We start from the raw sequence: 68,552 nt of genomic DNA on the forward strand, positions 1-68,552 counted from the left end.
TGCAGTGTCGGCCTGCCCCTCTGTCCGAGGGGTGAGCCGTTGTCCGTTACCTACCAGTGTCCTGTGCGCGATCTCCTCTTCTCTTGTGCTGACTTGTGCCATGTCAGCCTGCCTCTCAGTCCGAGTGGTGAGCCGTTGTCCGTTACCTACCTGTGTCCTCTGCGCGATCTCCTCTTGTCTTGTGCTGATATTCTCTTCTCTTGTGCTGACATTCTCTTCTCTTGTGCTGACTTGTGCAGTGTCGGCCTGCCCCTCAGTCCGAGGTGTGAGCCGTTGTCCGTTACCTACCCGTGTCCTCTGCGCGATCTCCTCTTCTCTTGTGCTGACATTCTCTTCTCTTGTGTTGACTTGTGCAGTGTCAGCCTTCCCCTCAGTCCGAGAGATGAGCCGTTGTCCGGTACCTACCCGTGTCCGGTACCTACCCGTGTCCTCTGCGCGATCTCCTCTTGTCTTGTGCTGATATTCACTTCTCTTGTGCTGACATTCTCTTCTCTTGTGCTGACTTGTGCAGTGTCAGCCTGCCCCTCAGTCCGAGGGGTGAGCCTTTGTGTCCTCTGCGCGATCTCCTCTTCTCTTGTGCTCACTTGAGCAATGTCAGCCTGCCCCTCAGTCTGAGGGGTGAGCCGTTGTCCGTTACCTACCTGTGTCCTCTGCGCAATCCCCTCTTGTCTATTGCTGATATTCTCTTCTCTTGTGCTGACATTCTCTTCTCTTGTGCTGACTTGTGCAGTGTCGGCCTGCACCTCGGTCCGAGGGGTGAGCCGTTGTCCGTTACCTACCAGTGTCCTCTGCGCGTTCTCCTCTTCTCTTGTGCTGACTTGGGCAATGTCAGCCTGCCCCTCAGTCCGGGGGTGAGCCGTTGTCTGTTACCTACCTGTGTCCTCTGCGCGATCTCCTCTTGTCTAGTGCTGATATTCTCTTTGTGCTGACTTGTGCAGTGTCGGCCAGCCCCTCAGTCCGAGGGGTGAGCTTGTCCGTTACTGTCCTCTGCGCTGACTTGTGCAGTGTCGGCCAGCCCCTCAGTCCGAGGGGTGAGCCGTTGTCCGTTACCTACCGTGTCCTCTGCGCGATCTCCTCTTCTCTTGTGCTGACATTCTCTTCTCTTGTGCTGACTTGTGCAGTGTCGGCCTGCCCCTCAGTCCGAGGGGTGAGCCGTTGTCCGTTACCAACCCGAGTCCTCTGCGCGATCTCCTCTTCTCTTGTGCTGATATTCTCTTCTCTTGTGCTGACATTCTCTTCTCTTGTGCTGACTTGTGCAGTGTCGGCCTGCCCCTCACCGAGGGGTGAGCCGTGTCCTACCAGTGTCCTGTGCGCGATCTCCTCTTCTCTTGTGCTGACTTGTGCCATGTCAGCCTGCCTCCTGAGCCGTTGTCCGGTCCTACCCGTGTCCTCTGCGCGATCTCCTCTTGTCTTGTGCTGATATTCACTTCTCTTGTGCTGACATTCTCTTCTCTTGTGCTGACTTGTGCAGTGTCAGCCTCCCCCTCAGTCCGAGGGGTGAGCCTTTGTGTCCTCTGCGCGATCTTCTCTTCTCTTGTGCTGACTTGAGCAATGTCAGCCTGCCCCTCAGTCTGAGGGGTGAGCCGTTGTCCGTTACCTACCTGTGTCCTCTGCGCAATCTCCTCTTGTCTATTGCTGATATTCTCTTCTCTTGTGCTGACATTCTCTTCTCTTGTGCTGACTTGTGCAGTGTCGGCCTGCACCTCAGTCCGAGGGGTGAGCCGTTGTCCGTTACCTACCAGTGTCCTCTGCGCGATCTCCTCTTCTCTTGTGCTGACTTGGGCAATGTCAGCCTGCCCCTCAGTCCGGGGGTGAGCCGTTGTCTGTTACCTACCTGTGTCCTCTGCGCGATCTCCTCTTGTCTAGTGCTGATATTCTCTTCTCTTGTGCTGACATTCTCTTCTCTTGTGCTGACTTGTGCAGTGTCGGCCAGCCCCTCAGTCCGAGGGGTGAGCCGTTGTCCGTTACCTACCGTGTCCTCTGCGCGATCTCCTCTTCTCTTGTGCTGACATTCTCTTCTCTTGTGCTGACTTGTGCAGTGTCGGCCTGCCCCTCAGTCCGAGGGGTGAGCCGTTGTCCGTTACCAACCCGAGTCCTCTGCGCGATCTCCTCTTCTCTTGTGCTGATATTCTCTTATCTTGTGCTGACATTCTCTTCTCTTGTGCTGACTGGTGCAGTGTCGGCCTGCCCCTCTGTCCGAGGGGTGAGCCGTTGTCCGTTACCTACCAGTGTCCTGTGCGCGATCTCCTCTTCTCTTGTGCTGACTTGTGCCATGTCAGCCTGCCTCTCAGTCCGAGTGGTGAGCCGTTGTCCGTTACCTACCTGTGTCCTCTGCGCGATCTCCTCTTGTCTTGTGCTGATATTCTCTTCTCTTGTGCTGACATTCTCTTCTCTTGTGCTGACTTGTGCAGTGTCGGCCTGCCCCTCAGTCCGAGGTGTGAGCCGTTGTCCGTTACCTACCAGTGTCCTCTGCGCGATCTCCTCTTCTCTTGTGCTGACTTGTGCAATGTCAGCCTGCCCCTCAGTCCGAGGGGTGAGCCGTTTTCCGTTACGTACCTGTGTCCTCTGCGCGATCTCCTCTTGTCTTGTGCTGATATTCTCTTCTCTTGTGCTGACATTCTCTTCTCTTGTGCTGACTTGTGCCATGTCAGCCTGCCTCTCAGTCCGAGGGGTGAGTCGTTGTCCGTTACCTACCAGTGTCCTCTGCGCGATCTCCTCTTCTCTTGTGCTGACTTGTGCAATGTCAGCCTGCCCCTCAGTCCGAGGGGTGAGTCGTTTTCCGTTACCTACCAGTGTCCACTGCGCGATCTCCTCTTCTCTTGTGCTGACTTGTGCAATGTCAGCCTGCCCCTCAGTCCGAGGGGTGAGCCGTTGTCCGTCACCTACCTTTGTCCTCTGCGCGATCTCCTCTTCTCTTGTGCTGACATTTACTTCTCTTGTGCTGACTTGTGCAGTGTCGGCCTGCCCCTCAGTCCGAGGGGTGAGCCGTTGTCCGTTACCTACCTTTGTCCTCTGCGCGATCTCCTCTTGTCTTATGCTGATATTCTCTTCTCTTGTGCTGACTTGTGCAGTGTCGGCCTGCCCCTCAGTCCGAGGGGTGAGTCGTTGTCCGTTACCTACCCGTGTCCTCTGCGCGATCTCCTCTTCTCTTGTGCTGACATTTTCTTCTCTTGTGCTGACATTCTCTTCTCTTGTGCTGACTTGTGCAGTGTCGGCCTGCCCCTCAGTCCGAGGGGTGAGCCGTTGTCCGTTACCTACCAGTGTCCTCTGCGCGATCTCCTCTTCTCTTGTGCTGACTTGTGCAATGTCAGCCTGCCCCTCAGTCCGAGGGGTGAGCCATTGTCTGTTACCTACCCATGTCCTCTGCGCGATCTCCTCTTCTCTTGTGCTGACATTCTCTTCTCTTGTGTTGACTTGTGCAGTGTCAGCCTTCCCCTCAGTCCGAGAGATGAGCCGTTGTCCGGTACCTACCCGTGTCCTCTGCGCGATCTCCTCTTGTCTTGTGCTGATATTCACTTCTCTTGTGCTGACATTCTCTTCTCTTGTGCTGACTTGTGCAGTGTCGGCCTGCACCTCAGTCCGAGGGGTGAGCCGTTGTCCGTTACCTACCAGTGTCCTCTGCGCGTTCTCCTCTTCTCTTGTGCTGACTTGGGCAATGTCAGCCTGCCCCTCAGTCCGGGGGTGAGCCGTTGTCTGTTACCTACCTGTGTCCTCTGCGCGATCTCCTCTTGTCTAGTGCTGATATTCTCTTCTCTTGTGCTGACTTGTGCAGTGTCGGCCAGCCCCTCAGTCCGAGGGGTGAGCCGTTGTCCGTTACCTACCGTGTCCTCTGCGCGATCTCCTCTTCTCTTGTGCTGACATTCTCTTCTCTTGTGCTGACTTGTGCAGTGTCGGCCTGCCCCTCAGTCCGAGGGGTGAGCCGTTGTCCGTTACCAACCCGTGTCCTCTGCGCGATCTCCTCTTGCGATCTCCTCTTGTCTTGTGCTGATATTCTCTTCTCTTGTGCTGACATTCTCTTCTCTTGTGCTGACTTGTGCAGTGTCGGCCTGCCCCTCAGTCCGAGGGGTGAGCCGTTGTCCGTTACCTACCAGTGTCCTCTGCGCGATCTCCTCTTCTCTTATGCTGACTTGTGCAATGTCAGCCTGCCCCTCAGTCCGAGGGGTGAGCCGTTTTCCGTTACCTACCTGTGTCCTCTGCGCGATCTCCTCTTGTCTTGTGCTGATATTCTCTTCTCTTGTGCTGACATTCTCTTCTCTTGTGCTGACTTGTGCCATGTCAGCCTGCCTCTCAGTCCGAGGGGTGAGCCGTTGTCCGTTACCTACCTGTGTCCTCTGCGCGATCTCCTCTTGTCTTGAGCTGATATTCTCTTCTCTGGTGCTGACATTCTCTTCTCTTGTGCTGACTTGTGCAGTGTCGGCCTGCCCCTCAGTCCGAGGGGTGAGCCGTTGTCCGTTACCTACCAGTGTCCTCTGCACGATCTCCTCTTCTCTTGTGCTGACTTGTGCAATGTCAGCCTGCCCCTCAGTCCGAGGGGTGAGCCGTTTTCCGTTACCTACCTGTGTCCTCTGCGCGATCTCCTCTTGTCTTGTGCTGATATTCTCTTCTCTTGTGTTGACATTCTCTTCTCTTGTGCTGACTTGTGCAGTGTCGGCCTGCCCCTCAGTCTGAGGGGTGAGCCGTTGTCCGTTACATACCCGTGTCCTCTGAGCGATCTCCTCTTCTCTTGTGCTGACATTCTCTTGTGCTGATTTGTGCAATGTCAGCCTGCCCCTCAGTCCGAGGGGTGAGCCGTTGTCCGTTACCTACCTGTGTCCTCTGTGCGATCTCCTCTTGTCATGTGGTGACATTCTCTTCTCTTGTGCTGACATTCTCTTCTCTTGTGCTGACTTGTGCAGTGTCAGCCTGCCCCACAGTCCAATGGGTGAGCCTTTGTGTCCTCTGCGCGATCTCCTCTTCTCTTGTGCTGACTTGTGCAGTGTCGGCCTGCCCCTCAGTCCGAGGGGTGAGCCGTTGTCTGTTACCTACCTGTGTCCTCTGCGCGATCTCCTCTTGTCTTGTGCTGATATTCTCTTCTCTTGTGCTGACATTCTCTTCTCTTGTGCTGACTTGTGCAGTGTCGGCCTGCCCCTCAGTCCGAAGGGTGAGCCGTTGTCTGTTACCTACCTGTGTCCTCTGCGCGATCTCCTCTTGTCTTGTGCTGATATTCTCTTCTCTTGTGTTGACATTCTCTTCTCTTGTGCTTACTTGTGCAGTGTCGGCCTGCCCCTCAGTCTGAGGGGTGAGCCGTTGTCCGTTACATACCCGTGTCCTCTGCGCGATCTCCTCTTCTCTTGTGCTGACATTCTCTTCTCTTGTGCTGATTTGTGCGGTGTCGGCCTGCCCCTCAGTCTGAGGGGTGAGCCGTTGTCCGTCACCTACTTGTGTCCTCTGCGCGATCTCCTCTTCTCTTGTGCTGACTTGTGCAATGTCAGACTGCCCCTCAGTCCGAGGGGTGAGCCGTTGTCCGTTACCTACCTGTGTCCTCTGCGCGATCTCCTCTTGTCTTGTGCTGACATTCTCTTCTCTTGTGCTTACATTCTCTTCTCTTGTGCAGACTTGTGCAGTGTCAGCCTGCCCCTCAGTCCGAGGGGTGAGCCTTTGTGTCCTCTGCGCTATCTCCTCTTCTCTTGTGCTTACTTGTGCAGTGTCAGCCTGCCCCTCAGTCCGAGGGGTGAGCTGTTGTCCGTTACCTACCCGTGTCCTCTGCGCGATCTCCTCTTCTCTTGTGCTGACTTGTGCAATGTCCGCCTGCCCCTCAGTCCGAGGGGTGAGCCGTTGTCCGTTACCTACCTGTGTCCTCTGCGCGATCTCCTCTTGTCTTGTACTGACATTCTCTTCTCTTGTGCTGACTTGTGCAATGTCAGCCTGCCCCTCAGTCCGAGGGGTGAGCCGTTGTCCGTTACCTACCAGTGTCCTGTGCGCAATCTCCTCTTCTCTTGTGCTGACTTGTGCCATGTCAGCCTGCCTCTCAGTCCGAGTGGTGAGCCGTTGTCCTTTACCTACCTGTGTCCTCTGCGCGATCTCCTCTTGTCTTGTGCTGATATTCTCTTCTCTTGTGCTGACATTCTCTTCTCTTGTGCTGACTTGTGCAATGTCGGCCTGCCCCTCAGTCCGAGGGGTGAGCCGTTGTCCGTTACCTACCAGTGTCCTCTGCGCGATCTCTTCTTCTCTTGTGCTGACTTTTGCAATGTCAGCCTGCCCCTCAGTCCGAGGGGTGAGCCGTTTTCCGTTACCTACCTGTGTCCTCTGCGCGATCTCCTCTTATCTTGTGCTGATATTCTCTTCTCTTGTGCTGACATTCTCTTCTCTTGTGCTGACTTGTGCCATGTCAGCCTGCCTCTCAGTCCGAGGGGTGAGCCGTTGTTCGTTACCTACCTGTGTCCTCTGCGCGATCTCCTCTTGTCTTGTGCTGATATTCTCTTCTCTGGTGCTGACATTCTCCTCTCTTGTGCTGACTTGTGCAGTGTCGGCCTGCCCCTCAGTCCGAGGGGTGAGCCGTTGTCTGTTACCTACCTGTGTCCTCTGCGCGATCTCCTCTTGTCTTGTGCTGATATTCCCTTCTCTTGTGCTGACATTCTCTTCTCTTGTGCTGACTTGTGCAGTGTCGGCCTGCCCCTCAGTCCGAAGGGTGAGCCGTTGTCCGTTACCTACCAGTGTCCTCTGCGCGATCTCCTCTTCTCTTGTGCTGACTTGTGCAGTGTCGGCCTGCCCCTCAGTCCGAGGGGTGAGCCGTTGTCCGTTACCTACCAGTGTCCTCTGCACGATCTCCTCTTCTCTTGTGCTGACTTGTGCAATGTCAGCCTGCCCCTCAGTCCGAGGGGTGAGCCGTTTTCCGTTACCTACCTGTGTCCTCTGCGCGATCTCCTCTTGTCTTGTGCTGATATTCTCTTCTCTTGTGTTGACATTCTCTTCTCTTGTGCTGACTTGTGCAGTGTCGGCCTGCCCCTCAGTCTGAGGGGTGAGCCGTTGTCCGTTACATACCCGTGTCCTCTGAGCGATCTCCTCTTCTCTTGTGCTGACATTCTCTTGTGCTGATTTGTGCAATGTCAGCCTGCCCCTCAGTCCGAGGGGTGAGCCGTTGTCCGTTACCTACCTGTGTCCTCTGTGCGATCTCCTCTTGTCATGTGGTGACATTCTCTTCTCTTGTGCTGACATTCTCTTCTCTTGTGCTGACTTGTGCAGTGTCAGCCTGCCCCACAGTCCAATGGGTGAGCCTTTGTGTCCTCTGCGCGATCTCCTCTTCTCTTGTGCTGACTTGTGCAGTGTCGGCCTGCCCCTCAGTCCGAGGGGTGAGCCGTTGTCTGTTACCTACCTGTGTCCTCTGCGCGATCTCCTCTTGTCTTGTGCTGATATTCTCTTCTCTTGTGCTGACATTCTCTTCTCTTGTGCTGACTTGTGCAGTGTCGGCCTGCCCCTCAGTCCGAAGGGTGAGCCGTTGTCTGTTACCTACCTGTGTCCTCTGCGCGATCTCCTCTTGTCTTGTGCTGACATTCTCTTCTCTTGTGCTTACATTCTCTTCTCTTGTGCAGACTTGTGCAGTGTCAGCCTGCCCCTCAGTCCGTGGGGTGAGCCTTTGTGTCCTCTGCGCTATCTCCTCTTCTCTTGTGCTTACTTGTGCAGTGTCAGCCTGCCCCTCAGTCCGAGGGGTGAGCTGTTGTCCGTTACCTACCCGTGTCCTCTGCGCGATCTCCTCTTCTCTTGTGCTGACTTGTGCAATGTCCGCCTGCCCCTCAGTCCGAGGGGTGAGCCGTTGTCCGTTACCTACCTGTGTCCTCTGCGCGATCTCCTCTTGTCTTGTACTGACATTCTCTTCTCTTGTGCTGACTTGTGCAATGTCAGCCTGCCCCTCAGTCCGAGGGGTGAGCCGTTGTCCGTTACCTACCAGTGTCCTGTGCGCAATCTCCTCTTCTCTTGTGCTGACTTGTGCCATGTCAGCCTGCCTCTCAGTCCGAGTGGTGAGCCGTTGTCCTTTACCTACCTGTGTCCTCTGCGCGATCTCCTCTTGTCTTGTGCTGATATTCTCTTCTCTTGTGCTGACATTCTCTTCTCTTGTGCTGACTTGTGCAATGTCGGCCTGCCCCTCAGTCCGAGGGGTGAGCCGTTGTCCGTTACCTACCAGTGTCCTCTGCGCGATCTCTTCTTCTCTTGTGCTGACTTTTGCAATGTCAGCCTGCCCCTCAGTCCGAGGGGTGAGCCGTTTTCCGTTACCTACCTGTGTCCTCTGCGCGATCTCCTCTTATCTTGTGCTGATATTCTCTTCTCTTGTGCTGACATTCTCTTCTCTTGTGCTGACTTGTGCCATGTCAGCCTGCCTCTCAGTCCGAGGGGTGAGCCGTTGTTCGTTACCTACCTGTGTCCTCTGCGCGATCTCCTCTTGTCTTGTGCTGATATTCTCTTCTCTGGTGCTGACATTCTCCTCTCTTGTGCTGACTTGTGCAGTGTCGGCCTGCCCCTCAGTCCGAGGGGTGAGCCGTTGTCTGTTACCTACCTGTGTCCTCTGCGCGATCTCCTCTTGTCTTGTGCTGATATTCCCTTCTCTTGTGCTGACATTCTCTTCTCTTGTGCTGACTTGTGCAGTGTCGGCCTGCCCCTCAGTCCGAAGGGTGAGCCGTTGTCCGTTACCTACCAGTGTCCTCTGCGCGATCTCCTCTTCTCTTGTGCTGACTTGTGCAGTGTCGGCCTGCCCCTCAGTCCGAGGGGTGAGCCGTTGTCCGTTACCTACCAGTGTCCTCTGCACGATCTCCTCTTCTCTTGTGCTGACTTGTGCAATGTCAGCCTGCCCCTCAGTCCGAGGGGTGAGCCGTTTTCCGTTACCTACCTGTGTCCTCTGCGCGATCTCCTCTTGTCTTGTGCTGATATTCTCTTCTCTTGTGTTGACATTCTCTTCTCTTGTGCTGACTTGTGCAGTGTCGGCCTGCCCCTCAGTCTGAGGGGTGAGCCGTTGTCCGTTACATACCCGTGTCCTCTGAGCGATCTCCTCTTCTCTTGTGCTGACATTCTCTTGTGCTGATTTGTGCAATGTCAGCCTGCCCCTCAGTCCGAGGGGTGAGCCGTTGTCCGTTACCTACCTGTGTCCTCTGTGCGATCTCCTCTTGTCATGTGGTGACATTCTCTTCTCTTGTGCTGACATTCTCTTCTCTTGTGCTGACTTGTGCAGTGTCAGCCTGCCCCACAGTCCAATGGGTGAGCCTTTGTGTCCTCTGCGCGATCTCCTCTTCTCTTGTGCTGACTTGTGCAGTGTCGGCCTGCCCCTCAGTCCGAGGGGTGAGCCGTTGTCTGTTACCTACCTGTGTCCTCTGCGCGATCTCCTCTTGTCTTGTGCTGATATTCTCTTCTCTTGTGCTGACATTCTCTTCTCTTGTGCTGACTTGTGCAGTGTCGGCCTGCCCCTCAGTCCGAAGGGTGAGCCGTTGTCTGTTACCTACCTGTGTCCTCTGCGCGATCTCCTCTTGTCTTGTGCTGATATTCTCTTCTCTTGTGTTGACATTCTCTTCTCTTGTGCTTACTTGTGCAGTGTCGGCCTGCCCCTCAGTCTGAGGGGTGAGCCGTTGTCCGTTACATACCCGTGTCCTCTGCGCGATCTCCTCTTCTCTTGTGCTGACATTCTCTTCTCTTGTGCTGATTTGTGCGGTGTCGGCCTGCCCCTTAGTCTGAGGGGTGAGCCGTTGTCCGTCACCTACTTGTGTCCTCTGCGCGATCTCCTCTTCTCTTGTGCTGACTTGTGCAATGTCAGACTGCCCCTCAGTCCGAGGGGTGAGCCGTTGTCCGTTACCTACCTGTGTCCTCTGCGCGATCTCCTCTTGTCTTGTGCTGACATTCTCTTCTCTTGTGCTTACATTCTCTTCTCTTGTGCAGACTTGTGCAGTGTCAGCCTGCCCCTCAGTCCGAGGGGTGAGCCTTTGTGTCCTCTGCGCTATCTCCTCTTCTCTTGTGCTTACTTGTGCAGTGTCAGCCTGCCCCTCAGTCCGAGGGGTGAGCTGTTGTCCGTTACCTACCCGTGTCCTCTGCGCGATCTCCTCTTCTCTTGTGCTGACTTGTGCAATGTCCGCCTGCCCCTCAGTCCGAGGGGTGAGCCGTTGTCCGTTACCTACCTGTGTCCTCTGCGCGATCTCCTCTTGTCTTGTACTGACATTCTCTTCTCTTGTGCTGACTTGTGCAATGTCAGCCTGCCCCTCAGTCCGAGGGGTGAGCCGTTGTCCGTTACCTACCAGTGTCCTGTGCGCAATCTCCTCTTCTCTTGTGCTGACTTGTGCCATGTCAGCCTGCCTCTCAGTCCGAGTGGTGAGCCGTTGTCCTTTACCTACCTGTGTCCTCTGCGCGATCTCCTCTTGTCTTGTGCTGATATTCTCTTCTCTTGTGCTGACATTCTCTTCTCTTGTGCTGACTTGTGCAATGTCGGCCTGCCCCTCAGTCCGAGGGGTGAGCCGTTGTCCGTTACCTACCAGTGTCCTCTGCGCGATCTCTTCTTCTCTTGTGCTGACTTTTGCAATGTCAGCCTGCCCCTCAGTCCGAGGGGTGAGCCGTTTTCCGTTACCTACCTGTGTCCTCTGCGCGATCTCCTCTTATCTTGTGCTGATATTCTCTTCTCTTGTGCTGACATTCTCTTCTCTTGTGCTGACTTGTGCCATGTCAGCCTGCCTCTCAGTCCGAGGGGTGAGCCGTTGTTCGTTACCTACCTGTGTCCTCTGCGCGATCTCCTCTTGTCTTGTGCTGATATTCTCTTCTCTGGTGCTGACATTCTCCTCTCTTGTGCTGACTTGTGCAGTGTCGGCCTGCCCCTCAGTCCGAGGGGTGAGCCGTTGTCTGTTACCTACCTGTGTCCTCTGCGCGATCTCCTCTTGTCTTGTGCTGATATTCCCTTCTCTTGTGCTGACATTCTCTTCTCTTGTGCTGACTTGTGCAGTGTCGGCCTGCCCCTCAGTCCGAAGGGTGAGCCGTTGTCCGTTACCTACCAGTGTCCTCTGCGCGATCTCCTCTTCTCTTGTGCTGACTTGTGCAATGTCAGCCTGCCCCTCAGTCCGAGGGGTGAGCCGTTTTCCGTTACCTACCTGTGTCCTCTGCGCGATCTCCTCTTGTCTTGTGCTGATATTCTCTTCTCTTGTGTTGACATTCTCTTCTCTTGTGCTTACTTGTGCAGTGTCGGCCTGCCCCTCAGTCTGAGGGGTGAGTCGTTGTCCGTTACATACCCGTGTCCTCTGCAAGATCTCCTCTTCTCTTGTGCTGACATTCTCTTCTCTTGTGCTGTTTTGTGCGGTGTCGGCCTGCCCCTCAGTCTGAGGGGTGAGCCGTTGTCCGTCACCTACTTGTGTCCTCTGCGCGATCTCCTCTTCTCTTGTGCTGACTTGTGCAATGTCAGCCTGCCCCTAAGTCCGAGGGGTGAGCCGTTGTCCGTCACCTACCTGTGTCCTCTGCGCGATCTCCTCTTGTCTTGTGCTGATATTCTCTTCTCTTGTGTTGACATTCTCTTCTCTTGTGCTTACTTGTGCAGTGTCGGCCTGCCCCTCACTCTGAGGGGTGAGTCGTTGTCCGTTACATACCCGTGTCCTCTGCGCGATCTCCTCTTCTCTTGTGCTGACATTCTCTTCTCTTGTGCTGATTTGTGCGGTGTCGGCCTGCCCCTCAGTCTGAGGGGTGAGCCGTTGTCCGTTACCTACCTGTGTCCTCTGCGCGATCTCCTCTTGTCTTGTGCTGACATTCTCTTCTCTTGTGCTTACATTCTCTTCTCTTGTGCTGACTTGTGCAGTGTCAGCCTGCCCCTCAGTCCGAGGGGTGAGCCTTTGTGTCCTCTGCGCTATCTCCTCTTCTCTTGTGCTTACTTGTGCAGTGTCAGCCTGCCCCTCAGTCCGAGGGGTGAGCTGTTGTCCGTTACCTACCCGTGTCCTCTGCGCGATCTCCTCTTCTCTTGTGCTGACTTGTGCAATGTCAGCCTGCCCCTCAGTCCGAGGGGTGAGCCGTTGTCCGTTACCTACCTGTGTCCTCTGCGCGATCTCCTCTTGTCTTGTACTGACATTCTCTTCTCTTGTGCTGACTTGTGCAATGTCAGCCTGCCCCTCAGTCCGAGGGGTGAGCCGTTGTCCGTTACCTACCCGTGTCCTCTGCGCGATCTCCTCTTCTCTTGTGCTGACATTCTCTTCTCTTGTGCTGACCTGTGCAGTGTCGGCCTGCCCCTCATTCTGAGAGGTGAGCCGTTGTCCGTTACGTACCCGTGTCCTCTGAGCGATCTCCTCTTTTCTTGTGCTGACATTCTCTTCTCTTGTGCTGATTTGTGCGGTGTCGGCCTGCCCCTAAGTCCGAGGGGTGAGCCGTTGTCCTTCACCTACCTGTGTCCTCTGCGCGATCTCCTCTTCTCTTGTGCTGACTTGTGCAATGTCGGCCTGCCCCTCAGTCCGAGGTGTGAGCCGTTGTCCGTTACCTACCTGTGTCCTCTGCGCGATCTCCTCTTGTCTTGTGCTGACATTCTCTTCTCTTGTGCTGATTTGTGCGGTGTCGGCCTGCCCCTAAGTCCGAGGGGTGAGCCGTTGTCCGTCACCTACCTGTGTCCTCTGCGCTATCTCCTCTTCTCTTGTGCTGACTTGTGCAATGTCAGCCTGCCCCTCAGTCCGAGGGGTGAGCCGTTGTCCGTTACCTACCTTTGTCCTCTGCGCGATCTCCTCTTGTCTTGTGCTGACATTCTCTTCTCTTGTGCTGACATTCTCTTCTCTTGTGCTGACTTGTGCAGTGTCAGCCTGCCCCTCAGTCCGAGGGGTGAGCCGTGGTCCGTTACCTACCCGTGTCCTCTGCGCGATTTCCTCTTGTCTTGTGCTGACATTCTCTTCTCTTGTGCTGACTTGTGCAGTGTCGGCCTGCCCCTCAGTCCGAGGGGTGAGCCATTGTCCTACCCACCTGTGTCCTCTGCGCGATCTCCTCTTGTCTTATGCTGATATTCTCTTCTCTTGTGCTGACTTGTGCAGTGTCGGCCTGCCCCTCAGTCCGAGGGGTGAGTCGTTGTCCGTTACCTACCCGTGTCCTCTGCGCGATCTCCTCTTCTCTTGTGCTGACATTTTCTTCTCTTGTGCTGACATTCTCTTCTCTTGTGCTGACTTGTGCAGTGTCGGCCTGCCCCTCAGTCCGAGGGGTGAGCCGTTGTCCGTTACCTACCAGTGTCCTCTGCGCGATTTCCTCTTCTCTTGTGCTGACTTGTGCAATGTCAGCCTGACCCTCAGTCCGAGGGTTGAGCCATTGTCTGTTACCTACCCGTGTCCTCTGCGCGATCTCCTCTTCTCTTGTGCTGACATTCTCTTCTCTTGTGTTGACTTGTGCAGTGTCAGCCTTCCCCTCAGTCCGAGAGATGAGCCGTTGTCCGGTACCTACCCGTGTCCTCTGCGCGATCTCCTCTTGTCTTGTGCTGATATTCACTTCTCTTGTGCTGACATTCTCTTCTCTTGTGCTGACTTGTGCAGTGTCAGCCTGCCCCTCAGTCCGAGGGGTGAGCCTTTGTGTCCTCTGCGCGATCTCCTCTTCTCTTGTGCTGACTTGAGCAATGTCAGCCTGCCCCTCAGTCTGAGGGGTGAGCCGTTGTCCGTTACCTACCAGTGTCCTCTGCGCGATTTCCTCTTCTCTTGTGCTGACTTGTGCAATGTCGGCCTGCACCTCGGTCCGAGGGGTGAGCCGTTGTCCGTTACCTACCAGTGTCCTCTGCGCGTTCTCCTCTTCTCTTGTGCTGACTTGGGCAATGTCAGCCTGCCCCTCAGTCCGGGGGTGAGCCGTTGTCTGTTACCTACCTGTGTCCTCTGCGCGATCTCCTCTTGTCTAGTGCTGATACTCTCTTCTCTTGTGCTGACTTGTGCAGTGTCGGCCAGCCCCTCAGTCCGAGGGGTGAGCCGTTGTCCGTTACCTACCGTGTCCTCTGCGCGATCTCCTCTTCTCTTGTGCTGACATTCTCTTCTCTTGTGCTGACTTGTGCAGTGTCGGCCTGCCCCTCAGTCCGAGGGGTGAGCCGTTGTCCGTTACCAACCCGAGTCCTCTGCGCGATCTCCTCTTGTCTTGAGCTGATATTCTCTTCTCTGGTGCTGACATTCTCTTCTCTTGTGCTGACTTGTGCAGTGTCGGCCTGCCCCTCAGTCCGAGGGGTGAGCCGTTGTCCGTTACCTACCAGTGTCCTCTGCACGATCTCCTCTTCTCTTGTGCTGACTTGTGCAATGTCAGCCTGCCCCTCAGTCCGAGGGGTGAGCCGTTTTCCGTTACCTACCTGTGTCCTCTGCGCGATCTCCTCTTGTCTTGTGCTGATATTCTCTTCTCTTGTGTTGACATTCTCTTCTCTTGTGCTGACTTGTGCAGTGTCGGCCTGCCCCTCAGTCTGAGGGGTGAGCCGTTGTCCGTTACATACCCGTGTCCTCTGAGCGATCTCCTCTTCTCTTGTGCTGACATTCTCTTGTGCTGATTTGTGCAATGTCAGCCTGCCCCTCAGTCCGAGGGGTGAGCCGTTGTCCGTTACCTACCTGTGTCCTCTGTGCGATCTCCTCTTGTCTAGTGCTGATATTCTCTTCTCTTGTGCTGACTTGTGCAGTGTCGGCCAGCCCCTCAGTCCGAGGGGTGAGCCGTTGTCCGTTACCTACCGTGTCCTCTGCGCGATCTCCTGTTCTCTTGTGCTGACATTCTCTTCTCTTGTGCTGACTTGTGCAGTGTCGGCCTGCCCCTCAGTCCGAGGGGTGAGCCGTTGTCCGTTACCAACCCGAGTCCTCTGCGCGATCTCCTCTTCTCTTGTGCTGATATTCTCTTCTCTTGTGCTGACATTCTCTTCTCTTGTGCTGACTTGTGCAGTGTCGGCCTGCCCCTCAGTCCGAGGGGTGAGCCGTTGTCCGTTACCTACCAGTGTCCTGTGCGCGATCTCCTCTTCTCTTGTGCTGACATTCTCTTCTCTTGTGCTGACTTGTGCAGTGTCGGCCAGCCCCTCAGTCCGAGGGGTGAGCCGTTGTCCGTTACCTACCGTGTCCTCTGCGCGATCTCCTCTTCTCTTGTGCTGACATTCTCTTCTCTTGTGCTGACTTGTGCAGTGTCGGCCTGCCCCTCAGTCCGAGGGGTGAGCCGTTGTCCGTTACCAACCCGAGTCCTCTGCGCGATCTCCTCTTCTCTTGTGCTGATATTCTCTTATCTTGTGCTGACATTCTCTTCTCTTGTGCTGACTGGTGCAGTGTCGGCCTGCCCCTCTGTCCGAGGGGTGAGCCGTTGTCCGTTACCTACCAGTGTCCTGTGTGCTATCTCCTCTTCTCTTGTGCTTACTTGTGCAGTGTCAGCCTGCCCCTCAGTCCGAGGGGTGAGCTGTTGTCCGTTACCTACCCGTGTCCTCTGCGCGATCTCCTCTTCTCTTGTGCTGACTTGTGCAATGTCAGCCTGCCCCTCAGTCCGAGGGGTGAGCCGTTGTCCGTTACCTACCTGTGTCCTCTGCGCGATCTCCTCTTGTCTTGTACTGACATTCTCTTCTCTTGTGCTGACTTGTGCAATGTCAGCCTGCCCCTCAGTCCGAGGGGTGAGCCGTTGTCCGTTACCTACCCGTGTCCTCTGCGCGATCTCCTCTTCTCTTGTGCTGACATTCTCTTCTCTTGTGCTGACCTGTGCAGTGTCGGCCTGCCCCTCATTCTGAGAGGTGAGCCGTTGTCCGTTACGTACCCGTGTCCTCTGAGCGATCTCCTCTTTTCTTGTGCTGACATTCTCTTCTCTTGTGCTGATTTGTGCGGTGTCGGCCTGCCCCTAAGTCCGAGGGGTGAGCCGTTGTCCTTCACCTACCTGTGTCCTCTGCGCGATCTCCTCTTCTCTTGTGCTGACTTGTGCAATGTCGGCCTGCCCCTCAGTCCGAGGTGTGAGCCGTTGTCCGTTACCTACCTGTGTCCTCTGCGCGATCTCCTCTTGTCTTGTGCTGACATTCTCTTCTCTTGTGCTGATTTGTGCGGTGTCGGCCTGCCCCTCAGTCCGAGGGGTGAGCCGTTGTCCGTCACCTACCTGTGTCCTCTGCGCTATCTCCTCTTCTCTTGTGCTGACTTGTGCAATGTCAGCCTGCCCCTCAGTCCGAGGGGTGAGCCGTTGTCCGTTACCTACCTTTGTCCTCTGCGCGATCTCCTCTTGTCTTGTGCTGACATTCTCTTCTCTTGTGCTGACATTCTCTTCTCTTGTGCTGACTTGTGCAGTGTCAGCCTGCCCCTCAGTCCGAGGGGTGAGCCGTGGTCCGTTACCTACCCGTGTCCTCTGCGCGATTTCCTCTTGTCTTGTGCTGACATTCTCTTCTCTTGTGCTGACTTGTGCAGTGTCGGCCTGCCCCTCAGTCCGAGGGGTGAGCCATTGTCCTACCCACCTGTGTCCTCTGCGCGATCTCCTCTTGTCTTATGCTGATATTCTCTTCTCTTGTGCTGACTTGTGCAGTGTCGGCCTGCCCCTCAGTCCGAGGGGTGAGTCGTTGTCCGTTACCTACCCGTGTCCTCTGCGCGATCTCCTCTTCTCTTGTGCTGACATTTTCTTCTCTTGTGCTGACATTCTCTTCTCTTGTGCTGACTTGTGCAGTGTCGGCCTGCCCCTCAGTCCGAGGGGTGAGCCGTTGTCCGTTACCTACCAGTGTCCTCTGCGCGATTTCCTCTTCTCTTGTGCTGACTTGTGCAATGTCAGCCTGACCCTCAGTCCGAGGGTTGAGCCATTGTCTGTTACCTACCCGTGTCCTCTGCGCGATCTCCTCTTCTCTTGTGCTGACATTCTCTTCTCTTGTGTTGACTTGTGCAGTGTCAGCCTTCCCCTCAGTCCGAGAGATGAGCCGTTGTCCGGTACCTACCCGTGTCCTCTGCGCGATCTCCTCTTGTCTTGTGCTGATATTCACTTCTCTTGTGCTGACATTCTCTTCTCTTGTGCTGACTTGTGCAGTGTCAGCCTGCCCCTCAGTCCGAGGGGTGAGCCTTTGTGTCCTCTGCGCGATCTCCTCTTCTCTTGTGCTGACTTGAGCAATGTCAGCCTGCCCCTCAGTCTGAGGGGTGAGCCGTTGTCCGTTACCTACCAGTGTCCTCTGCGCGATTTCCTCTTCTCTTGTGCTGACTTGTGCAATGTCGGCCTGCACCTCGGTCCGAGGGGTGAGCCGTTGTCCGTTACCTACCAGTGTCCTCTGCGCGTTCTCCTCTTCTCTTGTGCTGACTTGGGCAATGTCAGCCTGCCCCTCAGTCCGGGGGTGAGCCGTTGTCTGTTACCTACCTGTGTCCTCTGCGCGATCTCCTCTTGTCTAGTGCTGATACTCTCTTCTCTTGTGCTGACTTGTGCAGTGTCGGCCAGCCCCTCAGTCCGAGGGGTGAGCCGTTGTCCGTTACCTACCGTGTCCTCTGCGCGATCTCCTCTTCTCTTGTGCTGACATTCTCTTCTCTTGTGCTGACTTGTGCAGTGTCGGCCTGCCCCTCAGTCCGAGGGGTGAGCCGTTGTCCGTTACCAACCCGAGTCCTCTGCGCGATCTCCTCTTGTCTTGAGCTGATATTCTCTTCTCTGGTGCTGACATTCTCTTCTCTTGTGCTGACTTGTGCAGTGTCGGCCTGCCCCTCAGTCCGAGGGGTGAGCCGTTGTCCGTTACCTACCAGTGTCCTCTGCACGATCTCCTCTTCTCTTGTGCTGACTTGTGCAATGTCAGCCTGCCCCTCAGTCCGAGGGGTGAGCCGTTTTCCGTTACCTACCTGTGTCCTCTGCGCGATCTCCTCTTGTCTTGTGCTGATATTCTCTTCTCTTGTGTTGACATTCTCTTCTCTTGTGCTGACTTGTGCAGTGTCGGCCTGCCCCTCAGTCTGAGGGGTGAGCCGTTGTCCGTTACATACCCGTGTCCTCTGAGCGATCTCCTCTTCTCTTGTGCTGACATTCTCTTGTGCTGATTTGTGCAATGTCAGCCTGCCCCTCAGTCCGAGGGGTGAGCCGTTGTCCGTTACCTACCTGTGTCCTCTGTGCGATCTCCTCTTGTCTAGTGCTGATATTCTCTTCTCTTGTGCTGACTTGTGCAGTGTCGGCCAGCCCCTCAGTCCGAGGGGTGAGCCGTTGTCCGTTACCTACCGTGTCCTCTGCGCGATCTCCTCTTCTCTTGTGCTGACATTCTCTTCTCTTGTGCTGACTTGTGCAGTGTCGGCCTGCCCCTCAGTCCGAGGGGTGAGCCGTTGTCCGTTACCAACCCGAGTCCTCTGCGCGATCTCCTCTTCTCTTGTGCTGATATTCTCTTCTCTTGTGCTGACATTCTCTTCTCTTGTGCTGACTTGTGCAGTGTCGGCCTGCCCCTCAGTCCGAGGGGTGAGCCGTTGTCCGTTACCTACCAGTGTCCTGTGCGCGATCTCCTCTTCTCTTGTGCTGACTTGTGCCATGTCAGCCTGCCTCTCAGTCCGAGAGATGAGCCGTTGTCCGGTACCTACCCGTGTCCTCTGCGTGATCTCCTCTTGTCTTGTGCTGATATTCACTTCTCTTGTGCTGACATTCTCTTCTCTTGTGCTGACTTGTGCAGTGTCAGCCTCCCCCTCAGTCTGAGGGGTGAGCCTTTGTGTCCTCTGCGCGATCTTCTCTTCTCTTGTGCTGACTTGAGCAATGTCAGCCTGCCCCTCAGTCTGAGGGGTGAGCCGTTGTCCGTTACCTACCTGTGTCCTCTGCGCAATCTCCTCTTGTCTATTGCTGATATTCTCTTCTCTTGTGCTGACATTCTCTTCTCTTGTGCTGACTTGTGCAGTGTCGGCCTGCACCTCAGTCCGAGGGGTGAGCCGTTGTCCGTTACCTACCAGTGTCCTCTGCGCGATCTCCTCTTCTCTTGTGCTGACTTGGGCAATGTCAGCCTGCCCCTCAGTCCGGGGGTGAGCCGTTGTCTGTTACCTACCTGTGTCCTCTGCGCGATCTCCTCTTCTCTTGTGCTGATATTCTCTTCTCTTGTGCTGACATTCTCTTCTCTTGTGCTGACTTGTGCAGTGTCGGCCTGCCCCTCAGTCCGAGGGGTGAGCCGTTGTCCGTTACCTACCAGTGTCCTGTGCGCGATCTCCTCTTCTCTTGTGCTGACTTGTGCCATGTCAGCCTGCCTCTCAGTCCGAGAGATGAGCCGTTGTCCGGTACCTACCCGTGTCCTCTGCGTGATCTCCTCTTGTCTTGTGCTGATATTCACTTCTCTTGTGCTGACATTCTCTTCTCTTGTGCTGACTTGTGCAGTGTCAGCCTCCCCCTCAGTCCGAGGGGTGAGCCTTTGTGTCCTCTGCGCGATCTTCTCTTCTCTTGTGCTGACTTGAGCAATGTCAGCCTGCCCCTCAGTCTGAGGGGTGAGCCGTTGTCCGTTACCTACCTGTGTCCTCTGCGCAATCTCCTCTTGTCTATTGCTGATATTCTCTTCTCTTGTGCTGACATTCTCTTCTCTTGTGCTGACTTGTGCAGTGTCGGCCTGCACCTCAGTCCGAGGGGTGAGCCGTTGTCCGTTACCTACCAGTGTCCTCTGCGCGATCTCCTCTTCTCTTGTGCTGACTTGGGCAATGTCAGCCTGCCCCTCAGTCCGGGGGTGAGCCGTTGTCTGTTACCTACCTGTGTCCTCTGCGCGATCTCCTCTTGTCTAGTGCTGATATTCTCTTCTCTTGTGCTGACATTCTCTTCTCTTGTGCTGACTTGTGCAGTGTCGGCCAGCCCCTCAGTCCGAGGGGTGAGCCGTTGTCCGTTACCTACCGTGTCCTCTGCGCGATCTCCTCTTCTCTTGTGCTGACATTCTCTTCTCTTGTGCTGACTTGTGCAGTGTCGGCCAGCCCCTCAGTCCGAGGGGTGAGCCGTTGTCCGTTACCTACCGTGTCCTCTGCGCGATCTCCTCTTCTCTTGTGCTGACATTCTCTTCTCTTGTGCTGACTTGTGCAGTGTCGGCCTGCCCCTCAGTCCGAGGGGTGAGCCGTTGTCCGTTACCAACCCGAGTCCTCTGCGCGATCTCCTCTTCTCTTGTGCTGATATTCTCTTATCTTGTGCTGACATTCTCTTCTCTTGTGCTGACTGGTGCAGTGTCGGCCTGCCCCTCTGTCCGAGGGGTGAGCCGTTGTCCGTTACCTACCAGTGTCCTGTGTGCGATCTCCTCTTCTCTTGTGCTGACTTGTGCCATGTCAGCCTGCCTCTCAGTCCGAGTGGTGAGCCGTTGTCCGTTACCTACCTGTGTCCTCTGCGCGATCTCCTCTTGTCTTGTGCTGATATTCTCTTCTCTTGTGCTGACATTCTCTTCTCTTGTGCTGACTTGTGCAGTGTCGGCCTGCCCCTCAGTCCGAGGTGTGAGCCGTTGTCCGTTACCTACCAGTGTCCTCTGCGCGATCTCCTCTTCTCTTGTGCTGACTTGTGCAATGTCAGCCTGCCCCTCAGTCCGAGGGGTGAGCCGTTTTCCGTTACGTACCTGTGTCCTCTGCGCGATCTCCTCTTGTCTTGTGCTGATATTCTCTTCTCTTGTGCTGACATTCTCTTCTCTTGTGCTGACTTGTGCCATGTCAGCCTGCCTCTCAGTCCGAGGGGTGAGTCGTTGTCCGTTACCTACCAGTGTCCTCTGCGCGATCTCCTCTTCTCTTGTGCTGACTTGTGCAATGTCAGCCTGCCCCTCAGTCCGAGGGGTGAGTCGTTTTCCGTTACCTACCAGTGTCCACTGCGCGATCTCCTCTTCTCTTGTGCTGACTTGTGCAATGTCAGCCTGCCCCTCAGTCCGAGGGGTGAGCCGTTGTCCGTCACCTACCCGTGTCCTCTGCGCGATCTCCTCTTCTCTTGTGCTGACATTTACTTCTCTTGTGCTGACTTGTGCAGTGTCGGCCTGCCCCTCAGTCCGAGGGGTGAGCCGTTGTCCGTTACCTACCTTTGTCCTCTGCGCGATCTCCTCTTGTCTTATGCTGATATTCTCTTCTCTTGTGCTGACTTGTGCAGTGTCGGCCTGCCCCTCAGTCCGAGGGGTGAGTCGTTGTCCGTTACCTACCCGTGTCCTCTGCGCGATCTCCTCTTCTCTTGTGCTGACATTTTCTTCTCTTGTGCTGACATTCTCTTCTCTTGTGCTGACTTGTGCAGTGTCGGCCTGCCCCTCAGTCCGAGGGGTGAGCCGTTGTCCGTTACCTACCAGTGTCCTCTGCGCGATCTCCTCTTCTCTTGTGCTGACTTGTGCAATGTCAGCCTGCCCCTCAGTCCGAGGGGTGAGCCATTGTCTGTTACCTACCCGTGTCCTCTGCGCGATCTCCTCTTCTCTTGTGCTGACATTCTCTTCTCTTGTGTTGACTTGTGCAGTGTCAGCCTTCCCCTCAGTCCGAGAGATGAGCCGTTGTCCGGTACCTACCCGTGTCCTCTGCGCGATCTCCTCTTGTCTTGTGCTGATATTCACTTCTCTTGTGCTGACATTCTCTTCTCTTGTGCTGACTTGTGCAGTGTCAGCCTGCCCCTCAGTCCGAGGGGTGAGCCTTTGTGTCCCCTGCGCGATCTCCTCTTCTCTTGTGCTGACTTGAGCAATGTCAGCCTGCCCCTCAGTCTGAGGGGTGAGCCGTTGTCCGTTACCTACCTGTGTCCTCTGCGCAATCTCCTCTTGTCTATTGCTGATATTCTCTTCTCTTGTGCTGACATTCTCTTCTCTTGTGCTGACTTGTGCAGTGTCGGACTGCACCTCAGTCCGAGGGGTGAGCCGTTGTCCGTTACCTACCAGTGTCCTCTGCGCGTTCTCCTCTTCTCTTGTGCTGACTTGGGCAATGTCAGCCTGCCCCTCAGTCCGAGAGATGAGCCGTTGTCCGGTACCTACCCGTGTCCTCTGCGCGATCTCCTCTTGTCTTGTGCTGATATTCACTTCTCTTGTGCTGACATTCTCTTCTCTTGTGCTGACTTGTGCAGTGTCAGCCTGCCCCTCAGTCCGAGGGGTGAGCCTTTGTGTCCTCTGCGCGATCTCCTCTTCTCTTGTGCTGACTTGAGCAATGTCAGCCTGCCCCTCAGTCTGAGGGGTGAGCCGTTGTCCGTTACCTACCAGTGTCCTCTGCGCGATTTCCTCTTCTCTTGTGCTGACTTGTGCAATGTCGGCCTGCACCTCGGTCCGAGGGGTGAGCCGTTGTCCGTTACCTACCAGTGTCCTCTGCGCGTTCTCCTCTTCTCTTGTGCTGACTTGGGCAATGTCAGCCTGCCCCTCAGTCCGGGGGTGAGCCGTTGTCTGTTACCTACCTGTGTCCTCTGCGCGATCTCCTCTTGTCTAGTGCTGATATTCTCTTCTCTTGTGCTGACTTGTGCAGTGTCGGCCAGCCCCTCAGTCCGAGGGGTGAGCCGTTGTCCGTTACCTACCGTGTCCTCTGCGCGATCTCCTCTTCTCTTGTGCTGACATTCTCTTCTCTTGTGCTGACTTGTGCAGTGTCGGCCTGCCCCTCAGTCCGAGGGGTGAGCCGTTGTCCGTTACCAACCCGAGTCCTCTGCGCGATCTCCTCTTGTCTTGAGCTGATATTCTCTTCTCTGGTGCTGACATTCTCTTCTCTTGTGCTGACTTGTGCAGTGTCGGCCTGCCCCTCAGTCCGAGGGGTGAGCCGTTGTCCGTTACCTACCAGTGTCCTCTGCACGATCTCCTCTTCTCTTGTGCTGACTTGTGCAATGTCAGCCTGCCCCTCAGTCCGAGGGGTGAGCCGTTTTCCGTTACCTACCTGTGTCCTCTGCGCGATCTCCTCTTGTCTTGTGCTGATATTCTCTTCTCTTGTGTTGACATTCTCTTCTCTTGTGCTGACTTGTGCAGTGTCGGCCTGCCCCTCAGTCTGAGGGGTGAGCCGTTGTCCGTTACATACCCGTGTCCTCTGAGCGATCTCCTCTTCTCTTGTGCTGACATTCTCTTGTGCTGATTTGTGCAATGTCAGCCTGCCCCTCAGTCCGAGGGGTGAGCCGTTGTCCGTTACCTACCTGTGTCCTCTGTGCGATCTCCTCTTGTCTAGTGCTGATATTCTCTTCTCTTGTGCTGACTTGTGCAGTGTCGGCCAGCCCCTCAGTCCGAGGGGTGAGCCGTTGTCCGTTACCTACCGTGTCCTCTGCGCGATCTCCTCTTCTCTTGTGCTGACATTCTCTTCTCTTGTGCTGACTTGTGCAGTGTCGGCCTGCCCCTCAGTCCGAGGGGTGAGCCGTTGTCCGTTACCAACCCGAGTCCTCTGCGCGATCTCCTCTTCTCTTGTGCTGATATTCTCTTCTCTTGTGCTGACATTCTCTTCTCTTGTGCTGACTTGTGCAGTGTCGGCCTGCCCCTCAGTCCGAGGGGTGAGCCGTTGTCCGTTACCTACCAGTGTCCTGTGCGCGATCTCCTCTTCTCTTGTGCTGACTTGTGCCATGTCAGCCTGCCTCTCAGTCCGAGAGATGAGCCGTTGTCCGGTACCTACCCGTGTCCTCTGCGTGATCTCCTCTTGTCTTGTGCTGATATTCACTTCTCTTGTGCTGACATTCTCTTCTCTTGTGCTGACTTGTGCAGTGTCAGCCTCCCCCTCAGTCCGAGGGGTGAGCCTTTGTGTCCTCTGCGCGATCTTCTCTTCTCTTGTGCTGACTTGAGCAATGTCAGCCTGCCCCTCAGTCTGAGGGGTGAGCCGTTGTCCGTTACCTACCTGTGTCCTCTGCGCAATCTCCTCTTGTCTATTGCTGATATTCTCTTCTCTTGTGCTGACATTCTCTTCTCTTGTGCTGACTTGTGCAGTGTCGGCCTGCACCTCAGTCCGAGGGGTGAGCCGTTGTCCGTTACCTACCAGTGTCCTCTGCGCGATCTCCTCTTCTCTTGTGCTGACTTGGGCAATGTCAGCCTGCCCCTCAGTCCGGGGGTGAGCCGTTGTCTGTTACCTACCTGTGTCCTCTGCGCGATCTCCTCTTCTCTTGTGCTGATATTCTCTTCTCTTGTGCTGACATTCTCTTCTCTTGTGCTGACTTGTGCAGTGTCGGCCTGCCCCTCAGTCCGAGGGGTGAGCCGTTGTCCGTTACCTACCAGTGTCCTGTGCGCGATCTCCTCTTCTCTTGTGCTGACTTGTGCCATGTCAGCCTGCCTCTCAGTCCGAGAGATGAGCCGTTGTCCGGTACCTACCCGTGTCCTCTGCGTGATCTCCTCTTGTCTTGTGCTGATATTCACTTCTCTTGTGCTGACATTCTCTTCTCTTGTGCTGACTTGTGCAGTGTCAGCCTCCCCCTCAGTCCGAGGGGTGAGCCTTTGTGTCCTCTGCGCGATCTTCTCTTCTCTTGTGCTGACTTGAGCAATGTCAGCCTGCCCCTCAGTCTGAGGGGTGAGCCGTTGTCCGTTACCTACCTGTGTCCTCTGCGCAATCTCCTCTTGTCTATTGCTGATATTCTCTTCTCTTGTGCTGACATTCTCTTCTCTTGTGCTGACTTGTGCAGTGTCGGCCTGCACCTCAGTCCGAGGGGTGAGCCGTTGTCCGTTACCTACCAGTGTCCTCTGCGCGATCTCCTCTTCTCTTGTGCTGACTTGGGCAATGTCAGCCTGCCCCTCAGTCCGGGGGTGAGCCGTTGTCTGTTACCTACCTGTGTCCTCTGCGCGATCTCCTCTTGTCTAGTGCTGATATTCTCTTCTCTTGTGCTGACATTCTCTTCTCTTGTGCTGACTTGTGCAGTGTCGGCCAGCCCCTCAGTCCGAGGGGTGAGCCGTTGTCCGTTACCTACCGTGTCCTCTGCGCGATCTCCTCTTCTCTTGTGCTGACATTCTCTTCTCTTGTGCTGACTTGTGCAGTGTCGGCCAGCCCCTCAGTCCGAGGGGTGAGCCGTTGTCCGTTACCTACCGTGTCCTCTGCGCGATCTCCTCTTCTCTTGTGCTGACATTCTCTTCTCTTGTGCTGACTTGTGCAGTGTCGGCCTGCCCCTCAGTCCGAGGGGTGAGCCGTTGTCCGTTACCAACCCGAGTCCTCTGCGCGATCTCCTCTTCTCTTGTGCTGATATTCTCTTATCTTGTGCTGACATTCTCTTCTCTTGTGCTGACTGGTGCAGTGTCGGCCTGCCCCTCTGTCCGAGGGGTGAGCCGTTGTCCGTTACCTACCAGTGTCCTGTGTGCGATCTCCTCTTCTCTTGTGCTGACTTGTGCCATGTCAGCCTGCCTCTCAGTCCGAGTGGTGAGCCGTTGTCCGTTACCTACCTGTGTCCTCTGCGCGATCTCCTCTTGTCTTGTGCTGATATTCTCTTCTCTTGTGCTGACATTCTCTTCTCTTGTGCTGACTTGTGCAGTGTCGGCCTGCCCCTCAGTCCGAGGTGTGAGCCGTTGTCCGTTACCTACCAGTGTCCTCTGCGCGATCTCCTCTTCTCTTGTGCTGACTTGTGCAATGTCAGCCTGCCCCTCAGTCCGAGGGGTGAGCCGTTTTCCGTTACGTACCTGTGTCCTCTGCGCGATCTCCTCTTGTCTTGTGCTGATATTCTCTTCTCTTGTGCTGACATTCTCTTCTCTTGTGCTGACTTGTGCCATGTCAGCCTGCCTCTCAGTCCGAGGGGTGAGTCGTTGTCCGTTACCTACCAGTGTCCTCTGCGCGATCTCCTCTTCTCTTGTGCTGACTTGTGCAATGTCAGCCTGCCCCTCAGTCCGAGGGGTGAGTCGTTTTCCGTTACCTACCAGTGTCCACTGCGCGATCTCCTCTTCTCTTGTGCTGACTTGTGCAATGTCAGCCTGCCCCTCAGTCCGAGGGGTGAGCCGTTGTCCGTCACCTACCCGTGTCCTCTGCGCGATCTCCTCTTCTCTTGTGCTGACATTTACTTCTCTTGTGCTGACTTGTGCAGTGTCGGCCTGCCCCTCAGTCCGAGGGGTGAGCCGTTGTCCGTTACCTACCTTTGTCCTCTGCGCGATCTCCTCTTGTCTTATGCTGATATTCTCTTCTCTTGTGCTGACTTGTGCAGTGTCGGCCTGCCCCTCAGTCCGAGGGGTGAGTCGTTGTCCGTTACCTACCCGTGTCCTCTGCGCGATCTCCTCTTCTCTTGTGCTGACATTTTCTTCTCTTGTGCTGACATTCTCTTCTCTTGTGCTGACTTGTGCAGTGTCGGCCTGCCCCTCAGTCCGAGGGGTGAGCCGTTGTCCGTTACCTACCAGTGTCCTCTGCGCGATCTCCTCTTCTCTTGTGCTGACTTGTGCAATGTCAGCCTGCCCCTCAGTCCGAGGGGTGAGCCATTGTCTGTTACCTACCCGTGTCCTCTGCGCGATCTCCTCTTCTCTTGTGCTGACATTCTCTTCTCTTGTGTTGACTTGTGCAGTGTCAGCCTTCCCCTCAGTCCGAGAGATGAGCCGTTGTCCGGTACCTACCCGTGTCCTCTGCGCGATCTCCTCTTGTCTTGTGCTGATATTCACTTCTCTTGTGCTGACATTCTCTTCTCTTGTGCTGACTTGTGCAGTGTCAGCCTGCCCCTCAGTCCGAGGGGTGAGCCTTTGTGTCCCCTGCGCGATCTCCTCTTCTCTTGTGCTGACTTGAGCAATGTCAGCCTGCCCCTCAGTCTGAGGGGTGAGCCGTTGTCCGTTACCTACCTGTGTCCTCTGCGCAATCTCCTCTTGTCTATTGCTGATATTCTCTTCTCTTGTGCTGACATTCTCTTCTCTTGTGCTGACTTGTGCAGTGTCGGACTGCACCTCAGTCCGAGGGGTGAGCCGTTGTCCGTTACCTACCAGTGTCCTCTGCGCGTTCTCCTCTTCTCTTGTGCTGACTTGGGCAATGTCAGCCTGCCCCTCAGTCCGGGGGTGAGCCGTTGTCTGTTACCTACCTGTGTCCTCTGCGCGATCTCCTCTTGTCTAGTGCTGATATTCTCTTCTCTTGTGCTGACTTGTGCAGTGTCGGCCAGCCCCTCAGTCCGAGGGGTGAGCCGTTGTCCGTTACCTACCGTGTCCTCTGCGCGATCTCCTCTTCTCTTGTGCTGACATTCTCTTCTCTTGTGCTGACTTGTGCAGTGTTGGCCTGCCCCTCAGTCCGAGGGGTGAGCCGTTGTCCGTTACCAACCCGAGTCCTCTGCGCGATCTCCTCTTCTCTTGTGCTGATATTCTCTTCTCTTGTGCTGACATTCTCTTCTCTTGTGCTGACTTGTGCAGTGTCGGCCTGCCCCTCAGTCCGAGGGGTGAGCCGTTGTCCGTTACCTACCAGTGTCCTGTGCGCGATCTCCTCTTCTCTTGTGCTGACTTGTGCCATGTCAGCCTGCCTCTCAGTCCGAGAGATGAGCCGTTGTCCGGTACCTACCCGTGTCCTCCGCGCGATCTCCTCTTGTCTTGTGCTGATATTCACTTCTCTTGTGCTGACATTCTCTTCTCTTGTGCTGACTTGTGCAGTGTCAGCCTGCCCCTCAGTCCGAGGGGTGAGCCTTTGTGTCCTCTGCGCGATCTTCTCTTCTCTTGTGCTGACTTGAGCAATGTCAGCCTGCTCCTCAGTCTGAGGGGTGAGCCGTTGTCCGTTACCTACCTGTGTCCTCTGCGCAATCTCCTCTTGTCTATTGCTGATATTCTCTTCTCTTGTGCTGACATTCTCTTCTCTTGTGCTGACTTGTGCAGTGTCGGCCTGCACCTCAGTCCGAGGGGTGAGCCGTTGTCCGTTACCTACCAGTGTCCTCTGCGCGATCTCCTCTTCTCTTGTGCTGACTTGGGCAATGTCAGCCTGCCCCTCAGTCCGAGGGTGAGCCGTTGTCTGTTACCTACCTGTGTCCTCTGCGCGATCTCCTCTTGTCTAGTGCTGATATTCTCTTCTCTTGTGCTGACATTCTCTTCTCTTGTGCTGACTTGTGCAGTGTCGGCCAGCCCCTCAGTCCGAGGGGTGAGCCGTTGTCCGTTACCTACCGTGTCCTCTGCGCGATCTCCTCTTCTCTTGTGCTGACATTCTCTTCTCTTGTGCTGACTTGTGCAGTGTCGGCCAGCCCCTCAGTCCGAGGGGTGAGCCGTTGTCCGTTACCTACCGTGTCCTCTGCGCGATCTCCTCTTCTCTTGTGCTGACATTCTCTTCTCTTGTGCTGACTTGTGCAGTGTCGGCCTGCCCCTCAGTCCGAGGGGTGAGCCGTTGTCCGTTACCAACCCGAGTCCTCTGCGCGATCTCCTCTTCTCTTGTGCTGATATTCTCTTATCTTGTGCTGACATTCTCTTCTCTTGTGCTGACTGGTGCAGTGTCGGCCTGCCCCTCTGTCCGAGGGGTGAGCCGTTGTCCGTTACCTACCAGTGTCCTGTGTGCGATCTCCTCTTCTCTTGTGCTGACTTGTGCCATGTCAGCCTGCCTCTCAGTCCGAGTGGTGAGCCGTTGTCCGTTACCTACCTGTGTCCTCTGCGCGATCTCCTCTTGTCTTGTGCTGATATTCTCTTCTCTTGTGCTGACATTCTCTTCTCTTGTGCTGACTTGTGCAGTGTCGGCCTGCCCCTCAGTCCGAGGTGTGAGCCGTTGTCCGTTACCTACCAGTGTCCTCTGCGCGATCTCCTCTTCTCTTGTGCTGACTTGTGCAATGTCAGCCTGCCCCTCAGTCCGAGGGGTGAGCCGTTTTCCGTTACGTACCTGTGTCCTCTGCGCGATCTCCTCTTGTCTTGTGCTGATATTCTCTTCTCTTGTGCTGACATTCTCTTCTCTTGTGCTGACTTGTGCCATGTCAGCCTGCCTCTCAGTCCGAGGGGTGAGTCGTTGTCCGTTACCTACCAGTGTCCTCTGCGCGATCTCCTCTTCTCTTGTGCTGACTTGTGCAATGTCAGCCTGCCCCTCAGTCCGAGGGGTGAGTCGTTTTCCGTTACCTACCAGTGTCCACTGCGCGATCTCCTCTTCTCTTGTGCTGACTTGTGCAATGTCAGCCTGCCCCTCAGTCCGAGGGGTGAGCCGTTGTCCGTCACCTACCCGTGTCCTCTGCGCGATCTCCTCTTCTCTTGTGCTGACATTTACTTCTCTTGTGCTGACTTGTGCAGTGTCGGCCTGCCCCTCAGTCCGAGGGGTGAGCCGTTGTCCGTTACCTACCTTTGTCCTCTGCGCGATCTCCTCTTGTCTTATGCTGATATTCTCTTCTCTTGTGCTGACTTGTGCAGTGTCGGCCTGCCCCTCAGTCCGAGGGGTGAGTCGTTGTCCGTTACCTACCCGTGTCCTCTGCGCGATCTCCTCTTCTCTTGTGCTGACATTTTCTTCTCTTGTGCTGACATTCTCTTCTCTTGTGCTGACTTGTGCAGTGTCGGCCTGCCCCTCAGTCCGAGGGGTGAGCCGTTGTCCGTTACCTACCAGTGTCCTCTGCGCGATCTCCTCTTCTCTTGTGCTGACTTGTGCAATGTCAGCCTGCCCCTCAGTCCGAGGGGTGAGCCATTGTCTGTTACCTACCCGTGTCCTCTGCGCGATCTCCTCTTCTCTTGTGCTGACATTCTCTTCTCTTGTGTTGACTTGTGCAGTGTCAGCCTTCCCCTCAGTCCGAGAGATGAGCCGTTGTCCGGTACCTACCCGTGTCCTCTGCGCGATCTCCTCTTGTCTTGTGCTGATATTCACTTCTCTTGTGCTGACATTCTCTTCTCTTGTGCTGACTTGTGCAGTGTCAGCCTGCCCCTCAGTCCGAGGGGTGAGCCTTTGTGTCCCCTGCGCGATCTCCTCTTCTCTTGTGCTGACTTGAGCAATGTCAGCCTGCCCCTCAGTCTGAGGGGTGAGCCGTTGTCCGTTACCTACCTGTGTCCTCTGCGCAATCTCCTCTTGTCTATTGCTGATATTCTCTTCTCTTGTGCTGACATTCTCTTCTCTTGTGCTGACTTGTGCAGTGTCGGACTGCACCTCAGTCCGAGGGGTGAGCCGTTGTCCGTTACCTACCAGTGTCCTCTGCGCGTTCTCCTCTTCTCTTGTGCTGACTTGGGCAATGTCAGCCTGCCCCTCAGTCCGGGGGTGAGCCGTTGTCTGTTACCTACCTGTGTCCTCTGCGCGATCTCCTCTTGTCTAGTGCTGATATTCTCTTCTCTTGTGCTGACTTGTGCAGTGTCGGCCAGCCCCTCAGTCCGAGGGGTGAGCCGTTGTCCGTTACCTACCGTGTCCTCTGCGCGATCTCCTCTTCTCTTGTGCTGACATTCTCTTCTCTTGTGCTGACTTGTGCAGTGTTGGCCTGCCCCTCAGTCCGAGGGGTGAGCCGTTGTCCGTTACCAACCCGAGTCCTCTGCGCGATCTCCTCTTCTCTTGTGCTGATATTCTCTTCTCTTGTGCTGACATTCTCTTCTCTTGTGCTGACTTGTGCAGTGTCGGCCTGCCCCTCAGTCCGAGGGGTGAGCCGTTGTCCGTTACCTACCAGTGTCCTGTGCGCGATCTCCTCTTCTCTTGTGCTGACTTGTGCCATGTCAGCCTGCCTCTCAGTCCGAGAGATGAGCCGTTGTCCGGTACCTACCCGTGTCCTCCGCGCGATCTCCTCTTGTCTTGTGCTGATATTCACTTCTCTTGTGCTGACATTCTCTTCTCTTGTGCTGACTTGTGCAGTGTCAGCCTGCCCCTCAGTCCGAGGGGTGAGCCTTTGTGTCCTCTGCGCGATCTTCTCTTCTCTTGTGCTGACTTGAGCAATGTCAGCCTGCTCCTCAGTCTGAGGGGTGAGCCGTTGTCCGTTACCTACCTGTGTCCTCTGCGCAATCTCCTCTTGTCTATTGCTGATATTCTCTTCTCTTGTGCTGACATTCTCTTCTCTTGTGCTGACTTGTGCAGTGTCGGCCTGCACCTCAGTCCGAGGGGTGAGCCGTTGTCCGTTACCTACCAGTGTCCTCTGCGCGATCTCCTCTTCTCTTGTGCTGACTTGGGCAATGTCAGCCTGCCCCTCAGTCCGAGGGTGAGCCGTTGTCTGTTACCTACCTGTGTCCTCTGCGCGATCTCCTCTTGTCTAGTGCTGATATTCTCTTCTCTTGTGCTGACATTCTCTTCTCTTGTGCTGACTTGTGCAGTGTCGGCCAGCCCCTCAGTCCGAGGGGTGAGCCGTTGTCCGTTACCTACCGTGTCCTCTGCGCGATCTCCTCTTCTCTTGTGCTGACATTCTCTTCTCTTGTGCTGACTTGTGCAGTGTCGGCCTGCCCCTCACTCCGAGGGGTGAGCCGTTGTCCGTTACCAACCCGAGTCCTCTGCGCGATCTCCTCTTCTCGTGTGCTGATATTCTCTTATCTTGTGCTGACATTCTCTTCTCTTGTGCTGACTGGTGCAGTGTCGGCCTGCCCCTCTGTCCGAGGGGTGAGCCGTTGTCCGTTACCTACCAGTGTCCTGTGCGCGATCTCCTCTTCTCTTGTGCTGACTTGTGCCATGTCAGCCTGCCTCTCAGTCCGAGTGGTGAGCCGTTGTCCGTTACCTACCTGTGTCCTCTGCGCGATCTCCTCTTGTCTTGTGCTGATATTCTCTTCTCTTGTGCTGACATTCTCTTCTCTTGTGCTGACTTGTGCAGTGTCGGCCTGCCCCTCAGTCCGAGGGGTGAGCCGTTGTCCGTTACCTACCAGTGTCCTCTGCGCGATCTCCTCTTCTCTTATGCTGACTTGTGCAATGTCAGCCTGCCCCTCAGTCCGAGGGGTGAGCCGTTTTCCGTTACCTACCTGTGTCCTCTGCGCGATCTCCTCTTGTCTTGTGCTGATATTCTCTTCTCTTGTGCTGACATTCTCTTCTCTTGTGCTGACTTGTGCAGTGTCGGCCTGCCCCTCAGTCCGAGGGGTGAGCCGTTGTCCGTTACCTACCAGTGTCCTGTGCGCGATCTCCTCTTCTCTTGTGCTGACTTGTGCCATGTCAGCCTGCCTCTCAGTCCGAGAGATGAGCCGTTGTCCGGTACCTACCCGTGTCCTCCGCGCGATCTCCTCTTGTCTTGTGCTGATATTCACTTCTCTTGTGCTGACATTCTCTTCTCTTGTGCTGACTTGTGCAGTGTCAGCCTGCCCCTCAGTCCGAGGGGTGAGCCTTTGTGTCCTCTGCGCGATCTTCTCTTCTCTTGTGCTGACTTGAGCAATGTCAGCCTGCTCCTCAGTCTGAGGGGTGAGCCGTTGTCCGTTACCTACCTGTGTCCTCTGCGCAATCTCCTCTTGTCTATTGCTGATATTCTCTTCTCTTGTGCTGACATTCTCTTCTCTTGTGCTGACTTGTGCAGTGTCGGCCTGCACCTCAGTCCGAGGGGTGAGCCGTTGTCCGTTACCTACCAGTGTCCTCTGCGCGATCTCCTCTTCTCTTGTGCTGACTTGGGCAATGTCAGCCTGCCCCTCAGTCCGAGGGTGAGCCGTTGTCTGTTACCTACCTGTGTCCTCTGCGCGATCTCCTCTTGTCTAGTGCTGATATTCTCTTCTCTTGTGCTGACATTCTCTTCTCTTGTGCTGACTTGTGCAGTGTCGGCCAGCCCCTCAGTCCGAGGGGTGAGCCGTTGTCCGTTACCTACCGTGTCCTCTGCGCGATCTCCTCTTCTCTTGTGCTGACATTCTCTTCTCTTGTGCTGACTTGTGCAGTGTCGGCCTGCCCCTCACTCCGAGGGGTGAGCCGTTGTCCGTTACCAACCCGAGTCCTCTGCGCGATCTCCTCTTCTCGTGTGCTGATATTCTCTTATCTTGTGCTGACATTCTCTTCTCTTGTGCTGACTGGTGCAGTGTCGGCCTGCCCCTCTGTCCGAGGGGTGAGCCGTTGTCCGTTACCTACCAGTGTCCTGTGCGCGATCTCCTCTTCTCTTGTGCTGACTTGTGCCATGTCAGCCTGCCTCTCAGTCCGAGTGGTGAGCCGTTGTCCGTTACCTACCTGTGTCCTCTGCGCGATCTCCTCTTGTCTTGTGCTGATATTCTCTTCTCTTGTGCTGACATTCTCTTCTCTTGTGCTGACTTGTGCAGTGTCGGCCTGCCCCTCAGTCCGAGGGGTGAGCCGTTGTCCGTTACCTACCAGTGTCCTCTGCGCGATCTCCTCTTCTCTTATGCTGACTTGTGCAATGTCAGCCTGCCCCTCAGTCCGAGGGGTGAGCCGTTTTCCGTTACCTACCTGTGTCCTCTGCGCGATCTCCTCTTGTCTTGTGCTGATATTCTCTTCTCTTGTGCTGACATTCTCTTCTCTTGTGCTGACTTGTGCCATGTCAGCCTGCCTCTCAGTCCGAGGGGTGAGCCGTTGTCCGTTGTCCGTTACATACCCGTGTCCTCTGAGCGATCTCCTCTTCTCTTGTGCTGACATTCTCTTGTGCTGATTTGTGCAATGTCAGCCTGCCCCTCAGTCCGAGGGGTGAGCCGTTGTCCGTTACCTACCTGTGTCCTCTGTGCGATCTCCTCTTGTCATGTGCTGACATTCTCTTCTCTTGTGCTGACATTCTCTTCTCTTGTGCTGACTTGTGCAGTGTCAGCCTGCCCCTCAGTCCGAGGGGTGAGCCATTGTCCTACCTACCTGTGTCCTCTGCGCGATCTCCTCTTGTCTTGTACTGACATTCTCTTCTCTTGTGCTGACTTGTGCAATGTCAGCCTGCCCCTCAGTCCGAGGGGTGAGCCGTTGTCCGTTACCTACCTGTGTCCTCTGCGCGATCTCCTCTTCTCTTGTGCTGACATTCTCTTCTCTTGTGCTGACTTGTGCAGTGTAGGCCTGCCCCTCATTCTGAGGTGTGAGCCGTTGTCCGTTACATACCCGTGTCCTCTGAGCGATCTCCTCTTCTCTTGTGCTGACATTCTCTTCTCTTGTGCTGATTTGTGCGGTGTCGGCCTGCCCCTAAGTCCGAGGGGTGAGCCGTTGTCCTTCACCTAACCGTGTCCTCTGCGCGATCTCCTCTTCTCTTGTGCTGACTTGTGCAATGTCGGCCTGCCCCTCAGTCCGAGGTGTGAGCCGTTGTCCGTTACCTACCTGTGTCCTCTGCGCGATCTCCTCTTGTCTTGTGCTGACATTCTCTTCTCTTGTGCTGATTTGTGCGGTGTCGGCCTGCCCCTAAGTCCGAGGGGTGAGCCGTTGTCCGTCACCTACCTGTGTCCTCTGCGTTATCTCCTCTTCTCTTGTGCTGACTTGTGCAATGTCAGCCTGCCCCTCAGTCCGAGGGGTGAGCCGTTGTCCGTTACCTACCTGTGTCCTCTGCGCGATCTCCTTCTGTCTTGTGCTGACATTCTCTTCTCTTGTGCTGATTTGTGCGGTGTCGGACTGCCCCTAAGTCCGAGGGGTGAGCCGTTGTCCGTCACTGACCTGTGTCCTCTGCGCGATCTCCTCTTCTCTTGTGCTGACTTGTGCAATGTCAGCCTGCCCCTCAGTCCGAGGGGTGAGCCGTTGTCCGTTACCTACCTGTGTCCTCTGCGCGATCTCCTCTTGTCTTGTGCTGACATTCTCTTCTCTTGTGCTGACATTCTCTTCTCTTGTGCTGACTTGTGCAGTGTCAGCCTGCCCCTCAGTCCGAGGGGTGAGCCGTGGTCCGTTACCTACCCGTGTCCTCTGCGCGATTTCCTCTTGTCTTGTGCTGACATTCTCTTCTCTTGTGCTGACTTGTGCAGTGTCGGCCTGCACCTCAGTCCGAGGGGTGAGCCATTGTCCTACCTACCTGTGTCCTCTGCGCGATCTCCTCTTGTCTTGTACTGACATTCTCTTCTCTTGTGCTGACTTGTGCAATGTCAGCCTGCCCCTCAGTCCGAGGGGTGAGCCGTTGTCCGTTACCTACCTGTGTCCTCTGCGCGATCTCCTCTTCTCTTGTGCTGACATTCTCTTCTCTTGTGCTGATTTGTGCGGTGTCGGCCTGCCCCTAAGTCCGAGGGTTGAGACGTTGTCCGTCACCTACCTGTGTCCTCTGCGCGATCTCCTCTTCTCTTGTGCTGACTTGTGCAATGTCGGCCTGCCCCTCAGTCATAGGGGTGAGCCGTTGTCCAGTACCTACCCGTGTCCTCTGCGCGATCTCCTCTTGTCTTGTGCTGATATTCTCTTCTCTTGTGCTGACTGGTGCAGTGTCGGCCTGCCCCTCAGTCCGAGGGGTGAGCCGCTGTCCGTTACCTACCAGTGTCCTGTGCGCGATCTCCACTTCTCTTGTGCTGACTTGTGCCATGTCAGCCTTCTGCGCGATCTCCTCTTCTCTTGTGCTGACTTGTGCAATGTCAGCCTGGCCCTCAGTCCGAGGGTTTGAGCCGTTGTCCGTTACCTACCTGTGTCCTCTGCGCAATCTCCTCTTGTCTTGTGCTGACATTCTCTTCTCTTGTGCTGACATTCTCTTCTCTTGTGCTGACTTGTGCAGTGTCAGCCTGCCCCTCAGTCCGAGGGGTGAGCCGTGGTCCGTTACCTACCCGTGTCCTCTGCGCGATTTCCTCTTGTCTTGTGCTGACATTCTCTTCTCTTGTGCTGACTTGTGCAGTGTCGGCCTGCCTCTCAGTCCGAGGGGTGAGCCATTGTCCTACCTACCTGTGTCCTCTGCGCGATCTCCTCTTGTCTTGTACTGACATTCTCTTATCTTGTGCTGACTTGTGCAATGTCAGCCTGCCCCTCAGTCCGAGGGGTGAGCCGTTGTCCGTTACCTACCTGTGTCCTCTGCGCGATCTCCTCTTCTCTTGTGCTGACATTCTCTTCTCTTGTGCTGATTTGTGCGGTGTCGGCCTGCCCCTAAGTCCGAGGGTTGAGACGTTGTCCGTCACCTACCTGTGTCCTCTGCGCGATCTCCTCTTCTCTTGTGCTGACTTGTGCAATGTCGGCCTGCCCCTCAGTCATAGGGGTGAGCCGTTGTCCAGTACCTACCCGTGTCCTCTGCGCGATCTCCTCTTGTCTTGTGCTGATATTCTCTTCTCTTGTGCTGACTGGTGCAGTGTCGGCCTGCCCCTCAGTCCGAGGGGTGAGCCGCTGTCCGTTATCTACCAGTGTCCTGTGCGCGATCTCCACTTCTCTTGTGCTGACTTGTGCCATGTCAGCCTGCCTCTCAGTCCGAGTGGTGAGCCGTTGTCCGTTACCTACCTGTGTCCTCTGCGCGATCTCCTCTTGTCTTGTGCTGATATTCTCTTCTCTTGTGCTGACATTCTCTTCTCTTGTGCTGACTTGTGCAGTGTCGGCCTGCTCCTCAGTCCGAGGGGTGAGCCGTTGTCCGTTACCTACCAGTGTCCTCTGCGCGATCTCCTCTTCTCTTGTGCTGACTTGTGCAATGTCAGCCTGCCCCTCAGTCCGAGGGGTGAGACGTTTTCCGTTACCTACCTGTGTCCTCTGCGCGATCTCCTCTTGTCTTGTGCTGATATTCTCTTCTCTTGTGCTGACATTCTCTTCTCTTGTGCTGACTTGTGCCATGTCAGCCTGCCTCTCAGTCCGAGGGGTGAGCCGTTGTCCGTTACCTACCTGTGTCCTCTGCGCAATCTCCTCTTGTCTTGTGCTGATATTCTCTTCTCTGGTGCTGACATTCTCTTCTCTTGTGCTGACTTGTGCAGTGTCGGCCTGCCCCTCAGTCCGAGGGGTGAGCCGTTGTCCGTTACCTACCAGTGTCCTCTGCACGATCTCCTCTTCTCTTGTGCTGACTTGTGCAATGTCAGCCTACCCCTCAGTCCGAGGGGTGAGCCGTTTTCCGTTACCTACCTGTGTCCTCTGCGCGATCTCCTCTTGTCTTGTGCTGATATTCTCTTCTCTTGTGTTGACATTCTCTTCTCTTGTGCTGACTTGTGCAGTGTCGGCCTGCCCCTCAGTCTGAGGGGTGAGCCGTTGTCCGTTACATACCCGTGTCCTCTGAGCGATCTCCTCTTCTCTTGTGCTGACATTCTCTTGTGCTGATTTGTGCAATGTCAGCCTGCCCCTCAGTCCGAGGGGTGAGCCGTTGTCCGTTACCTACCTGTGTCCTCTGTGCGATCTCCTCTTGTCATGTGCTGACATTCTCTTCTCTTGTGCTGACATTCTCTTCTCTTGTGCTGACTTGTGCAGTGTCAGCCTGCCCCTCAGTCCGAGGGGTGAGCCATTGTCCTACCTACCTGTGTCCTCTGCGCGATCTCCTCTTGTCTTGTACTGACATTCTCTTCTCTTGTGCTGACTTGTGCAATGTCAGCCTGCCCCTCAGTCCGAGGGGTGAGCCGTTGTCCGTTACCTACCTGTGTCCTCTGCGCGATCTCCTCTTCTCTTGTGCTGACATTCTCTTCTCTTGTGCTGACTTGTGCAGTGTAGGCCTGCCCCTCATTCTGAGGTGTGAGCCGTTGTCCGTTACATACCCGTGTCCTCTGAGCGATCTCCTCTTCTCTTGTGCTGACATTCTCTTCTCTTGTGCTGATTGGTGCGGTGTCGACCTGCCCCTAAGTCCGAGGGGTGAGCCGTTGTCCGTCACCTACCTGTGTCCTCTGCGCGATCTCCTCTTCTCTTGTGCTGACTTGTGCAATGTCGGCCTGCCCCTCAGTCCGAGGGGTGAGCCGTTGTCCAGTACCTACCCGTGTCCTCTGCGCGATCTCCTCTTGTCTTGTGCTGATATTCTCTTCTCTTGTGCTGACATTCTCTTCTCTTGTGCTGACTTGTGCAGTGTCGGCCTGCCCCTCAGTCCGAGGGGTGAGCCGTTGTCCGTTACCTACCAGTGTCCTGTGCGCGATCTCCTCTTCTCTTGTGCTGACTTGTGCCATGTCAGCCTGCCTCTCAGTCCGAGTGGTGAGCCGTTGTCCGTTACCTACCTGTGTCCTCTGCGCGATCTCCTCTTGTCTTGTGCTGATATTCTCTTCTCTTGTGCTGACATTCTCTTCTCTTGTGCTGACTTGTGCAGTGTCGGCCTGCCCCTCAGTCCGAGGGGTGAGCCGTTGTCCGTTACCTATCAGTGTCCTCTGCGCAATCTCCTCTTCTCTTGTGCTGACTTGTGCAATGTCAGCCTACCCCTCAGTCCGAGGGGTGAGCCGTTTTCCGTTACCTACCTGTGTCCTCTGCGCGATCTCCTCTTGTCTTGTGCTGATATTCTCTTCTCTTGTGCTGACATTCTCTTCTCTTGTGCTGACTTGTGCCATGTCAGCCTGCCTCTCAGTCCGAGGGGTAAGCCGTTGTCCGTTACCTACCTGTGTCCTCTGCGCAATCTCCTCTTGTCTTGTGCTGATATTCTCTTCTCTGGTGCTGACATTCTCTTCTCTTGTGCTGACTTGTGCAGTGTCGGCCTGCCCCTCAGTCCGAAGGGTGAGCCGTTGTCCGTTACCTACCAGTGTCCTCTGCGCGATCTCCTCTTCTCTTGTGCTGACTTGTGCAGTGTCGGCCTGCCCCTCAGTCCGAGGGGTGAGCCGTTGTCCGTTACCTATCAGTGTCCTCTGCGCAATCTCCTCTTCTCTTGTGCTGACTTGTGCAATGTCAGCCTACCCCTCAGTCCGAGGGGTGAGCCGTTTTCCGTTACCTACCTGTGTCCTCTGCGCAATCTCCTCTTGTCTTGTGCTGATATTCTCTTCTCTTGTGCTGACATTCTCTTCTCTTGTGCTGACTTGTGCCATGTCAGCCTGCCTCTCAGTCCGAGGGGTGAGCCGTTGTCCGTTACCTACCTGTGTCCTCTGCGCAATCTCCTCTTGTCTTGTGCTGATATTCTCTTCTCTGGTGCTGACATTCTCTTCTCTTGTGCTGACTTGTGCAGTGTCAGCCTGCCCCACAGTCCGATGGGTGAGCCTTTGTGTCCTCTGCGCGATCTCCTCTTCTCTTGTGCTGACTTGTGCAGTGTCGGCCTGCCCCTCAGTCCGAGGGGTGAGCCGTTGTCTGTTACCTACCTGTGTCCTCTGCGCGATCTCCTCTTCTCTTGTGCTGACTTGTGCAATGTCAGCCTGCCCCTCAGTCCGAGGGGTGAGCCGTTTTCCGTTACCTACCAGTGTCCTCTGCGCGATCTCCTCTTGTCTTGTGCTGATATTCTCTTCTCTTGTGTTGACATTCTCTTCTCTTGTGCTGACTTGTGCAGTGTCGGCCTGCCCCTCAGTCTGAGGGGTGAGCCGTTGTCCGTTACATACCCGTGTCCTCTGCGCGATCTCCTCTTCTCTTGTGCTGACATTCTCTTCTCTTGTGCTGATTTGTGCGGTGTCGGCCTGCCCCTCAGTCTGAGGGGTGAGCCGTTGTCCGTTACCTACCTGTGTCCTCTGCGCGATCTCCTCTTGTCTTGTGCTGACATTCTCTTCTCTTGTGCTTACATTCTCTTCTCTTGTGCTGACTTGTGCAGTGTCAGCCTGCCCCTCAGTCCGAGGGGTGAGCCTTTGTGTCCTCTGCGCTATCTCCTCTTCTCTTGTGCTGACTTGTGCAGTGTCGGCCTGCCCCTCAGTCCGAGGGGTGAGCCGTTGTCTGTTACCTACCTGTGTCCTCTGCGCGATCTCCTCTTGTCTTGTGCTGATATTCTCTTCTCTTGTGCTGACATTCTCTTCTCTTGTGCTGACTTGTGCAGTGTCGGCCTGCCCCTCAGTCCGAAGGGTGAGCCGTTGTCCGTTACCTACCAGTGTCCTCTGCGCGATCTCCTCTTCTCTTGTGCTGACTTGTGCAATGTCAGCCTGCCCCTCAGTCCGAGGGGTGAGCCATTTTCCGTTACCTACCTGTGTCCTCTGTGCGATGTCCTCTTGTCTTGTGCTGATATTCTCTTCTCTTGTGTTGACATTCTCTTCTCTTGTGCTTACTTGTGCAGTGTCGGCCTGCCCCTCAGTCTGAGGGGTGAGTCGTTGTCCGTTACATACCCGTGTCCTCTGCGCGATCTCCTCTTCTCTTGTGCTGACATTCTCTTCTCTTGTGCTGATTTGTGCGGTGTCGGCCTGCCCCTCAGTCTGAGGGGTGAGCCGTTGTCCGTCACCTACTTGTGTCCTCTGCGCGATCTCCTCTTCTCTTGTGCTGACTTGTGCAATGTCAGCCTGCCCCTAAGTCCGAGGGGTGAGCCGTTGTCCGTTACATACCCGTGTCCTCTGCGCGATCTCCTCTTCTCTTGTGCTGACATTCTCTTCTCTTGTGCTGATTTGTGCGGTGTCGGCCTGCCCCTCAGTCTGAGGGGTGAGCCGTTGTCCGTTACCTACCTGTGTCCTCTGCGCGATCTCCTCTTGTCTTGTGCTGACATTCTCTTCTCTTGTGCTTACATTCTCTTCTCTTGTGCTGACTTGTGCAGTGTCAGCCTGCCCCTCAGTCCGAGGGGTGAGCCTTTGTGTCCTCTGCGCTATCTCCTCTTCTCTTGTGCTTACTTGTGCAGTGTCAGCCTGCCCCTCAGTCCGAGGGGTGAGCTGTTGTCCGTTACCTACCCGTGTCCTCTGCGCGATCTCCTCTTCTCTTGTGCTGACTTGTGCAATGTCAGCCTGCCCCTCAGTCCGAGGGGTGAGCCGTTGTCCGTTACCTACCTGTGTCCTCTGCGCGATCTCCTCTTGTCTTGTACTGACATTCTCTTCTCTTGTGCTGACTTGTGCAATGTCAGCCTGCCCCTCAGTCCGAGGTGTGAGCCGTTGTCCGTTACCTACCCGTGTCCTCTGCGCGATCTCCTCTTCTCTTGTGCTGACATTCTCTTCTCTTGTGCTGACTTGTGCAGTGTCGGCCTGCCCCTCATTCTGAGAGGTGAGCCGTTGTCCATTACGTACCCGTGTCCTCTGCGCGATCTCCTCTTCTCTTGTGCTGACATTCTCTTCTCTTGTGCTGATTTGTGCGGTGTCGGCCTGCCCCTCAGTCTGAGGGGTGAGCCGTTGTCCGTTACCTACCTGTGTCCTCTGCGCGATCTCCTCTTGTCTTGTGCTGACATTCTCTTCTCTTGTGCTTACATTCTCTTCTCTTGTGCTGACTTGTGCAGTGTCAGCCTGCCCCTCAGTCCGAGGGGTGAGCCTTTGTGTCCTCTGCGCTATCTCCTCTTCTCTTGTGCTTACTTGTGCAGTGTCAGCCTGCCCCTCAGTCCGAGGGGTGAGCTGTTGTCCGTTACCTACCCGTGTCCTCTGCGCGATCTCCTCTTCTCTTGTGCTGACTTGTGCAATGTCAGCCTGCCCCTCAGTCCGAGGGGTGAGCCGTTGTCCGTTACCTACCTGTGTCCTCTGCGCGATCTCCTCTTGTCTTGTACTGACATTCTCTTCTCTTGTGCTGAATTGTGCAATGTCAGCCTGCCCCTCAGTCCGAGGGGTGAGCCGTTGTCCGTTCCCTACCCGTGTCTTCTGCGCGATCTCCTCTTCTCTTGTGCTGACATTCTCTTCTCTTGTGCTGACTTGTGCATTGTCGGCCTGCCCCTCATTCTGAGAGGTGAGCCGTTGTCCGTTACGTACCCGTGTCCTCTGAGCGATCTCCTCTTTTCTTGTGCTGACATTCTCTTCTCTTGTGCTGATTTGTGCGGTGTCGGCCTGCCCCTAAGTCCGAGGGGTGAGCCGTTGTCCTTCACCTACCTGTGTCCTCTGCGCGATCTCCTCTTCTCTTGTGCTGACTTGTGCAATGTCGGCCTGCCCCTCAGTCCGAGGGGTGAGCCGTTGTCCGTTACCTACCTGTGTCCTCTGCGCGATCTCCTCTTGTCTTGTGCTGACATTCTCTTCTCTTGTGCTGATTTGTGCGGTGTCGGCCTGCCCCTAAGTCCGAGGGGTGAGCCGTTGTCCGTCACCTACCTGTGTCCTCTGCGCTATCTCCTCTTCTCTTGTGCTGACTTGTGCAATGTCAGCCTGCCCCTCAGTCCGAGGGGTGAGCCGTTGTCCGTTACCTACCTGTGTCCTCTGCGCGATCTCCTCTTGTCTTGTGCTGACATTCTCTTCTCTTGTGCTGATTTGTGCGGTGTCGGCCTGCCCCTAAGTCCGAGGGGTGAGCCGTTGTCCGTCACTGACCTGTGTCCTCTGCGCGATCTCCTCTTCTCTTGTGCTGACTTGTGCAATGTCAGCCTGCCCCTCAGTCCGAGGGGTGAGCCGTTGTCCGTTACCTACCTGTGTCCTCTGCGCGATCTCCTCTTGTCTTGTGCTGACATTCTCTTCTCTTGTGCTGACATTCTCTTCTCTTGTGCTGACTTGTGCAGTGTCAGCCTGCCCCTCAGTCCGAGGGGTGAGCCGTGGTCCGTTACCTACCCGTGTCCTCTGCGCGATTTCCTCTTGTCTTGTGCTGACATTCTCTTCTCTTGTGCTGACTTGTGCAGTGTCGGCCTGCCCCTCAGTCCGAGGGGTGAGCCATTGTCCTACCTACCTGTGTCCTCTGCGCGATCTCCTCTTGTCTTGTACTGACATTCTCTTCTCTTGTGCTGACTTGTGCAATGTCAGCCTGCCCCTCAGTCCGAGGGGTGAGCCGTTGTCCGTTACCTACCTGTGTCCTCTGCGCGATCTCCTCTTCTCTTGTGCTGACATTCTCTTCTCTTGTGCTGACTTGTGCAGTGTAGGCCTGCCCCTCATTCTGAGGTGTGAGCCGTTGTCCGTTACATACCCGTGTCCTCTGAGCGATCTCCTCTTCTCTTGTGCTGACATTCTCTTCTCTTGTGCTGATTTGTGCGGTGTCGGCCTGCCCCTAAGTCCGAGGGGTGAGCCGTTGTCCGTCACCTACCTGTGTCCTCTGCGCGATCTCCTCTTCTCTTGTGCTGACTTGTGCAGTGTCGGCCTGCCCCTCAGTCCGAGGGGTGAGCCGTTGTCCGTTACCTACCTGTGTCCTCTGCGCGATCTCCTCTTGTCTTGTGCTGACATTCTCTTCTCTTGTGCTGACATTCTCTTCTCTTGTGCTGACTTGTGCAGTGTAGGCCTGCCCCTCATTCTGAGGTGTGAGCCGTTGTCCGTTACATACCCGTGTCCTCTGAGCGATCTCCTCTTCTCTTGTGCTGACATTCTCTTCTCTTGTGCTGACTTGTGCAGTGTCGGCCTGCCCCTCATTCCGAGGGGTGAGCCGTTGTCCTTCACCTACCTGTGTCCTCTGCGCGATCTCCTCTTCTCTTGTGCTGACTTGTGCAATGTCGGCCTGGCCCTCAGTCCGAGGGGTGAGCCGTTGTCCGTTACCTACCTGTGTCCTCTGCGCGATCTCCTCTTGTCTTGTGCTGACATTCTCTTCTCTTGTGCTGATTTGTGCGGTGTCGGCCTGCCCCTAAGTCCGAGGGGTGAGCCGTTGTCCGTCACTGACCTGTGTCCTCTGCGCGATCTCCTCTTCTCTTGTGCTGACTTGTGCAATGTCAGCCTGCCCCTCAGTCCGAGGGGTGAGCCGTTGTCCGTTACCTACCTGTGTCCTCTGCGCGATCTCCTCTTGTCTTGTGCTGACATTCTCTTCTCTTGTGCTGACATTCTCTTCTCTTGTGCTGACTTGTGCAGTGTCAGCCTGCCCCTCAGTCCGAGGGGTGAGCCGTGGTCCGTTACCTACCCGTGTCCTCTGCGCGATTTCCTCTTGTCTTGTGCTGACATTCTCTTCTCTTGTGCTGACTTGTGCAGTGTCGGCCTGCCCCTCAGTCCGAGGGGTGAGCCATTGTCCTACCTACCTGTGTCCTCTGCGCGATCTCCTCTTGTCTTGTACTGACATTCTCTTCTCTTGTGCTGACTTGTGCAGTGTAGGCCTGCCCCTCATTCTGAGGTGTGAGCCGTTGTCCGTTACATACCCGTGTCCTCTGAGCGATCTCCTCTTCTCTTGTGCTGACATTCTCTTCTCTTGTGCTGATTTGTGCGGTGTCAGCCTGCCCCTAAGTCCGAGGGGTGAGTCGTTGTCCGTCACCTACCTGTGTCCTCTGCGCGATCTCCTCTTCTCTTGTGCTGACTTGTGCAGTGTCAGCCTGCCCCTCATTCCGAGGGGTGAGCCGTTGTCCGTTACCTACCCGTGTCCTCTGCGCAATCTCCTCTTCTCTTGTGCTGACTTGTGCAATGTCATCCTGCCCCTAAGTCCGAGGGGTGAGCCGTTGTCCGTTACCTACCTGTGTCCTCTGCGAGATCTCCTCTTGTCTTGTGCTGATATTCTCTTCTCTTGTGCTGACATTCTCTTCTCTTGTGCTGACTTGTGCAGTGTCGGCCTGCCCCTCATTCCGAGGGGTGAGCCGTTGTCCGTTACCTACCTGTGTCCTCTGCGCGATCTCCTCTTGTCTTGTGCTGACATTCTCTTCTCTTGTGCTGACATTCTCTTCTCTTGTGCTGACTTGTGCAGTGTCAGCCTGCCCCTCAGTCCGAGGGGTGAGCCGTGGTCCGTTACCTACCCGTGTCCTCTGCGCGATTTCCTCTTGTCTTGTGCTGACATTCTCTTCTCTTGTGCTGACTTGTGCAGTGTCGGCCTGCCCCTCAGTCCGGGGGGTGAGCCATTGTCCTACCTACCTGTGTCCTCTGCGCGATCTCCTCTTGTCTTCTACTGACATTCTCTTCTCTTGTGCTGACTTAAGCAATGTCAGCCTGCCCCTCAGTCCGAGGGGTGAGCCGTTGTCCGTTACCTACCAGTGTCCTCTGCGCGATCTCCTCTTCTCTTGTGCTGACATTCTCTTCTCTTGTGCTGACTTGTGCAGTGTAGGCCTGCCCCTCATTCTGAGGTGTGAGCCGTTGTCCGTTATATACCCGTGTCCTCTGAGCGATCTCCTCTTCTCTTGTGCTGACATTCTCTTCTCTTGTGCTGATTTTTGCGGTGTCGGCCTGCCCCTAAGTCTGAGGGGTGAGCCGTTGTCCGTCACCTACCTGTGTCCTCTGCGCGATCTCCTCTTCTCTTGTGCTGACTTGTGCAGTGTCAGCCTGCCCCTCATTCCGAGGGGTGAGCCGTTGTCCGTTACCTACCCGTGTCCTCTGCGCAATCTCCTCTTCTCTTGTGCTGACTTGTGCAATGTCAGCCTGCCCCTAAGTCCGAGGGGTGAGCCGTTGTCCGTTACCTACCTGTGTCCTCTGCGAGATCTCCTCTTGTCTTGTGCTGATATTCTCTTCTCTTGTGCTGACATTCTCTTCTCTTGTGCTGACTTGTGCAGTGTCGGCCTGCCCCTCAATTCCGAGGGGTGAGCCGTTGTCCGTTACCTACCTGTGTCCTCTGCGCGATCTCCTCTTGTCTTGTGCTGACATTCTCTTCTCTTGTGCTGATTTGTGCGGTGTCGGCCTGCCCCTAAGTCTGAGGGTTTAGCCGTTGTCCGTCACCTACCTGTGTCCTCTGCGCTATCTCCTCTTCTCTTGTGCTGACTTGTGCAATGTCAGCCTGCCCCTCAGTCCGAGGGGTGAGCCGTTGTCCGTTACCTACCCGTGTCCTCTGCGCGATCTCCTCTTCTCTTGTGCTGACTTGTGCAATGTCAGCCTGCCCCTAAGTCCGAGGGGTGAGCCGTTGTCCGTTACCTACCTGTGTCCTCTGCGAGATCTCCTCTTGTCTTGTGCTGATATTCTCTTCTCTTGTGCTGACATTCTCTTCTCTTGTGCTGACTTGTGCAGTGTCGGCCTGCCCCTAAGTCCGAGGGGTGAGCTGTTGTCCGTCACCTACCTGTGTCCTCTGCGCGATCTCCTCTTCTCTTGTGCTGACTTGTGCAGTGTCAGCCTGCCCCTCATTCCGAGGGGTGAGCCGTTGTCCGTTACCAACCCGTGTCCTCTGCGCGATCTCCTCTTCTCTTGTGCTGACTTGTGCAATGTCAGTCTGCCCCTAAGTCCGAGGGGTGAGCCGTTGTCCGTTACCTACCAGTGTCCTCTGCGCGATCTCCTCTTCTCTTGTGCTGACTTGTGCAATGTCAGCCTGCCCCTCAGTCCGAGGGGTGAGCCGTTGTCTGTTACCTACCTGTTTCCTCTGCGCGATCTCCTCTTGTCTTGTGCTGATATTCTCTTCTCTTGTGCTGACATTCTCTTCTCTTGTGCTGACTTGTGCAGTGTAGGCCTGCCCCTCATTCTGAGGTGTGAGCCGTTGTCCGTTACATACCCGTGTCCTCTGAGAGATCTCCTCTTCTCTTGTGCTGACATTCTCTTCTCTTGTGCTGATTTGTGCGGTGTCGGCCTGCCCCTAAGTCCGAGGGGTGAGCCGTTGTCCGTCACCTACCTGTGTCCTCTGCGCGATCTCCTCTTCTTTTGTGCTGACTTGTGCAATGTCGGCCTGCCCCTCAGTCCGAGGGGTGAGCCATTGTCCGTTACCTACCTGTGTCCTCTGCGCGATCTCCTCTTGTCTTTTGCTGACATTCTCTTCTCTTGTGCTGATTTGTGCGGTGTCGGCCTGCCCCTAAGTCCGAGGGGTGAGCCGTTGTCCGTCACCTACCTGTGTCCTCTGCGCGATCTCCTCTTCTCTTGTGCTGACTTGTGCAATGTCAGTCTGCCCCTAAGTCCGAGGGGTGAGCAGTTGTCCGTTACCTACCTGTGTCCTCTGCGCGATCTCCTCTTGTCTTGTGCTGATATTCTCTTCTCTTGTGCTGACATTCTCTTCTCTTGTGCTGACTTGTGCAGTGTCGGCCTGCCCCTCAGTCCGAAGGGTGAGCCGTTGTCCGTTACCTACCAGTGTCCTCTGCGCGATCTCCTCTTCTCTTGTGCTGACTTGTGCAATGTCAGCCTGCCCCTCAGTCCGAGGGGTGAGCCATTTTCCGTTACCTACCTGTGTCCTCTGTGCGATGTCCTCTTGTCTTGTGCTGATATTCTCTTCTCTTGTGTTGACATTCTCTTCTCTTGTGCTTACTTGTGCAGTGTCGGCCTGCCCCTCAGTCTGAGGGGTGAGTCGTTGTCCGTTACATACCCGTGTCCTCTGCGCGATCTCCTCTTCTCTTGTGCTGACATTCTCTTCTCTTGTGCTGATTTGTGCGGTGTCGGCCTGCCCCTCAGTCTGAGGGGTGAGCCGTTGTCCGTCACCTACTTGTGTCCTCTGCGCGATCTCCTCTTCTCTTGTGCTGACTTGTGCAATGTCAGCCTGCCCCTAAGTCCGAGGGGTGAGCCGTTGTCCGTTACATACCCGTGTCCTCTGCGCGATCTCCTCTTCTCTTGTGCTGACATTCTCTTCTCTTGTGCTGATTTGTGCGGTGTCGGCCTGCCCCTCAGTCTGAGGGGTGAGCCGTTGTCCGTTACCTACCTGTGTCCTCTGCGCGATCTCCTCTTGTCTTGTGCTGACATTCTCTTCTCTTGTGCTTACATTCTCTTCTCTTGTGCTGACTTGTGCAGTGTCAGCCTGCCCCTCAGTCCGAGGGGTGAGCCTTTGTGTCCTCTGCGCTATCTCCTCTTCTCTTGTGCTTACTTGTGCAGTGTCAGCCTGCCCCTCAGTCCGAGGGGTGAGCTGTTGTCCGTTACCTACCCGTGTCCTCTGCGCGATCTCCTCTTCTCTTGTGCTGACTTGTGCAATGTCAGCCTGCCCCTCAGTCCGAGGGGTGAGCCGTTGTCCGTTACCTACCTGTGTCCTCTGCGCGATCTCCTCTTGTCTTGTACTGACATTCTCTTCTCTTGTGCTGACTTGTGCAATGTCAGCCTGCCCCTCAGTCCGAGGTGTGAGCCGTTGTCCGTTACCTACCCGTGTCCTCTGCGCGATCTCCTCTTCTCTTGTGCTGACATTCTCTTCTCTTGTGCTGACTTGTGCAGTGTCGGCCTGCCCCTCATTCTGAGAGGTGAGCCGTTGTCCATTACGTACCCGTGTCCTCTGCGCGATCTCCTCTTCTCTTGTGCTGACATTCTCTTCTCTTGTGCTGATTTGTGCGGTGTCGGCCTGCCCCTCAGTCTGAGGGGTGAGCCGTTGTCCGTTACCTACCTGTGTCCTCTGCGCGATCTCCTCTTGTCTTGTGCTGACATTCTCTTCTCTTGTGCTTACATTCTCTTCTCTTGTGCTGACTTGTGCAGTGTCAGCCTGCCCCTCAGTCCGAGGGGTGAGCCTTTGTGTCCTCTGCGCTATCTCCTCTTCTCTTGTGCTTACTTGTGCAGTGTCAGCCTGCCCCTCAGTCCGAGGGGTGAGCTGTTGTCCGTTACCTACCCGTGTCCTCTGCGCGATCTCCTCTTCTCTTGTGCTGACTTGTGCAATGTCAGCCTGCCCCTCAGTCCGAGGGGTGAGCCGTTGTCCGTTACCTACCTGTGTCCTCTGCGCGATCTCCTCTTGTCTTGTACTGACATTCTCTTCTCTTGTGCTGACTTGTGCAATGTCAGCCTGCCCCTCAGTCCGAGGGGTGAGCCGTTGTCCGTTCCCTACCCGTGTCTTCTGCGCGATCTCCTCTTCTCTTGTGCTGACATTCTCTTCTCTTGTGCTGACTTGTGCATTGTCGGCCTGCCCCTCATTCTGAGAGGTGAGCCGTTGTCCGTTACGTACCCGTGTCCTCTGAGCGATCTCCTCTTTTCTTGTGCTGACATTCTCTTCTCTTGTGCTGATTTGTGCGGTGTCGGCCTGCCCCTAAGTCCGAGGGGTGAGCCGTTGTCCTTCACCTACCTGTGTCCTCTGCGCGATCTCCTCTTCTCTTGTGCTGACTTGTGCAATGTCGGCCTGCCCCTCAGTCCGAGGGGTGAGCCGTTGTCCGTTACCTACCTGTGTCCTCTGCGCGATCTCCTCTTGTCTTGTGCTGACATTCTCTTCTCTTGTGCTGATTTGTGCGGTGTCGGCCTGCCCCTAAGTCCGAGGGGTGAGCCGTTGTCCGTCACCTACCTGTGTCCTCTGCGCTATCTCCTCTTCTCTTGTGCTGACTTGTGCAATGTCAGCCTGCCCCTCAGTCCGAGGGGTGAGCCGTTGTCCGTTACCTACCTGTGTCCTCTGCGCGATCTCCTCTTGTCTTGTGCTGACATTCTCTTCTCTTGTGCTGATTTGTGCGGTGTCGGCCTGCCCCTAAGTCCGAGGGGTGAGCCGTTGTCCGTCACTGACCTGTGTCCTCTGCGCGATCTCCTCTTCTCTTGTGCTGACTTGTGCAATGTCAGCCTGCCCCTCAGTCCGAGGGGTGAGCCGTTGTCCGTTACCTACCTGTGTCCTCTGCGCGATCTCCTCTTGTCTTGTGCTGACATTCTCTTCTCTTGTGCTGACATTCTCTTCTCTTGTGCTGACTTGTGCAGTGTCAGCCTGCCCCTCAGTCCGAGGGGTGAGCCGTGGTCCGTTACCTACCCGTGTCCTCTGCGCGATTTCCTCTTGTCTTGTGCTGACATTCTCTTCTCTTGTGCTGACTTGTGCAGTGTCGGCCTGCCCCTCAGTCCGAGGGGTGAGCCATTGTCCTACCTACCTGTGTCCTCTGCGCGATCTCCTCTTGTCTTGTACTGACATTCTCTTCTCTTGTGCTGACTTGTGCAATGTCATCCTGCCCCTCAGTCCGAGGGGTGAGCCGTTGTCCGTTACCTACCTGTGTCCTCTGCGCGATCTCCTCTTCTCTTGTGCTGACATTCTCTTCTCTTGTGCTGACTTGTGCAGTGTAGGCCTGCCCCTCATTCTGAGGTGTGAGCCGTTGTCCGTTACATACCCGTGTCCTCTGCGCGATTTCCTCTTGTCTTGTGCTGACATTCTCTTCTCTTGTGCTGACTTGTGCAGTGTCGGCCTGCCCCTCAGTCCGAGGGGTGAGCCATTGTCCTACCTACCTGTGTCCTCTGCGCGATCTCCTCTTGTCTTGTACTGACATTCTCTTCTCTTGTGCTGACTTGTGCAGTGTAGGCCTGCCCCTCATTCTGAGGTGTGAGCCGTTGTCCGTTACATACCCGTGTCCTCTGAGCGATCTCCTCTTCTCTTGTGCTGACATTCTCTTCTCTTGTGCTGACTTGTGCAGTGTCGGCCTGCCCCTCATTCCGAGGGGTGAGCCGTTGTCCTTCACCTACCTGTGTCCTCTGCGCGATCTCCTCTTCTCTTGTGCTGACTTGTGCAATGTCGGCCTGCCCCTCAGTCCGAGGGGTGAGCCGTTGTCCGTTACCTACCTGTGTCCTCTGCGCGATCTCCTCTTGTCTTGTGCTGACATTCTCTTCTCTTGTGCTGACATTCTCTTCTCTTGTGCTGACTTGTGCAGTGTCAGCCTGCCCCTCAGTCCGAGGGGTGAGCCGTGGTCCGTTACCTACCCGTGTCCTCTGCGCGATTTCCTCTTGTCTTGTGCTGACATTCTCTTCTCTTGTGCTGACTTGTGCAGTGTCGGCCTGCCCCTCAGTCCGAGGGGTGAGCCATTGTCCTACCTACCTGTGTCCTCTGCGCGATCTCCTCTTGTCTTGTACTGACATTCTCTTCTCTTGTGCTGACTTGTGCAGTGTAGGCCTGCCCCTCATTCTGAGGTGTGAGCCGTTGTCCGTTACATACCCGTGTCCTCTGAGCGATCTCCTCTTCTCTTGTGCTGACATTCTCTTCTCTTGTGCTGATTTGTGCGGTGTCAGCCTGCCCCTAAGTCCGAGGGGTGAGTCGTTGTCCGTCACCTACCTGTGTCCTCTGCGCGATCTCCTCTTCTCTTGTGCTGACTTGTGCAGTGTCAGCCTGCCCCTCATTCCGAGGGGTGAGCCGTTGTCCGTTACCTACCCGTGTCCTCTGCGCAATCTCCTCTTCTCTTGTGCTGACTTGTGCAATGTCATCCTGCCCCTAAGTCCGAGGGGTGAGCCGTTGTCCGTTACCTACCTGTGTCCTCTGCGAGATCTCCTCTTGTCTTGTGCTGATATTCTCTTCTCTTGTGCTGACATTCTCTTCTCTTGTGCTGACTTGTGCAGTGTCGGCCTGCCCCTCATTCCGAGGGGTGAGCCGTTGTCCGTTACCTACCTGTGTCCTCTGCGCGATCTCCTCTTGTCTTGTGCTGACATTCTCTTCTCTTGTGCTGACATTCTCTTCTCTTGTGCTGACTTGTGCAGTGTCAGCCTGCCCCTCAGTCCGAGGGGTGAGCCGTGGTCCGTTACCTACCCGTGTCCTCTGCGCGATTTCCTCTTGTCTTGTGCTGACATTCTCTTCTCTTGTGCTGACTTGTGCAGTGTCGGCCTGCCCCTCAGTCCGGGGGGTGAGCCATTGTCCTACCTACCTGTGTCCTCTGCGCGATCTCCTCTTGTCTTCTACTGACATTCTCTTCTCTTGTGCTGACTTAAGCAATGTCAGCCTGCCCCTCAGTCCGAGGGGTGAGCCGTTGTCCGTTACCTACCAGTGTCCTCTGCGCGATCTCCTCTTCTCTTGTGCTGACATTCTCTTCTCTTGTGCTGACTTGTGCAGTGTAGGCCTGCCCCTCATTCTGAGGTGTGAGCCGTTGTCCGTTATATACCCGTGTCCTCTGAGCGATCTCCTCTTCTCTTGTGCTGACATTCTCTTCTCTTGTGCTGATTTTTGCGGTGTCGGCCTGCCCCTAAGTCTGAGGGGTGAGCCGTTGTCCGTCACCTACCTGTGTCCTCTGCGCGATCTCCTCTTCTCTTGTGCTGACTTGTGCAGTGTCAGCCTGCCCCTCATTCCGAGGGGTGAGCCGTTGTCCGTTACCTACCCGTGTCCTCTGCGCAATCTCCTCTTCTCTTGTGCTGACTTGTGCAATGTCAGCCTGCCCCTAAGTCCGAGGGGTGAGCCGTTGTCCGTTACCTACCTGTGTCCTCTGCGAGATCTCCTCTTGTCTTGTGCTGATATTCTCTTCTCTTGTGCTGACATTCTCTTCTCTTGTGCTGACTTGTGCAGTGTCGGCCTGCCCCTCAATTCCGAGGGGTGAGCCGTTGTCCGTTACCTACCTGTGTCCTCTGCGCGATCTCCTCTTGTCTTGTGCTGACATTCTCTTCTCTTGTGCTGATTTGTGCGGTGTCGGCCTGCCCCTAAGTCCGAGGGTTTAGCCGTTGTCCGTCACCTACCTGTGTCCTCTGCGCTATCTCCTCTTCTCTTGTGCTGACTTGTGCAATGTCAGCCTGCCCCTCAGTCCGAGGGGTGAGCCGTTGTCCGTTACCTACCCGTGTCCTCTGCGCGATCTCCTCTTCTCTTGTGCTGACTTGTGCAATGTCAGCCTGCCCCTAAGTCCGAGGGGTGAGCCGTTGTCCGTTACCTACCCGTGTCCTCTGCGCGATCTCCTCTTCTCTTGTGCTGACTTGTGCAATGTCAGCCTGCCCCTAAGTCCGAGGGGTGAGCCGTTGTCCGTTACCTACCTGTGTCCTCTGCGAGATCTCCTCTTGTCTTGTGCTGATATTCTCTTCTCTTGTGCTGACATTCTCTTCTCTTGTGCTGACTTGTGCAGTGTCGGCCTGCCCCTAAGTCCGAGGGGTGAGCTGTTGTCCGTCACCTACCTGTGTCCTCTGCGCGATCTCCTCTTCTCTTGTGCTGACTTGTGCAGTGTCAGCCTGCCCCTCATTCCGAGGGGTGAGCCGTTGTCCGTTACCAACCCGTGTCCTCTGCGCGATCTCCTCTTCTCTTGTGCTGACTTGTGCAATGTCAGTCTGCCCCTAAGTCCGAGGGGTGAGCCGTTGTCCGTTACCTACCAGTGTCCTCTGCGCGATCTCCTCTTCTCTTGTGCTGACTTGTGCAATGTCAGCCTGCCCCTCAGTCCGAGGGGTGAGCCGTTGTCTGTTACCTACCTGTTTCCTCTGCGCGATCTCCTCTTGTCTTGTGCTGATATTCTCTTCTCTTGTGCTGACATTCTCTTCTCTTGTGCTGACTTGTGCAGTGTAGGCCTGCCCCTCATTCTGAGGTGTGAGCCGTTGTCCGTTACATACCCGTGTCCTCTGAGAGATCTCCTCTTCTCTTGTGCTGACATTCTCTTCTCTTGTGCTGATTTGTGCGGTGTCGGCCTGCCCCTAAGTCCGAGGGGTGAGCCGTTGTCCGTCACCTACCTGTGTCCTCTGCGCGATCTCCTCTTCTTTTGTGCTGACTTGTGCAATGTCGGCCTGCCCCTCAGTCCGAGGGGTGAGCCATTGTCCGTTACCTACCTGTGTCCTCTGCGCGATCTCCTCTTGTCTTTTGCTGACATTCTCTTCTCTTGTGCTGATTTGTGCGGTGTCGGCCCGCCCCTAAGTCCGAGGGGTGAGCCGTTGTCCGTCACCTACCTGTGTCCTCTGCGCGATCTCCTCTTCTCTTGTGCTGACTTGTGCAATGTCAGTCTGCCCCTAAGTCCGAGGGGTGAGCAGTTGTCCGTTACCTACCTGTGTCCTCTGCGAGATCTCCTCTTGTCTTGTGCTGACTTGTGCAATGTCAGTCTGCCCCTAAGTCCGAGGGGTGAGCAGTTGTCCGTTACCTACCTGTGTCCTCTGCGAGATCTCCTCTTGTCTTGTGCTGATATTCTCTTCTCTTGTGCTGACATTCTCTTCTCTTGTGCTGACTTGTGCAGTGTCTGCCTGCCCCTCAGTCCGAGGGGTGAGCCGTTGTCCGTTACCTACCAGTGTCCTCTGCGCGATCTCCTCTTCTCTTGTGCTGACTTGTGCAATGTCAGCCTGCCCCTCAGTCCGAGGGGTGAGCCGTTGTCCGTTACCTACCTGTGTCCTCTGCGCGATCTCCTCTTGTATTGTGCTGACATTCTCTTCTCTTGTGCTGATTTGTGCGGTGTCGGCCTGCCCCTAAGTCCGAGGGGTGAGCCGTTGTCCGTCACCTACCTGTGTCCTCTGCGCGATCTCCTCTTCTCTTGTGCTGACTTGTGCAATGTCAGCCTGCCCCTAAGTCCGAGGGGTGAGCCGTTGTCCGTTACCTACCTGTGTCCTCTGCGAGATCTCCTCTTGTCTTGTGCTGATATTCTCTTCTCTTGTGCTGACATTCTCTTCTCTTGTGCTGACATGTGCAGTGTCGGCCTGCCCCTCAGTCCGAGGGGTGAGCCGTTGTCCGTTACCTACCAGTGTCCTCTGCGCGATCTCCTCTTCTCTTGTGCTGACTTGTGCAATGTCAGCCTGGCCCTCAGTCCGAGGTGTGAGCCGTTTTCCGTTACCTACCTGTTTCCTCTTCGCGATCTCCTCTTGTCTTGTGCTGATATTCTCTTCTCTTGTGTTGACATTCTCTTCTCTTGTGCTGACTTGTGCAGTGTCGGCCTGCCCCTCAGTCCAAAGGGTGAGCCGTTGTCCGTTACCTCCCAGTGTCCTCTGCGCGATCTCCTCTTCTCTTGTGCTGACATTCTCTTCTCTTGTGCTGACTTGTGCAGTGTCAGCCTGCCCCTCAGTCTGAGGGGTGAGCCGTTGTCCGTTACATACCCGTGTCCTCTGAGCGATCTCCTCTTCTCTTGTGCTGACATTCTCTTCTCTTGTGCTGATTTGTGCGGTGTCGGCCTGCCCCTCAGTCCGAGGGGTGAGCCGTTGTCCGTCACCTACCTGTGTCCTCTACGCGATCTCCTCTTGTCTTGTGCTGACATTCTCTTCTCTTGTGCTGATTTGTGCGGTGTCGGCCCGCCCCTAAGTCCGAGGGGTGAGCCGTTGTCCGTCACCTACCTGTGTCCTCTGCGCGATCTCCTCTTGTCTTGTGCTGACATTCTCTTGTGCTGATTTGTGCGGTGTCGGCCTGCCCCTAAGTCCGAGGGGTGAGCCGTTGTCCGTCACCTACCTGTGTCCTCTGCGCGATCTCCTCTTCTCTTGTGCTGACTTGTGCAGTGTCTGCCTGCCCCTCAGTCCGAGGGGTGAGCCGTTGTCCGTTACCTACCTGTGTCCTCTGCGCGATCTCCTCTTCTCTTGTGCTGACTTGTGCAATGTCAGCCTGCCCCTCAATCCGAGGGGTGAGCCGTTGTCCGTTACCTACCTATGTCCTCTGCGCGATCTCCTCTTGTCTTGTGCTGACATTCCCTTCTCTTGTGCTGACTTGTGCAGTGTCGGCCTGCCCCTCAGTCCGAGGGGTGAGCCGTTGTCCGTTACCTACCCGTGTCCTCTGCGAAGTCTCCTCTTCTCTTGTGCTGACATTCTCTTCTCTTGTGCTGACTTGTGCAGTGTCAGCCTGCCCCTCAGTCCGAGGGGTGAGCCGTTGTCCGTTACCTACCTGTGTCCTCTGCGCAATCTACTCTTCTCTTGTGCTGACTTGTGCAATGTCAGCCTGCCCCTCAATCCGAGGGGTGAGCCGTTGTCCGTTACCTACCCGTGTCCTCTGCGCAATCTCCTCTTCTCTTGTGCTGACATTCTCTTCTCTTGTGCTGACTTGTGCAGTGTCGGCCTGCCCCTCAGTCCGAGGGGTGAGCCGTTGTCCGTTACCTACCCGTGTCCTCTGCGCGATCTCCTCTTCTCTTGTGTTGACTTGTTCAATGTCAGCCTGCCCCTCAGTCCGAGGGATGAGCCGTTGTCCGGTATCTACCCGTGTCCTCTGCGCGATCTCCTCTTGTCTTGTGCTGATATTCTATTCTCTTGTGCTGACATTTTCTTCTCTTGTGCTGACTTGTGCAGTGTCGGCCTGCCCCTCAGTCCGAGGGGTGAGCCGTTGTCCAACGCCTACCTGTGTCCTCTGCACGATCTCCTCTTGTCTTTTGCTGACATTCTCTTCTCTTGTGCTGACATTCTCTTCTCTTGTGCTGACTTGTGCAGTGTCTGCCTGCCCCTCAGTCCGAGGGGTGAGCAGTTGTCCGTTACCTACCTGTGTCCTCTGCGCGATCTCCTCTTCTCTTGTGCTGACATTCTCTTCTCTTGTGCTGACTTGTGCAGTGTCAGCCTGCCCCTCAGTCTGAGGGGTGAGCCGTTGTCCGTTACATACCCGTGTCCTCTGAGCGATCTCCTCTTCTCTTGTGCTGACATTCTCTTCTCTTGTGCTGATTTGTGCGGTGTCGGCCTGCCCCTCAGTCCGAGGGGTGAGCCGTTGTCCGTCACCTACCTGTGTCCTCTACGCGATCTCCTCTTGTCTTGTGCTGACATTCTCTTCTCTTGTGCTGATTTGTGCGGTGTCGGCCCGCCCCTAAGTCCGAGGGGTGAGCCGTTGTCCGTCACCTACCTGTGTCCTCTGCGCGATCTCCTCTTGTCTTGTGCTGACATTCTCTTGTGCTGATTTGTGCGGTGTCGGCCTGCCCCTAAGTCCGAGGGGTGAGCCGTTGTCCGTCACCTACCTGTGTCCTCTGCGCGATCTCCTCTTCTCTTGTGCTGACTTGTGCAGTGTCTGCCTGCCCCTCAGTCCGAGGGGTGAGCCGTTGTCCGTTACCTACCTGTGTCCTCTGCGCGATCTCCTCTTCTCTTGTGCTGACTTGTGCAATGTCAGCCTGCCCCTCAATCCGAGGGGTGAGCCGTTGTCCGTTACCTACCTATGTCCTCTGCGCGATCTCCTCTTGTCTTGTGCTGACATTCCCTTCTCTTGTGCTGACTTGTGCAGTGTCGGCCTGCCCCTCAGTCCGAGGGGTGAGCCGTTGTCCGTTACCTACCCGTGTCCTCTGCGAAGTCTCCTCTTCTCTTGTGCTGACATTCTCTTCTCTTGTGCTGACTTGTGCAGTGTCAGCCTGCCCCTCAGTCCGAGGGGTGAGCCGTTGTCCGTTACCTACCTGTGTCCTCTGCGCAATCTACTCTTCTCTTGTGCTGACTTGTGCAATGTCAGCCTGCCCCTCAATCCGAGGGGTGAGCCGTTGTCCGTTACCTACCCGTGTCCTCTGCGCAATCTCCTCTTCTCTTGTGCTGACATTCTCTTCTCTTGTGCTGACTTGTGCAGTGTCGGCCTGCCCCTCAGTCCGAGGGGTGAGCCGTTGTCCGTTACCTACCCGTGTCCTCTGCGCGATCTCCTCTTCTCTTGTGTTGACTTGTTCAATGTCAGCCTGCCCCTCAGTCCGAGGGATGAGCCGTTGTCCGGTATCTACCCGTGTCCTCTGCGCGATCTCCTCTTGTCTTGTGCTGATATTCTATTCTCTTGTGCTGACATTTTCTTCTCTTGTGCTGACTTGTGCAGTGTCGGCCTGCCCCTCAGTCCGAGGGGTGAGCCGTTGTCCAACGCCTACCTGTGTCCTCTGCACGATCTCCTTTTCTCTTGTGCTGCCATTCTCTTCTCTTGTGCTGACGTGTGTAGTGTCGGCCTGCCCCTTAGTCCGAGGGGTGAGCCGTTGTCCGTTACCTACCCGTGTCCTCTGCGCGATCTCCTCTTCTCTTGTGCTGACTTGTGCAATGTCAGCCTGCCCCTCAGTCCGAGGGGTGAGCCGTTGTCCGTTACCTACCCGTGTCCTTGTGCAGTGTCGGCCTGCCCCTCAGTCCGAGGGGTGAGCCGTTGTCCGTTACCTACCCATGTCCTCTGCTCGATCTCCTCTTGTTTTGTGCTGATATTCTCTTCTCTTGTGCTGACATCCTCTTCTCTTGTGCTGACTTGTGCAGTGTCGGCCTGCCCCTCAGTCCAAGGGTTTAGCCCCTTCTTATGCTTCATCCCCTTGTTCGAGGAGCTTCTCCTACTCGAGGTCTGTGCCTCACGATGGTTCGACAATCAGTGTTTGCTAAGGTTGGCTGCTTTCTTGTTTCTTTTTCGGTTGAGGTTTCATTGATCGGTCATCACCTACCTTGGTTGATTCCACTCTTCGGAGTGATGTCCTCTCATATGCTGGATGATTCCCTAGGTTGGACTTTTCAGGTTGGACGTTTCATTAGTTCTAGGCTTTGCGGTTGGAACTTTTCAAGTTGGACGTTTCATTAGTTCTGGGCTGGAGCTTCTCCTACACGAAGCCGGGCCACCCAGGGTCTTGCCTACGCGTTGACGTTTCATCCGTTGGCCATTACCTACCTGTGTCGATTCCTATCCTCGCCACGATGTCCTCTCATATGCTTGCCGATTGTCCTTCTTGTGAAGGACAACCTATTCTCTATGGGACAACGTCCTCAGTCGGCCGCTCCCTTTACCGAGTTTGCAAGAGGAGCACTTGGTGTGCCAGTTGGGGCCTTGTTATACTTACATGGCTAGACTGTGTGGGATCGTGACTAGTCAGGCATCACATCAAACTTAGCGTATCGGGACAGAACAGAGAGAAGGACAGAACAGAGTAGGACAGAACAGAGTAGGAAAGGACAGAGGAGGAAAGGACAGAGTAGGAAAGGACAGAGTGGGAAATGATATGGTAGATACCCTTTGTCCGTTGAGAGCTATCCACAGTTATACTCACGTCGTTACTGGACGACAAGAAGTGAGCAAAGGACGATCCCTTGTAACCGGGGTCAAATCTGTAGATCCTATTCTCTCTGTTACCACAGATGTTCACGGGTTTCTCAGTGTGTCGGAAAGAAGGCAGGAGCTGGAGTTCTTCCATGGCGCTCTCCACCCCAACTCTCAAGGTGGTGCACATGTGTTTATTTTGTACCTGAACCATGACGTTGATATCGAGGTGTATGAGAACAGCCTCATCATCAAACTTTTTCCACACTGTCTCGGGGCTAGGCAAAGGGTGTAAGGGTTGGCGTAGCGAGAGAACTCTCTCTCCACCTGGTAAAGGTGGCCTAGGGCAGGGTTGATGTGATCATAGTTCTCAGAGCCCAAAGGGGCTAGGCCAAGCTTCTCAAGGAGAGCGTGTTTATACTTGAAGAGAGAGTCACCAAACTGGCTAATGGTAACACCCAAAACCACTCCCCTGAAGAGCTCTATCTGAAACGGTTCCATTCTCATGCCTTTGACTTGGAAATATTCGAACACCCTATCTATCAGACTTTCAAATCGGTACATTACGGAGCTTGACTTCTCGTTTACAGACGCGTCGTAAAGCTGTAACTCGTACATCCTAGCTTTGGCACGCTCCACTCCGAGCTCCTTTATTAGCGCCGCTTGTGCAAAGCGGTCTTTTATCAGTCGATTGTACTCTGTCATTCTATCGTTATTCTTCCGCTTCCTTTCTCTGTTGCTGTCGTCCTTGGAGAGCCTGACCCTCACGCAGTCGACAGCCACCCCAACAGGAGCAGACCTAGCGATGTCGATGGGGTCTCTCACCAACTTGATGAGTAACCACGATGTCTCGTCCGGGTTTGAGGACAGCGCTTGGTGGCGCGATCGCAACCCTGTTGATGTGTTACACCCAGAGCTTAGCTGGAGCTCAGGTGAATCGGAGAGTGTCATACTGTGCCCCAGTGAATGCATCACGGACAGCATGTCCATGTGTCACACGGGTAAGGAGCAATCGAATCCCTCGAAATGGACCGTGATAGAGTTTGTATTACCGATGAAAATCAACTTCAGATACTGTTGGCTTTTCTCGGGTTCGCCCTGCCACACCACACGGCGCCTGTGGACCAGAACGGAACCGTTAACTGATAGAGAACTGCTCTGGGTTAACCGTACGCTGATGACAGACGAAGACCCCGAGCTGTGTAGCCAGGTGTGTTGTGAAAAGCTCACCTCCCAGCAGGAGATCAAATCGTTCTGGTTGACGACCGATGGCAGACTGGTCTACGTGGATAGACTCTCTGAAGACATTAAGTTCCGCAGTCTCAGACTGCAGAACTTTCGAGTGGCATTGTCCCTGTGGACAACCAACCCAGAGCTCTGTGGGCAAGCGATGAGGGCTTCGGGGTTGGCTCACGGTAACCTATTCAAAATATGCGGAGAGGCAGCCCGCATAAGCAAGGGTAACTTCTACAACATGTACGCAAAGTACCCTCTCCCAATTAACAGGGACGGTGAACAGAACCTTTCAATACAGTAACTGTGGGTGGAAGAGAAGACAATTGACGCAAAATAGATGAGGAGTGGCTGGGAGTTACTCCTGGAGCTGCAGCCTCTCTACACTGCCTATTTCAGATTCATGACGGACACGTCCACTTGCAACGAACTGAGGGAGAGAGTGTTGCGCTTGGGTGCTGAGTGGTTGGTGCAGCAGGACTGTTCGGAGGTTGCGTCGTTGATGAACCTCAGAAGGAACTGGGTTACAAGGATGGTCATTCGATTGGCTCTCTTTCTGGCTATGCCATGAACAAGGAGCAACTGGGACACAAAGCACAGTTGGACACAAAGCCTAACGCCACAGAGGTGCAGCCCAAAAGGTTCCAAGTACGATAATGTTTCGCAACCGGGTCAGGGGAGGCATCAGGAGAAAGATACCTGGCTACGATGCTGGAAAGAAAGACCTGGCAAATGTGGGAGAAAGATGTACAGATAGGGAGGAACATAATACTGTAACACAAGAGAAAGATACACTTAGAGTGCATTTGCCATTCTGGTCAAATTCATTGTCTATTGTATAGGACAGGAGGCCAGAGTAAGGCCATGAGAGTATTAAACAGACCACACGAAGAGAAGGCGACACATAGGTTCCTAGGACAACTGGACACACAAGATAGAGGAGACACATAGTCTGCTGATCCTAGATAACACACATACAAAAGAACGCATAAGTGCAGGGACAAAGCAAGCCTATAAAATAGAGGAATGTACATTATTTTTAGGACAAAGCGAGGGTCTTGCCACCATTATAATCTGACGAAAAGCAGATATGGGCGTTATTGGGCGTGAACAAGCAGGAAGCCTGAACTAAAAAGATAATGGTAGGCAAAAGAATTAGGGGAAGTATGCTTATCTGCATATGGGTTGGACCCATATGCTATATGTGTATAAATACAGGAGCCGGGGCTCTGGGAAGCGGGGTGTGTTCCGCGGACCACTCCGGCTTGCTTTACGTTGTATTAAAAGCCTATATTGATTTCACAACTTCTTGCAAGTGTCATATTTGAACCGATTTTCTACGACACTAACGCCTGGGCTGCACAGATACTCTCACAGAGGTTTGTCAGTAAGCAGAATATGAATGAAGCCCTCGCGGAAATGTGTGACAAACCTGACGGTTATTACATTTTCATAAGGCCTGACAATATGGAAAAATACAAGTTTGCGGTGCTGCTGCGGCACCAAGGTAAGAGTGTTCGCTACAACATTCTTCCAAACGAAGACCACAGCGCGTACATCATGGCCACCCTGGACGACGGAGACGTACGGTACAATAGTATATCAGAGCTTGTACAACAATGGGATGACAGCGGCGACGACTACGAAATGATCAGAAAGATGGAGCTGGACGAGATGTCTTCTGGAGCAAAGATCAGTGGCGACATGGCCACATCCGAAGGTGCACAGGCTGTAACACTGGGTCAGGAGAGCCTAGACGAAGTGTACAATGTGATAGGGAACGTCAAACAGTCCGATCGGACCAGACCCCCAAAGATCTACCGAAACCGTAAGCTGCAATACTACCGGAACACTGCTCCTGGGGGCAAGGATGAACCCAGCGCTATGACGGTGGAATCAAAGGGTCCCAGAACGGGATACCAGAGTCATGGCAGACTAGACGACATGTACAGTTTGCTAGGGAACGTGAAACTGTCTGACCGTAGCATACGGCCCAGTATCCACAGAAGTCGTAAGGGGCGTCAGCCCCAGCACAGTGCTACTCAGGTTGACAAGGAACACGTGAACCTCGTACAGCATGACTACGAGCAGGTTGAGGGCACGAACACAGATGCTGGTGATGAATCAGAGTGCTATGAGGTTGAATACTACCAGGACAATTACTACAATGGAAATAGAAACACTGTCACCCAGGTTAAGGTTGATTTTGGAGCAATTGGTAGAATTAGACGAGGTACAACATTTCAGTAGCCACGTCTTTGGCTCCACTTGAGGACAACTTGTTTAATTTGACAGACAATGTGTTATGTGTACAATAATGTGTGTACCTGTGTGTGTGTGTGCAGAATAAAGACTGGAATCGTAATATATTTACTGCCGCGTGTGCTTTGTTATCAACAGGGTTGTTGTACAACACATGGAGTAGGACTTTGATGATGGCAGGAGTTGTGATAAATGTCAAGTCTTTATCATGCCCCGTAGTGTATTTGTCCTCTCCTATGCCTAGTCCAACAGTGGCGTAGGCTGGTGGTCTTCCTCGGCACGATGGACATCATTCACATTGTATGCAGCTAGTTGGATTAGGGCCTCACGGTAACCTATTCAAAATATGCGGAAAATATACTCCATTTTGAGGAGTTTCTGCTCATGCCATCAGGGAAACTGAACATGTTGGTGTTGGGTTTGCTACAAAGCACAGACAACTGACAAATCAGGAAGATTCTCATTAAGTATGCTGACTCAGTCAATATCATAAATGTCATGCCTGGAGTAGGGGACACTAGACATCACAGTCCACTCAGACGCGACCCATACAACTGCCACTTGGACAGAGACGGTGCTAGTGGGTATGAATACGGGGACCAGGATAGACTGCACGCACAGGAGTTTGAGGTGAACGATAATCTCGCGGCATACATCATGGAGATGAGGCTTCAAGAGGAGTTGAACCGCAGCCATGTACCTCATAGCACAACACACCAAAGAACTTAGTTTGTAGTAGCCTAGTGCAATGGGTACTGTTGTTTAACGGGAGTAGTGAATTAACCGTTTACACAAGCCGATTGTTTTCTCTTATTAACAACATTATAATCAGACTTGTTGTATAATAGAAAATCTATGTGTACCTGTCTATGCCTTGCTCTTACTGTAACCTCAGCTTGAGAATAATAAAAAGAGTCTTCATATAATTTGTGGGACATGTCCATTGGTTATTGAATCACTTTGTAACAAGGTTACACAGTGCTACTATACGTGGCCTTGTAGTACAATGTCACTAGTTTCAAGTGAAAAAGAATCAAGAAAGTATCCGACATTGGCCAACACTGAATATCTAGCCCTCATGAGGCACCAAGGTCGTGCAGGGAAGGCCCTCGGACAAGGAGATGAAGCATAGAAGGGATGAAACTTTGGGATGGGATAAGTCTTTGAAGATGAATAACACCATTGAATTTGCCAACCCTCTGATTATATATTATACTCAGAGGCCTTGCTTTTACTGTAACCTCAGATTGAAAATAATAAACAGAGTCTCCATATAAGTTGTACACATGTGCATTGTTTATTGAATCACTTTGCAACAAGGTTAAACATAGATAGATACATGCTACTTGTAATATACCTCCCCACTGAGGCTGATAGACGTTTCACCGCTGTATATCTCGTCTCTGGTGTGGCACAGAAGTAAGAACGCTGAGAGCATATCGTCTCTGGTGTACTCTCCCTGTACAGACTTTTTGCCACCTGTAATCACGGTGCTACCTTTCGCGGACTCAGTGATATGGACATTTCTTCACTCAATTTTCCCAGTAGCATTTTCCCTTGCTCAGTGTGAGCCTTGTCAGTGAGCCTATCCCCAGGTAGGGCTATGATGTCTCGTGTCTCGAATACACTCGCCTTAATATCTGTGGCCACATTGACTCCCTTTTGCGAGCACCTGTACATGAACACGTCCATGTTGGAGCCCATCTTGTTGCTGGAGCCAGCACCCTTGGAAGTTCCTATGGTTGACTCGATCATCCGAGTGTTTTTGGTGGCCTCGGATAACACCGCCCATCCCAGGGACATTACTGTGTCACAGTAATAGAGAGTTTCTCTATTGATGGCAAATACCGTACTGAGAACCATGGCGAGTTTGGTCTTGGCACCGACATGCTTCCCTAGCATGTACTTGTTGATATGTGACCACTTGCTGTAGAACAGGACCTTGAACCCAGAGCGTACTAGCGTGTTCTCGATTAGATGTTTGACGTCGACCAGTGCGTTGACGTAGGTGTTTTGTTCAAATACCACGACCACAGGTACTTCCTTCCACATTACTTTGGGCATCACAAGCTTCAGTAGTCTGATGTGGGCGCTTAGCAGAGCGAGTTGTCGAGGGCTATAACACTTGCGATAGGCAACCAGGTCCCGGAGCAGTTCATACACGAGTGCATCTCGAGATGTAACTGGAAGGGGTACGGTGATATGGTTCTTGCAGCGTTCGCCTCGGCCGACACCATTCGCAGCGGACCCCTTAAGTACTTGGCCGTTATCAAGGAGAGCCGAAGGGAAAGACGATCTCTTCACACCATCATATCTCTAGCGGTCACCGGGTGGATGGTGAACCTGTCAGACTCCAAATGCACATGCGGCACCTGGGGCCAGGCCCTGGAACTGATCTCCTGCTTCGTTACCCGATGCCGAGACCACGTTGACGATCCAGGACGAGGCCCGCATAAGAGCTTACATTTGCAACCTGTTAGACCTGAGCCCTCCTCCGAACACATCGTGGCGTGGCGGGGAACACAAAAGATTAGATTACGGATACATGTTTAGAGACCTTCTGGTGTCGGTCTTTGACAACGTGACAACTCACCACTAGCTTTCCACTTGCCAACTCCACAGCACAGCACACACCGGCACAGGACCTAGAGCCACCTCCGAATGTTGGGTCGAGACACAGGTACGCTCTGACCACAGACGCACGACTCATATATTCCAGGATGACACTGTTATTTGACAGGAACTTGTTTATGACCGAGGGCTCGAAGGGAGTGGTGTTGTCAGTCTTGGTATCAGTGGACGAAGTGCTGCTGCTACCCGTGACTTTGCTCTCGAATACTTTCGGAGTGATCATGTTCATCAGCTCCTTCAGATGGTTGTCTACGGATATATGTTGTGGACAGTAGACTCCGAGGCAGAAGCAGGTCGGGCCCGGCTCCCTTTCGTGATACCTACACTTGAAGCTCTGCGACACTACGTGGTATGCAGGCTCCCCGTCATCCCGGCGGATATCAGCCACTTTGGTCAGCCACGGAGTGTTGTTGACATGACTTGTGATATGCACTTGCTTTCGTCCTCTGAACGCAATGTTCGGCAGTACAGCCAGTAGCACCTTAGAATTAACAAAGCCCACTTCGTCCACCAGAATGAGATCGGCGCTCTGCCCTCTGCTAGCCTGGGAGGACACAACATACGGAGAGATGGGAGTGGTTAGGCTACACTGTTCTTATGTCATTCAAGATAATAACACTGGTGATTGTACAGTTCATAGTCTCAAGAAGGACAGCGGAGAGCAAGGTGCTATTAGGGGAAGTGGATAGACAGAGGAAGAGCAACAGCAATAAGTTAAAGAAAGCAGCGGAGCCCGCTACGCAGCGGACCCGGGATGAACCATTCACACATAGAGTTCATAGAGGATCCTCAATGGGTTTCCTACTGTGTTGAGAACGAATGCTCTTTCAGAGATCACAGTCAGGGGTACGTGTGCAGAACACACTGCAGCAGACACGTGTGCTCAGGTTCCAGTTGCTCCTTGATACAGACTATGGTAACTCGGACCCGATATCAGACTGGCTCATTTGAGTCTTCATGTCCCGTTGCGTCGCTGCTCGTGTTTCACAATCCTCAGTTGGAGTTCAGAGGTCCGTACTACATACCCGATAAAGGGGATCCTGTGGAAATGGGTTACGGTGCGAAAGAATACCAACCAGGGAAGGCTGTGTGCTGCTCGGAGGGGGACGGAAACATAACGCCAACATTACCACCATGGATATAAACAACACAGGTTCAAGTGAGTCTGGTGTCCATAGAGTCAAAGTGGTACAGTTGATCCTTGGGGTTGTCCTTCACTCAGTGATTTACCAGACCCTTTCTTCTTCTTCTTCTTGTTTTGCATGCAGACAGGTATTTTCCACTTCATTGTAGCATTACTCTTACGTTGCTGCCTAGGACGCACAGCCTGCCGGCTCTGTCTTTTTTCCATGTAATCACAGAGTAATGTTTTGTGATTGTCAGCAGAGTATTTTGCACGTTCCGAGTTGTGCTTTTCCAGTGCCCAGCTCCCAATGCTGGTTATGGGAGCGTCACCGAACTGCACCAGTGCGTCGTACGAGTGCTCGGGCCGGGTCTGATGACTCTATCGGCGAAGTCTCTCCTGAACGCTATCCCGCAGTGCAAGCAGTTCCAAAACTCGTGAGAAGGTCATGTATGCCGAGGCTGCCGCTCCCGGACACAAGGAATCTGTTGCATCTGTGAGCTCAGGCGCTCGGGACAATCTGAAACCAACATAATCTTGGTCAAAGACGTAGATTCCTTCACAGGCAATGTCCTTTGGTGAGTCTTCCATTCGTACGTATCCATGAGTCAGCTGTCGAAGCGTACAGTAGGCAGCGATGTGGGAGAATAACCATATGAGAGAAGCTATCTTTCTGTTATAGGTAGTAGGTTCGACTGTCTTTTTCAACTGTAGCTCAACCCCCTTGTCCAAGGGCAAAGCGATCATAGAGACTCTCTTGGATGCTGTTATGTTCTTCACCAGACTGGAGGCAGTCTCTATAGGGAAGCCCGATGCTATCAAGTGCTTGAATAACACGACTCTCTCTGCCGTGCAGTTATACCTCAAGTTGTATCTACGGACTGGGCCTATCATTGCCATGCACATGTAAGAAAGCAGCTTATCGTTGGTACCTGTGGACGCTGTTGACCTTAGGTTCATTCTCAGCTCTTCGGCTTTCAACAGAGCCCTGAGTCTGTCCCGCTCAGCTTCGGGGTACTGTCCAGCTAGGAACTGGGCTCTCTCCAGACTCCTATTCAGAGATCCGTAAAATTGGTAGAGGCAACAAACCAGTTCTCTGACAGCAAAGGAGAGTTATCGGATGGGGACTCTGAGGAGGAAAACTAACCCGAGTTCGCCGACAGCAACCGAGAGTCCTCGGACGGGGACTCCGACGAGGAAAACGGATCCGAGGGGGTTGATGATCAGGTTGACAGCGGATCGGAGGGGAGTGTAGACGATGAAGACGACAAAGTAGATGATAAAGAAGACCAAGACCACAAAGAAGACCAAGGCGAAGAAACAGACAACAGGACCCCAGGGCCCATTATGGTGAACTGTGAGTGGCGTGAGAGGGGAGTTTCATGTTTCATGTTACTCAATTCATGTCTCGAAATTGAGTTCATCCCCAGGCTCCCTTGTGACGGAGGACATGTGTTCTTCGAGCCCGTCCACAACGAGGACTACAGGAGCAGGGCTCAATTGGACAACAACGGCAGGCTAGTAAAGTTCTTGTCCTTGATGTACGATGTATACACCGTGCTTGTTTACGGGTGCGGACTGAGACCCGTGTTTGTACACGGGGAGTCGGACACCGCTGGGTCTATGGTTCCTAACATGGTAATGGCAACGCTTGCCCTAGCCGACATCGTCTCCCCTGATGTATATCCTATAAACCCAAGGATTGCGATTGTGGTGCGCGAGGGGAGAGAGGAAATGCTTAAACTAGCTCGGGAGATCCGCCGCTGCATTGTCGTTACCACGGGTTGTAGGAGGAGAGCGGGCGCCCTAGCTTACATGTTCAGGGAGTTACCACACAACCTAGAAAGAGAGGCCAGTTTGCCTTGTGCGGGGAATGACAGGTTCGCCGCTCACTACGCTTTGCCAGAGAAGTTTATCGGCGACGCTGGAATATCTGCATTTACGCAACTAACCACACTTTGGCCCTCTGTTTCCAAGAGAAGCGATTTGAACCACCCAGTGTGCTTACGAGACCCCAGATGGATAGGACTCATGGTGTGTCTAGCGGAGTGGGAAGGACAGAGACAGATCGCAGATGCCGTAGCCCCGGGAGCGCTAGAGGCTCTGATGTCGAGCATCAGAAAGGGCAGAGAATGACAATGACAGTGATCAACCTGTACGACTTGGCGTGCAGAGTGAGGTTACTGGGAGAGATTGACTCGCAACTGGAAATTGAAAGAAATTCCTAGAGTCATTTGAGGAGCCCAAGCGATCGTCATCCACACCAGAAGAACCTTGTAACAAACAGGTGAACGAATATACAGTGTGGCTCACGTGCCGAGGCGTAGAGAAGGGAGAAACCATAGTCGGTAACCCAAATCAACCGCTTACACTGTCAGAAGCAATCGGTGTGTACGCGAAGCTGGGCAGAGAAGTCATCACGTGCTCTCACGAAGAGTCCCTCAACACCTTGGATTCGCTGCAGGACTTCCTTTCGCTCATGCTCCGGGTTCACTCTCATCACAGCTCACGACTTCACCTTCCTTGTGTCTAGCAAAGGACTCCTTGTAGTCGATCAGGTACCAAAACCTCTCTCCTAGGTATTAGTTTCCCATCAGAGACCTCTTCCATTCTTGCAGCTGCTTGCCGTACCAAAAGCAACCAGCCGAGTCTCGAGCGAGTGGCTCAGTGAAGTCCGATCTCCCAGACTCCCATCTGTACTTTAACTTGGACACTTTGGTGCAAAATTAACCCGGGTCCCTCTTTGACCACGGCAAGGGTATCATGATTAGGTTCGTGATGGGCACCAGAGCGTCACGTTTGAACATATTGAGTCCTTTGTTCACCACCTTACAAATACCTCTGGTCCACACCTTTTCGGTAGGGCACGTCAGCACCTGGGAGCACAAGTCGTCGAAGCCTTTCCACGCAGCCGGGTCTCTGATTTGAGCGGTCCTCGAGTCAATCTCCACACGCCCGAGCACTGGGAGCCTTCCTATCCCCCGTGTGCCTCGAGAACTATTGAGCCCCAACGGAACACTGGCAGGAGGAGCGTCACACAGCCACTTTCCAGAAGCTACATGAGAACCCAGGCCCCCTATCGCCTTCAGGTTCTCGGAGAGAGGGTATTCCAGCTCCCAGTCCTGATCCCGCAACGCCTCAACGGGGGCCTTTTGGAAAGTCCACTGAGTAGCTACCAGTTTCTTCCAAGACATCTGGGTAGCCTCGTACCCCTCTAAGGGGTCCCGGCCTCCACTGCGCATGAACATGTCGTTGATTACTGAGCTCTTATTTTTACATGAGTCGTGAGTCTATTGGATCGGGATCTGGCCACTCGGGGTCCTCTTTCTTCAACACTTTTTTCTGTACAGAGAGCTGCTCTCTACGACCACTGCCACAGACTCCAGCTTCTGCACCAATGGCCCCTCGTCCCTCAGGTAAAACAACGGGGACTCGGACGCGAACGCTATAGTGTAGCCGTCTACCACCGTGGTGCCAGGGTATTGGATGACACTGTAGGACCTGCTCGCTAGACGCATGAACATCCAATTGCCCAGACGGGTCCTGACCTTACTCGGGAAACGCTCTACCTTCTCAAACTCAAACACGGGGCCCAGCGTACTGGAGTAGGCTCGCAAGGTGGAGCTGCTCTTAGTCACCGCGAGGCAACAGCTCGCACCCTTCCCACAGTTTGGAGGCCTGTATGGGCGAGGGGTTGCAACACCTCGACGGCAGAGGCGCTAGCCTATGGTCTTGAGCACACAAGAAGGACCCGATGGTGTTTGTCCTCCCGCCTCTGCGAGTGGAACGGCTCGTCCGTGCCCCTCGTCCACACCGATGATCCTCTGTGTCTAGTGAGGGTGATCAACTTG

The 68,552-nt window shown here is 54.5% G+C and overlaps 1 protein-coding gene across 1 annotated transcript; it reads right to left on the reverse strand.

The window, feature by feature from the left end:
* Positions 1–17,838: 17,838 nt before the first annotated feature.
* LOC139406691 (enolase-phosphatase E1-like) lies at positions 17,839–58,157 on the reverse strand. The gene is made up of 21 exons (XM_071149647.1): positions 58,020–58,157; positions 57,463–57,657; positions 52,382–52,462; positions 52,169–52,249; positions 50,635–50,832; positions 49,701–49,898; positions 49,118–49,309; positions 48,886–48,972; positions 47,682–47,957; positions 44,096–44,293; positions 43,162–43,359; positions 42,015–42,212; positions 40,811–41,086; positions 36,896–37,093; positions 33,933–34,013; positions 33,390–33,587; positions 29,262–29,693; positions 26,138–26,569; positions 21,200–21,631; positions 18,330–18,740; positions 17,839–17,916 (listed from the first exon to the last, which is right to left on the reverse strand). Exons 1-21 carry the CDS (start codon positions 58,155–58,157, stop codon positions 17,839–17,841), a joined length of 4,578 nt encoding a protein of 1,525 aa, XP_071005748.1.
* Between the last annotated feature and the right edge of the window lie 10,395 nt (positions 58,158–68,552).

Source organism: Oncorhynchus clarkii, chromosome 1 (genome assembly GCF_045791955.1).
Source record: "Oncorhynchus clarkii lewisi isolate Uvic-CL-2024 chromosome 1, UVic_Ocla_1.0, whole genome shotgun sequence".
Classification (NCBI taxonomy): domain Eukaryota; kingdom Metazoa; phylum Chordata; class Actinopteri; order Salmoniformes; family Salmonidae; genus Oncorhynchus; species Oncorhynchus clarkii.

Coding starts and splice junctions, on each gene's coding strand:
- LOC139406691 (XM_071149647.1), bottom strand. CDS start 58,157: ATGACAGAGTACAATCGACTGATAAAAGACCGCTTTGCACAAGCGGCG. Junction 50,833..52,168: donor AGATCTCTCAGAGGACACGG/GTATGTAACGGA, acceptor CCTCAGACTTAG/GGGCAGGCCGACACCGCAAA. Junction 21,632..26,137: donor AGATCGCGCAGAGGACACGG/GTAGGTAACAGA, acceptor ACTGAGGTGCAG/TCCGACACTGCACAAGTCAG.